At 31.5% G+C, this 63483-nt stretch overlaps 3 protein-coding genes across 6 annotated transcripts; 2 read left to right on the forward strand and 1 right to left on the reverse strand.

Moving 5' to 3' along the window:
- Window positions 1-19715: 19715 nt before the first annotated feature.
- Window positions 19716-25641, reverse strand: LOC139519996 (RIIa domain-containing protein 1-like). Its single transcript, XM_071312329.1, has 4 exons — window positions 25438-25641; window positions 22707-22783; window positions 20865-20911; window positions 19716-19895 (listed from the first exon to the last, which is right to left on the reverse strand). The coding sequence occupies exons 1-4, from the start codon at window positions 25633-25635 to the stop codon at window positions 19798-19800; spliced, it is 420 nt and encodes a 139-aa protein (XP_071168430.1). The 5' UTR covers window positions 25636-25641; the 3' UTR covers window positions 19716-19797.
- A 334-nt stretch (window positions 25642-25975) lies between these two features.
- On the forward strand, window positions 25976-42268 carry LOC139519997 (uncharacterized). 4 transcript variants are annotated; one of them, XM_071312333.1, is made up of 4 exons: window positions 25976-26164; window positions 32764-32930; window positions 38482-38872; window positions 39759-42268. In XM_071312333.1, exons 2-4 carry the CDS (start codon window positions 32795-32797, stop codon window positions 40210-40212), a joined length of 981 nt encoding a protein of 326 aa, XP_071168434.1. In that variant the 5' UTR covers window positions 25976-26164; window positions 32764-32794; the 3' UTR covers window positions 40213-42268. The 4 variants fall into 4 exon arrangements, with proteins under 4 accessions (XP_071168434.1, XP_071168433.1, XP_071168431.1 ...); XM_071312332.1 differs by lacking the exon at window positions 25976-26164 and adding an exon at window positions 28336-28472; XM_071312330.1 differs by lacking the exon at window positions 25976-26164 and adding an exon at window positions 28788-28963.
- Window positions 42269-52716: 10448 nt separating this feature from the next.
- On the forward strand, window positions 52717-59973 carry LOC139519998 (peptidyl-prolyl cis-trans isomerase 5-like). The gene is made up of 5 exons (XM_071312334.1): window positions 52717-52923; window positions 55380-55496; window positions 56351-56456; window positions 57388-57572; window positions 58637-59973. The coding sequence occupies exons 1-5, from the start codon at window positions 52840-52842 to the stop codon at window positions 58769-58771; spliced, it is 627 nt and encodes a 208-aa protein (XP_071168435.1). The 5' UTR covers window positions 52717-52839; the 3' UTR covers window positions 58772-59973.
- Window positions 59974-63483: the final 3510 nt, after the last annotated feature.

The following is a 63483-nucleotide window of genomic DNA, read 5'->3' on the forward strand; positions in this document are numbered from 1 at the left end:
CCAAAGAAATCAAGTTTCATGGATAAATGACAGCTATTGTCAATTAAGATTTTCCAGTACACCCTCACACTCCTGTTCCAAACTTTCAAATTCAGTGTTCAATTGCAAGTAATTACAGTTGATGAAGTACTTTTAAAACTTGCCCACTGAAGAAATGTATTATGATGCTGTATAATGAAATTTCAGTGTTTATTATAATTAATATTATAAAAAAAATCTGACTCCATTCTTTTTATCAGTTTTTGTGATTTTTCTTGTCATTTCATATTAATGTTATGGAGAAAAATTGTGATCTAATACTTGCTCAGTTACATTGGAATGTATCTTAGGTAATTGCAAAACTCTAAATTTATAACACATTCAACATGCATTTTGTCCTAATTACATTAGATGTATTTTTCATTATAAAACGACGTTATTCTGATTGGCTAACTGCACACCATGTGTTATTTCTTAAGCAATTGCATTACTCAATAAAACTTATCATTCATGATTACACGAGGTCCCACAATAAAGTGCACAGGTGAATTAAATAAAAAAATGATAAAATTCATGTTTTCATGATCCTAGCTAAAAAATGTAATTATAAGTATTGAATGCTTCTTTTTGTAACTTTATAGGGTTGTAAAAGCGTTGACCGTGCACACATTTTTAGACTGAAGTGCTTCCCCGCTTCATACAAAATGTACTTCGGTCAACGCTTTTACACCCCAACTTACAAAAAGAAGCATTCAATTCATAAATAATATAATTTATTCTCAAGTTTTATAAATTTATGATTAACATTACTAATACTTCCTTGTATTTTCTGTTCATGTATGTAGAGTCTGATGGTAAGTTATTTCTTTCATAAAACACTTTGTGCTGGAATGTGTGTATTGTAATCTGTAGTTCATCATAGCAACTTGATTAGCAACCAAATTATCTTTTATAAAACTTCTACTCTACTTAGAAATAACGGTCCTGTTCATATCTAAATTCAAAATGCAACTTTTATTTCATGCAATTATAACCCTGTGGCATTAATAAAAACATCGCAATGATTTCTGAATTAAAAATATTTCATTTTTTTGTAATCTCAATTTAAACAAGGCCACAGTTTTTTAATTTGTTGGTTTACGGATTTTCTCCATGAAAAAGTCGGGTCGGTCGGTCGGAAAAAAAAAGAAAAAAAAAACAGAAAAATCTCGAGAGATTTTGCAAAATAAATATATATTTCACCTTTCTAATAATATGTTTGCTATGCTATTTTGATATCATCTCTTACATTTTAGTTGAAATATTATTGCTCAGCTGTCATAAACATCGCACGACATTGTCTAATAATTTTCCGTGAAATCCCCTAGAGGGGGCTGCACGGACAAAGACGAAATTAAATCGTCATTTCACAACCAAGCATAACAGATTCGTGTAGCTCTTAATCAATTTCAGAAGTGATCTTCAAGCTTAAAGAAAAAAAAGTAAAAACGTCGTACGAAAATAAGTTTCAAAACACCTGTCAAAAGCGTAATAGATTCGTCCACTGAAAAAAACGAGAATATCGGATTAATCTGTTGTCATGCATTCCCGTTTTTTTTTATCCAATTGGACGATGTTTTTTTTTTATTATCTATGAAACAAGAAAATTTCAAATGATTTATTATTCAGTACTTTTAACTTAATGTCTTGAACTTCCACCTGTCTATCTTTGGACAAGTCTATTTCTATGAAATGATGCATCTTACGAACTGATGACAAATAAGAGAAACGAACTTGTTAGGTTATTGGTTTTAAACACAGGTTTCGTTCTGCAAAATTATTTGCGCAAACGACATTTCAAGGCACTTTAATGTCCCCTTGACGTAATGGACGTGTGAATTTTCAGAGAGACGAAAATCATTCAAAATGTAGAATTAACGAAAAGAACGAAGATAACTGATATACCATAGGGAACAGCAGTCAATATACTACATTGTGAGAAGAAGAGAATAAACGTATGATAATGATTTAATTTTTCACCTTTTGTGCAATTTATTTGAAGACAGCACTAAAAATAGAACATTACACCTACATATAATGAGAACAATTCACTAAGTCGAACAACGTAATTTAATGTGTGAGGTGTTACAATCGGTCATCGAAATTGGACTTTGGACCTTGTTGACCACTTGACCATACGTTCATCTATAATTCTAAAAAGCATATACATAATGTCACTCAGTAAAACACGTCAGCTCTTGGAGGAGAGTAGAAGGATTGTAGAAGAAAATGGGGAGAACCAAAGCGTACCCCTACTTTTGAACACCTTTATAAACCTAGTATCAAGCATTGATAAAAGATTACAGTCGGTCGAAAAAGGCATTGACAAATTTGGTGAAATAAAAAATATTATTACATCTCTGACAAGTAGAGTTATTACAAATGAAAAAGGCTTACAAACATGTCAAGGCAAAATAACCGAACTTGAAAACAACATACAAGGAGTAGGGAATTTATTGGATAACCTAAAATCTCAATGTGATAAAAACAAGAGCCTCAATGACAAGAATTCCAGTGAAATTGACAAAACTAAAACAAGCATAAATAAGGTTTCCAAAGACATTTCTGAAATAAAGTCACAAGGTAAAACTTCCGCTGTATGTAACTGCCAAGATGAACTAGCGAACCTCAAGGAAAGAGTGCTTGACTTATCTTGTCGCTCTATGAAGAACAATCTCATCTTTACTGGTCTTTATGGGGTTAGAGATGAAAACACTGAAGAACTTCTCCGAGGTTTCCTCTATAATGAAATTGGTATTGATTACAAAATTGAATTTGGTAATGTCCATCGTTTTGGACGAAGTTAGCGTGGTATGAGACCAATCGTCGCACGATTTCTATATCAATCCGATTTACAGTATGTGCTAGAAAATGCTTACAGGCTACACAATACTAGATATGGTATCAAACAGCAGTTTCCGAAAGAAATAGAAGACAGAAGGAAAAAATTATATCCAATCATGAAGGAAGCAAAGTACAATAGAAGAAATGCACGATGACATCGACACATTTGACGGCCAAGGACACCTAGAAGAACGTAACGATGCCACACCTGGAAACGAACATTCGACGCCAAACTCACAAGGAGATCGCAGATCCACGAAACGGCCTCACACGAGCTCAACCCCTTCAAGATGGTAGGATCGCCAAGGAGTGCACCACCTTAACACTTTGAACTTAAGTCTTGAATCTGGTGCTAAATGTAGGGAAATTGACAATGTAAATATAAGTGCCAATGATGTTCATGTTGAAAACAGTAATCTTATAAATGATTTGTCTGATTGTAATATATTTAGTGGGCAACAATATAATGTTATAAACTTATGTACTAATGATTATAATACAATAGATATAACACCCAGTAATATACCTGTAGGGGGTAATACATGTACTGATGAAATATATGATCAGATTAATATGATATTTGATGTTAATGTTGAGATTGAAAATGCAAACATTTTAGATGATGAGAATCCAAATGCTCTAAGCAGTGAATCTTTAGATCTGTCTCAGGCAAAAGCTACAAATATTCAAAACATAAATCTCATTTACATAAATTGTTGTGGCTTAAAACATAAGTTACAATACCCAGAATTCGAAATTTTATTACAAAAACATGAAATTTTATGCTTTGTTGAGTCCAAAACTGACGATATGGATGAAATTTGTATACCGGGATATAAGATAAAAGCCAAAAATAGACGTAAGATATCTAGAGTGAAATCCGGTGGTATTGTACTCGGGTTTAGGGAAAATATTTCTGACTGCAAGTAATTGAGACAAATAGTAAATTTGTACTATGGTGTAAGATTTCAAGATTATTCAAAGACGGGGATGTTATTCTCGGTGTTGTGTACATTCCACCAGAATACACTGCTTATTCGTCACCTGATGCTTTCGGTGAAATTGAAAGCGAGTACCTAGAACTCTCATCCAAATATGAAAATATATTTATGGTTGGTGATTTTAACGCCTGCACGGCCAGTGAGAAAGATTATATTTTTATTGACGAAAATGATAAAAATAATGAGTTAGAATGTGTATCTGTTAATGATGTATGTAACCTTAACCTTTTTAATATACCTATAGATCGTAATAGTATGGACAAAGGAAAAAACCGGTACGGTAATCAATTACTTGAGTTATGCAAATGTAACAGTTCATTTATTATGAATGGAAGACTAGCTACTGATATAGCTGGAAAATTTACCTGTAGAAACGCAAGTGTAGTAGACTACTGTTTATGTAATGTTAATTTTATTAAAAACATTATTAGTTTGAACGTTTTAGAATTTTCGCATTTGTATACAGATGGGTCAACATTTTTAATTAATTCTCCATAGGCGACAATGGTAACGTTTTCCTCCATTGCTCAGTCCATATCGTTTACTTGAACATGTAGGATGGCTCATATCGAAGCTGATACATTTATACATGTTTGGTTAAATTTTCGGGGTGGCAAGTGAGATTACTTTTTTCGCAAATTGCTGGACCCCGGAAGATGGTGAAAAATGTCACTCTCCACATGAAATAATCCCAAAATTCTGATCATAAAACTCAATAAAAAAATTGTCCTTTCTAATAATTTATTTCAGGTCAAATCTACATATTTCTTTTCTCATCACATCAGCTCTATAAAACAGTTCTTATTGTTCATTTATGTCCATTTTTAAAATCACAGCATCCACAATTGTATCGCGGACTAATATTGTTTTTTAATTACGTCATCTGATCTAGGGACCCTGACCCAGATGTACATTGTCCATTGTTTATATGTTTGAATTGTAATCAATCTGTAAAAGAAAGTATTGAACAGAATAATTTTACTAGTCAATCAAATAAAAAAGTTAATAAATGGGATCACGAAAAGAAACCTGAATTTAGAGAGAATTTAAATTTTGAAAAACTACATAGTTTATTACATGATTTAGTAAATGTAAATTTGGAAAGTATTAATGATGACATGATAAACTCTTTTGTGGATGAGATCGGATTAATCCTAATAGAATCCGCAAGGGAAACTTTAGGAACGAGATTAGACAAGCCGAAAAAACGAGCATACAAAAACAAGGGAGATAAACCTTGGTTTAACCTTGAGTGTAAATTTGAGAGACAGAACTATAGGAAATTAAAGCGCAAACTGAAGACGAGGCCTTCACCTTTATTATCTAATAAAGTTAAAGAATCTGAGAAAAGATATAAAAAGGTCATGGACAAGGCTATTAAAAAACATAAAAAATATATGACTCGAAAATTAAAAAATCTTAGATCTCAAAACACCAAAGAGTATTGGAAAATTTTGAACCAACGCGAACATTCAAAACAACCGAATATTAATTTTGAGGATTTACTAAATTTTTTCAAAGAGCTAAACTCAGGTAACTCAGATCCAATTGACTTGCCAACTAATGATACAAATTTGATGAGTGAACTGAATGATAATTTGAATAGTCCAATTACGAAAGAAGAAATATTAAAATGTATTAAGAATTTAAAAAATAACAAAGCTTGTGGTGATGATATAATTATTAACGAATATATTAAGACTTCTGGCGATTTTTTTATTGATGTTTATGCTGCATTGTTTAACTTGATTTTTAGAACTGGAATAGTACCAGTATCTTGGGTGATTGGAACGATCAAGCCATTTTATAAAAACAAAGGCAATAAGTTTGATCATAAAAACTATAGACCCATAACTATTGTAAGTTGTATGGGTAAATTATTTACAGCTATTTTAAGTAATAGACTTGGAAAGTTCTCTGATGAAGTTTTACTACTCAATGAAAATCAATGTGGATTTCGAAATGGTTACTCAACTTGTGATTGTATCTTTACATTACACTCTTTTTTTGAAATTTTGAAATTGAAAAAGAAAAAAATGTTCTGTGCTTTTGTCGATTTTGAGAAAGCATTTGACACAGTGACTAGAGATGCTTTATGGTATAAGATGCTAGTAAATAATATTAATGGTTATATGTATAAAATAATTCATAACATGTATGCTGATATTAAATCATGCTTGTCATACAATGGTGAAAAATCTGATTATTTTCCAAGTAACATTGGTCTACGCCAAGGGGAGAATTTATCCCCTTTTCTTTTTTCGCTTTTTTTGAACGATTTGGAAGATTTCTTTTGTAAAGGGAATTTGATAGGCTTAAAGACTATATCAGATGCCCTAGAAGACGAACTAGATATATATGTTAAATTGTTTGCAATTCTTTACGCAGACGATACTGTATTAATGGCTGAATCAGCCACAGAACTTAATTTGTTATTAGAAAAGTTCGAATCATATTGTAATGTTTGGAAAATGAAAGTCAATGTAGATAAGACTAAAATCATGATTTTTTGCAGTGGTAGACAACCTGCTAATCTTAAATTTAATTTTAGTAATTCTGATTTAGAAGTTGTAAATGAGTTTAATTATCTTGGGATTTATTTTTCTAAAAATGGCTCATTTAAAGCAAACAAGAAGCATCTCGCAGAAAAAGCGACGAGAGCCATGTATGAAGTTATCAAAAAGGGGAGAAAGCATGGGTTATCCATAAGCTGTCAACTAGATTTATTTGATAAATTGGTTAAACCTGTTTTACTTTACGGCTGTGAAATTTGGGGATTTGGAAATAATGATATATTAGAAAGGGTTCATTTGAAATTTTGTAAACTTCTACTCCATCTTAAATCTTCTACCCCGAATTGTGTTATATATGGAGAATTAGGACGTTATCCTATTAGTTTAGATATCAAGGTTCGCATGATTTCATACTGGGCGAAACTGATTTTTAGCAAACCCAGTAAATTATCAGCAATTGCATACAAATTAATGTTTAGTTTATATCATGGAAATAATGTTAAACTTTATTGGATGAAATGTATAGAATCTATTTTTAATGAAACTGGTTTATCTTATGTATGGTTAACTCAAACTTGTATAAATGAAATTTGGTTAAAGACTATTGTAAGAACATCTCTCCAAGATCAATTTAAACAAACATGGTACTCAGATATTCAAACGAACTCGAAAACATTAAATTATCGCCTTTTTAAGGAACTTTTCGGATTCGAAAAGTATTTAGACATCTTGGAACCCAGAGATATTTATACTTTATGTTAATTTAGACTCATTAACCACAGATTACCTATAGAAAGTGGAAGATGGAAAAAAATTCAGAGAGATAAAAGAATATGCGAACTATGTGACTTAAAAGATCTTGGAGATGAATTCCACTATGTAATGAAGTGTAAATTTATGTCTATAGAAAGACAAAAGTATATCGCTAAAAAGTATATTGATTATCCAAATATAATCAAATTTAAGGAAGTAATGAATATGGCAAAACAATCATATTTAAAAAAAGCTATGTACATTTATAAGGCATATTAATTCATGTGTGTGTTCTCCTGGCTAAATTCAACTTATATTTGTAAATAGTGTACATATTATGTTTTCTGTAATTTATAATTGTGCTATTTGTTACACGTAACTTCTGTATACCATTGTATTGACGAAGGTTTGTCAGAATAAAGATATATATACAAGGTCAGTTATAATTGATTTGTCTATTTTTAGAAACGTAAACTGAACTTTGTGTTTTTCCACATCAGAAAGTATTATCAATTCTGTTGGTGATTAATGCATTTCATTTCATAAAAAAAAGAATATTTTAATTATTTTTCAGTGATAATGCATTTGTTAGGGTCGGCGGGAATAAAAAAGCATGAAAAGTTAATTTTATTTTTATTGTGGAAATCGGCAAAATCGGGTCGGCGGATCCGTAAACCAACAAATTAAAAAATCCGGGCCCAAGGTACATACAACTGAACTTCGAAAGGTGTTCATTTATCTTTCTTAGGATGCTTTTCTTTCTTATTATTATTTAGATGCACAATCAATGGCATTTTTGGTTTTTAAATGTTTTACAGCAACATCTATTCTTACTTTCTAGAACATTCTTATAGCTTTGCTTATCACATGAATGCTTATAATTGCATACTATATAATTTCACTCCACTTTCCTAACATTTCCATACTCTATATAATCAATCACTTTAAATTCATCACTATAACATAGTTTAGATATTTATCTAGAAACCATAACAAGTGAAATATGCATGTCTAAATATCTGTCATGGGATAATACAATTTATTGTCAGACTTTTTAAAGAACATAAGGCATTATTACAATCAATATGAATTATACCATCACTCGTGATGGTTATCATTATTCAACAAAGTTTGATGAAATTTGGTTATAGAAATGCTGATGGCCTGAGTACACAGTTACTTCGTAGTGCATTTCTTTTAGACAATTAATTAAAATTAAAAAAATCTTTCTCGAATTTTTTTTTACTATGTAATGTACTACTAGTGGGACAAATAATATCAAAGTTATAGAAACTTCTAACAGCTCTAACTCAAAATATTAACAAATCTGTGTGAAGGGAGTCAAGAATTCAATTTGACATCTTCAGACGTACTAAAATTTGAACCAAATCACTACTTATCAGAAAGATTCAGCACCCAAATGTTTTCAACATGTAATTTTATCCCACTACTTAATATTTTATGCATCAAATATCAAGAATCTAATTGCGAAGGAGTAAAAAAAAAATTTGCAAGTTATACACTATTCACACTAGGGACTATAACTATGCCCTCGGATCGGTGTATGATGTGTTGATTCTTAAGTAATTTCAGGTTGTTCTATGTTTTGAGATTGTTTAATGAAAGATTGTTTTTCTTTCAACAGTATTGTTACATTGTTATTGTGATTGTACAAATGTAGTACATGTAATTGTTAAACAACTTCAGTTTTTTCTAAAGTATACATTTCTCAAAAATATTCATTCTCTCTTTTTCTAGATATTTACGTTTAAATGCAGCAGCCTCTGCGTTGGCTAGAGGGTATGGTGAGGACATACCAGATTTCCTGAAGAATCGTCCTAGAAAATTTATTGATCACTGCTTTCCGAGATGGGAGCAAATATTCCAAGCAGTGACATTGATGAGATTTCAGACGGCAACTTTCTTGTAAAAAGTCAAAATGAACATATTTGGTTCAATTCATTCTACCAGATTCTGATATGCCCCATTGTGATTGTATGGCTTGGAAGCAATCAATCGCATCTTGTATGTAACCATATCATGGCTGTATTTAGTAACACTGAGTTTGGTTGGAATAAGCTCCCAGAAGTATATAGGGACAATCCTATACTTAACATGGGCATTGACAACATAATCTACAGTCGAAATGAGTCTGTTCTACTAGTAGATACCATGCAAGATAATAATTCAATTCCACAAGAAGATAGGCAAGATCAGGAAGAATAAGTTGATCATTCTCCCATTTTTAACCTTCCTATGTCTTTGGCTGCAGAACTAAATGGCAGCGATCAAGGATTGGAAATTTATGTCAAGTTATTAGAGAATGGGTTTATCACTGTGCTGACAGTTCAATCTTAGATACGGTAGAGGAGGATCTGACAGCACTATAACAATCAAAACCTCTACACCAAAGGATGGTCATTTCATAATTGACTCTAATCCCATGACCAAAATTGCTAGAGGAAATATGTCAAAAGGTAAACTGAAGAAATTGCCGTCAAAAACTAAAAAAAGGAAGGCCAGCGGCTGTGTAGGTGTATGGGCTGAGAAGACCAGGAGAATGCAAACCAGGAGTGGAGTGGAACAGTTGTGCACTGGTTTGTATTTTTTTCTTGGAAAATAGTTCTGATATAACATTTGAATATTAGACATACAAACTTTTGGTATTTGCCTAAGGTAGTTGCATTGTATACAACCATCATGAATTACACAGTGGCAGAACACAATGGGAACTTCATTTTCATGGTTCATTGGTCAATGTCAAGTTATCCTAGATTATTTTGGTTTTTAGTTACTATAAGCAATAGGTCAACTTTATTTAATGCATGGAATGATTTTAAAGCGTGCATGTACATCTGGCAGGTTTCACCTGAAACAGCTTCATTTTCCTGGCTAACAGGTCATTATAAAATATTCATGGTTTCATGTCCTTTTTAGCTAACCAGGGCCCAAAGGGCCCCATGTGAGCTTATGCCATCACTTGGTGTCCGTCGTCGTCGATAGTCTGTCCTCGTCTTCTGTCGTCATTAACTATTTCAAAAATCTTCTCCTCTGAAACTACTGGGCCAAATACCTTCAAACTTTAACTGAAAGTTCCTTAGGGTATCTAGTTTATAAATTATATCAGAAGTTTTGATCTATTGACAAACATGGCCACCATAGATAAAAATATAACATAGGGGTCAAATGCAGTTTTTGGCTTATATCTCAAAAACTAAAGCTTTTAGAGCAAATCCAACAAGGGGTGAAATTGTTCAATTGGTCTAAGTTTATTGGCCCTGAAATCATCAGACGAATGGAACAACCCTTTGTTGGGTTGCTGCCACTGAATTGGTAGTTTAAAGGAAATTTTGCAGTTTTTTGTTATTATCTTGAATATTATTATAGATAGATATAAACTGTAAACAGCAATAATGTTCAGCAAAGAAAGATCTACAAAAAGTCAATAAGACCATCATTATCAATTGACCCCTTAAGGAGTTAATTAGTGCCCTTTAAAGACAATTTTACTTATTTTGTTCATCAATTTTGCTAACATTTAAAAATTTCTCCTCTGAAACTACTGGGCCAATTAACTTCAAACTTTAAATAAATGTTCCTTCGGGTATCTTGTATATAAATTGTATCTGAAGTTTTGATTCATTGACAAACATGGCCACCATGGCTAAAAATAGAACATAAGGTCAAATGCAGTTTTTGGCTTATATCTCAAAAACTAAAGCTTTTCAAGCAAATCTGACATCTGTGATATAATTGCTCAATTGGTCAAGATCTATCAGCCCCATTCATTATAAACTGAATATTTTTATAGATAGATATAAACTGTAAGAGGTAATAATATTCAGCAAAGTAAGATCTACTAAAAAGTGAATATGACCAAAATTGTCAATTGACCCCTTAAGGAGTTATTGTCCTTTAAAAAAATAATCTCCTCTGAAATACAGGTGAGAGATTCAGGCTCTTTAGAGCCTCTTGTTTATTTATACTATAAGCAATTTGTCATATGTGTAAAAGAGAGACGGAAAATACCAGAGGGACAGACAAACTCATAAATCAAAAATAAAATGACAACACAATGGCTTAAATGAAAAAGATAAAAACATACAAACAATAGTACATATGACACAACATAGAAAACTAAAGACGGACAGGTGCAAAAATTGCAAAGGGATTAAAGGTTTTAATGGTACCAAACCTTCTCCCTTTTCTGAAACAGTAGTATAACATCACAAAATAGAAAGACACACTATAAAATATTAATTGGAATGACTTAACTCAATCAAAAAACGTAGTAACACAAATAAACACACAATGAATGTGTGTGCACTCTTGTTTTTATATAGTTAACTAGAAACTTGCCACCATCCATGCAGATAGATTTTTAATTATTGAATATTTTTCTTCCACAAATTTAAGTTAGATCTTTACAGAAGAACAAGAAAATAAAAGCCTTAATTTTATTACATTTTGCCATAAATGACTATTATTAATGAATTCCTTTTCAGACCATGTAAATAGCCAAGAACAGGAAGGAGAAGTGATAGATTATATTCAAAATATTTGTCAAACAGAACAGTCAGATCAAGGTACTATACTGTAAAAACTTAAAAGAAGGGAGGTTCATGGAAAAAACCTTCACAAATGCTCTACACAAACACAGACACCCATCAGACATAGAAATAACCTTAATTGTCCTGGTATTTTAGCCCTCACTATTGCCTGAGATAAAAGTAATCATGAATATAATGCCCACCCAGATTAAAACTACAATGAAATACAGCTTGCATCAAGTATTTCTTAATTTTGTTTCTGTTCTATAACTGAAGTTAGCATTAACCAAATGTTTTGATATTGGTACACATCACTTATTTGAACAACAAACACTGCTCAATTTTGAATTTGATTGTGTCCATGCATTGTTCTTGAGTTATGGCCATTGATGTTTTATATATGCAAGCAGAAGCAGGATATGTGTCTCATAGAAACATCCTTTTTGTATATAATAGAAATAATTGTTTGTGAAAATATTCTCTTTCATTAAAATTCAAAGTACATTATTATAAATGAATGCTAGACCTTCTTTACCATCATTGTTATTTATGTTTGATTGTATTGAGCATTTATTAATATCTTGTTAGAACAAGACCAGGAAGCAGATGACCAAAATAGTGTGTGTAATAAAGAAGGGGCAGGAGTCACTTCACATCTTCATTTTGTGCAAGGTATGTGAAACATATCATTTAAATTCAGCTTGAACCAGATTACTGGCTTTTGATCAATCTCACAAAATTGATCTATCTAGCTATAGTTAGGGAATTTTTGTTCATGAAGTGGATGTTATCAACATATATTCATGTTAGATATTCATATTTTGTTTGACTTATAATAACAAATTAACACAAATTAATATTCCTGTTACATTGTACTCATGTACTTCCAAAACTATATCGAAAATAAAAAAATCGTAAATCTAGTATTTACAAATACTATTACTGGTATTCCAATGTTTTCTTTTATATATTTACAAAATAAGTGACAATGTCAGTATATTACTTATATTTGTACAGCACATATAATGTAATACATGATGATGATGTACAATGAAACATATGTTAGACAATTCTTTAATCTATAATAAACCATTGTAACAGAAGGAAAAGGACAAGGACAGTATTTCTTTATTTACAATATTTTATATATAATTTTGTCTTGATGGACAATATTTAAGGAATGACTGTAATATTTTTTCTGTCTATGAAGAAATAACATAAAAGATTTGGTGCACCCTGAATAACGCGCGTAGCGGGTTATTTAACAGTGTGCACCACATGTTTTATGTTATTTCAAATAGACAGAAAAAATATTACAGTCATTTCTTATAAATTAATTCTAAATTCCATTTTAAACTGTAGAAAAACATGAAAAAACGTTGATGACGTCACGGTCACATGACTAAATTATGTCTATGGGCTCATAACAAAATAACGTCAGCCAATCAGAAGACGCGTTACATCCAAAATTAAATTATTTCACGGGGGACATTATTTTATGTAACATATAAACATAGGGACAAAATTTTTAGGCCTTAGACATTATATGAAATTTTCATTTCACTTTGAATAATGAACTATAAACAGAATGCAACAACCAACAATTCATAATTGTGTGTGTCAGTCCAACTTCCCATATGTATTTTTATTTCTGTAATGGCTATAACACTTATATTTATTTATTATATTTGAAGAAAAAGATGACATATCAAAATTCAATTCATTTTCACAAATCTTCCATGCCCATGGAACCTTAGTTTATAACACCATTGCAATATTTCTTTATAATGTAGACCTACAAACAGATGTCACCTGTGTGAACCAGTTTGAAGATAAAAATTCATTTGTCTTAGAAAAATTTAAAGGTATGGATATTTTCTTTTTCTTAAATTACCTTCATGTAAAGAACACCTAAGGTAATCACAATTAGTTGTTAATGATCATAACAAACTCAGCTAAGTGGTAACCAGGCCTGTTTCAGTGTTGTGTTTTAATATTGTCATATATAAAATCAAGGAACTTATATAAAAAAGAAGATGTGGTATGATTGCCAATGAGACAATTATCCACAAAAGACCAAAATGACACAGACATTAACAACTATAGGTCACTGTACGGCCTTCAACAATGAGCAAAGCCCATACCACATAGTCAGCTATAATAGGCCCCGATAAGACAATGTAAAACAATTCAAACGAGAATTTTCTTTGGTCTAAGAGCATCATAACTCCAAATGGTAAAAAGAAACTGACAGCATTTTAAGTAGAAATTATTCTTTTATAAGCCAATTAATTGTTAGGTTTATAGAACCTTTAATTCAGGAGATGGGTCAAGATCTTTAATTAATTCTCCATAGGTGGTAATGGTTATGTTTTCCTCCGTTGCTCAGTCCATATCATTTACTAGAATATGTATGGTGGCTCATATCGAAGCTGATACTGGTTAAATTTTCAGGGTGACAAGTGAAATTACTTATTTCACAAATTGCTGGACCCTAGAAGATGATAAAAAATGTCATTCTCCTCATGAAATAATCCCCAAATTCTTAACATAAAATTCATTAAATAAATAATTTGTTTTAAAGGTCAATTCTACTTATTTCTTTACTCATCACATCAGCTCTATTAAACAGGTCTTATTGTTCATTTATGTTCATTTTCAAAATCACAGCATCAACAATTGTATGGTGAACTGTCATTTTTTTTAATAACTTCATAGATATGAGTTCCTCATTTCAAGGTCCATTCAGGGATATTGACCCAGATGAATAGTGTTCTACAACAGGGTAAGTTTTTGAAAGACCTACAGCTGAAAATAGACTTATTTGAATATTAAACTTTCCTATTTTTGATTTGCACGAGAGTCATTTCAGAAAAATGTTCTGTCAAATCTGTAACATCATCCAATTGATATTTAAGTCAATGGTTAAGTCACAAACTAAACATGATACACAACAATGCATATGATGGACAAGCTGAAGATTTGCAAGAATTTTGAATATGCAAGGAAGTCTTGTCACGGAATAGAAGTTCCTTCATAATATAAGTTCCAAAAGGAAAATACATTTAAGAAATTATTGATGCCAGCTATACTTTATTGTAGTTTTAAAATGGGTAGGCATTATATTCGTGATTATTTTTGCCAGAGCGATAGCGAGGGCTAAAATAACACGAATATAATACCTACCCATGTTAAAACTAAAAGAAAGTATAGCTGGCATCAATTATTTCGATTCTGATTAGGACAATTACGGTAATTTCTATGTTCGCTGTGTTTAAATGTACAGTATTTGTGTAGGCTCTTCCATCAACCTCCCTCTCGATTTTTATCCAACTAGTTTAAACCAGTTAAATTTCGCAAAGTTGTATTTCTAGAATTTAAAGTTGAAACAGAAATTAACAAATTTATGAACTTAAACAATATCTGTGTCACAAAATAACAGAAAAGTTATAATTCAACGTCTTTTTCTTTGAGGTCAATTTCTGACACGCACATTTTCAAGTCAGTTGTCAATGGCAGTGGACGCACAAGGAGAATCGGGTAGGTCGATCTTTATTTACTAAATTAATTGTAAATGTTCCGCCGGTTATTGTAGCTTTGGTAAATATGTTTATATCTGATAGAGGATTCCTTGATAAAGTTGTGCTGACAATCGAGACTTGGCAGGAGGGGCCCTTTGACAGAGATTCATTTATACTTGCAGTAGTCCAAATAATTACGACGTCTGGCAAGGCTATTTTAAATTTTTTTCTGGGACGCCTTCCTACAACGGCGTCTTAGAAAAAAAAGCCTTGCCAGACGTTATAATTATTTGGACTATACTTCGATAGCTACACCCTGTAAAGTTGATGAAAGGGCACGCCTTTGTGCATCTGACGATTTCAAATGCTGTATTACATGATGATTAAAATTAATACTGAGTGACAATCTTGTTGCATTTGTAAAATGGATTGGAAACCTTGGTGGTATATTGGTAATTACGCCTATTTTTTTTATAGGAGAATGGGGTTCGATTCCCTGCTAGGGTCAATCCATTTTATCATAAATATGAAACAATTTTGTCATTTCAGTACAACAGTTATAATAACCTATACTTTATTTTATATTTTATCGTCAGATCATTATGTTTCAATGAAATTATTATATACATGCTTTTTAACAGGATAGATGAAACGTGTTTTTCAGAGGGAGGGGTTTTGCAGTTAGAACAGCCAACATGAACATTGCGATATCTACGTCAAATATGTCAATTTCGAATTGTAACACATTGTTGTCATTGTAAAAGTATCAGTAACAAAATGTGTATCATATTTTAGTGTTTGAAAGTGTCCAAAGTTAACGAAATACATTAAATGCGTATACCAATTTGATAAAGTTCATTTTTCTGCCGTAGTCAATATACGCATGTGTAAACTAATTTTATTGGATAATAAAGTATGGTTTCTTTACAAAGCTAAAGAAGCACGTCATATTAAAATCTGAAATATTATTTCCACAGGAATAAATATTACAGTATATGTTCCTAACGGAATAAATGGTATAGAATATTTGTTCCAACAGGAATAGATATATTATGACAATGTTTATAACAAAGTTTCCATTGGAACTTCTGTTAGGCGGAACAAATATACGTTGACAATCTAACATAAATCCTCTCAGTCATGATGCATATTTAGAGAAGTCACTATGGTATACTAAATATTTGTATTGCACTACTAATTATATGATTGAGATTGAAAATACCAGGTACATAGTATTATTACTTTTTCTGTTTTCAATAGACAACCCACAGTATCAGTTCCTGCTGACAGAAGCACAGAGGTCAGCACAGTGTCAATCCGCAGATGACTGCAAGAATTGGTGCTGGCCTTTTACGGGATGTGTGTGTAAATGAAGAAGACACTCAAGCATTATTAATGTCATAGAAAGCCATAGCACCAACTAATCAACCAGATATTGTGCAATACCGACTTGTATATATGATTTTTGACAAATTGGGTTTGTGTATTTGTTGGTAGATTGATACAGTCATAAGGCATCATCTATTAACATCTAAAAGCAGATTTTATGTTGGTAACACATAACACTTGAACAAAGAATGCATGCAGATTACCTGAAAATAATCTGTTGTCTTATGATAACAGATAAACTGAAAGTACACATAATTCAAATTCAGTTAACTCAAAGAAAATATTTTTGTCCAAATTTTATGAAAATTAAACGAGCCAAATTATTTTAGTCAAAAGTGTTGGATTAAATATACTGCCTTAAATGAACATAAACAAGCAAACTTATATTGATATATTTATCTCTGGTACTTGAAACTGTAATTTATTGTAATTTGATTTTCAGTTGTTCAGCAGGTCATACAAATTACGCCAGAAAAAGATCCCAGGTTACAACAGGCCAAAATTCATAAAGTGATACAGGAACATCTCAAAGGTAATAGTGATAAAGTGATACAGGAACATCTCAAAGGTAATAATGATAAAGTGATACAGGAATATCTCAAAGGTATTAATGATAAAGTGATACAGGAAGATCTCAAAGGTAATAATGATAAAGTGATACAGGAACATCTCAAAGGTAATAATGATAAAGTGATACAGGAACATCTCAAAGGTAATAATGATAAAGTGATACAGGAACATCTCAAAGGTAATACTATTTACTTCCTGAACAAAGTAATCAAACATTTGCAACTGAAGTTTTTTTTCTTCGTTTAATGATGCAAGGACATTTTGTTGTTTTCTTTCTGTGTATTTATCTTGGGACAACACTAGATTTCAATATGGAAATTAACAAATCAATTTTCAAGATTGAACTCTGATAAGCTAATAGAATGAAGAGGTTTTAAATAAAGGACAACGCGTAACAGAATATAGCATCCATTTCAAAATTGTTAACAAGTTACCATATATGTAACATGCTAGACATTTTCTAACTTCCTTGGTTTTGAAGAGGAAAAATTAGAGAATTAACAAACAAAATTATTTCATTTTAACAGGGTTTACAGACACCACAAGCAAAATATGTACCAGTAAAACAAGTCTAGCTTCCAGTTTAACACGATGAATAAGTTAACATATTACAAAATTTAAGCAAAACAAATAAACCATTTAGATTCAAAAGTATGTTGCTATCAATGATTTTTTACTGACAGGAATCATTACAGTATCTCATAGCTTTCAGGGGCTTCGTCTCTTTCGAACCCACTACCAGCAGGTGCTTTAACATTGAGCGGTTGGCTACCCTCATATTCCTCGCCAAGATTCGGGCGTACACGTAAAATGAACCAGCTACGCCACTGGCAATATGCCCTTTTGCATTGAAGGATTAAACTTGCATTTAGTCGTGTTCAGACCCTTTATACGGTAATAGAAACTAAAGAAGTATTGAGTAAACTTGCACGGGACTTAATCGAACACAAACCCAATACTAGTACATAGAAAAAATAAAAATTATCAATGGTCAGGGGTTTTATTCCTGTTCTTCATCTTGATAGTCGCTGGACGGTCTTCAATTAACACAAAAGAACCATTAATACCATAAAACAAGGCCAAGATTGTCCCTATATAGTGTCGACTTGAGCAGTACTTAAAGTAATACTTAAATACTTCACGGTCACTATATTAAAATTCAGTCTCAAAAAATCACCAAAGTCTAAACATAATACAAGACAAGAACAGACTGAATCGGTATTTATGATTTTGAGAAAAACGATTTTTGACTTATCCTACATATCGGTCTTTTGAAGTTCTCCCTAAAACCTAAATATCTTAAATCATATTGAATCTATATAATTTGCTTTGAAACCAGAATATTGTCAAAAATAGCTAAACATTAAATGCTTTTCAGAGTAAGAAAGAGTCTGGGAAACGCTTAAAATGCATGATTTTGCTCCTTTTTTTTTGATCGAGCTCCTTGGGGCCTTGAACGAATATATTTTGCCTCACTTGTAAAAGAGTCTAGTTACAGCTCTGATGTTTGTATTTTTTTCAAAGTTGTAGTAAAAATCAGGCCGAAGGTATACATTTTTTAATTGTTTACATTTTTATAGCTAGTATTCATTATTGATTTTGCTCATTGTTGAAGGTCAGATAAAAGTTTACATCAAATTTTCATGGACTTTGATCCACTTTTTAGATTCCACCCTGACGAGCCATATAAGCTGTTGGTATGCTGTTGCACCTACCGCACGTAAACTTTCACATTTGCATCGTCTTTTCTGAAATATTTTACCCAATTCATATGTGACAGGATTATTATCCCAGTAATCAATGTATTGAACATAAGTTCAAAAAATTCCTCAATACTATATATATTCATTTTGGGTGTCAATATTTTTTAGGCAAAACAAAACAAAACTGCAAAAAAAACGAACACAAGAGTGATTTTGTTTTTATATGTCATGATTATCTGTTCATTTCTAGATCTATGCTTAATTTTTATTTCAGATGACATGGTTTTCACACCCTGATGACCCTGCTGTTTTTCATAATTATTTAAGGAATGACTGTAATATTTTTTCTGTCTATGAAGAAATAACATAAAAAAAATTGGGTGCACACTGAATAACGTGCGTAATAAAATAGCCAGCCAGATTATATGTGAATTGGGAACAAGCACAGGTGCAATCAGGAGGTTTAGACTTGAAGTCATCAATATTGAGATCCTGCAAAATAAGGAGGTATTTTCGACTGAACTAATTTATGATAAAGGATAGTGCTTAAGTTGACCCCATTGACCTTTGTTGGCCAAAGAAAGTTTGAGAAAACATCTTTTCTCTTTTTCATCTTTTCCAATGCGAACTGGTTTAGAAATCTGTGACTTTCAATATCCGACATGATAGCTGTAAGTTTGTATTGGTTTGATTGAGGGTTTGTAACAGTGGTTTCCAAACATAAATTAAACAGATAATGAAGTTTTGAATGGGGTAATGAATAAAGTTTTGTGCGAATGTGATGAATACCTAATGGCAAATGTATAAAAGGCAGCAAGTCATTAATAGAAACTGAGATCAATATATATATATATATATCTTAAAACAGTTTAATCTTTTATACAATATTCAACATTATACACAATGACAATAAATATGAAATAACAGCAGTTCCATTATATTTTCTGTAAAATCCTATTCTGTTTCATTCTAGCTTGTCTAATCTCTAATGTTTTCTGTAACTGTCCTGGTAATTCTGTATTTGTAAAATGATCTGCAAAACAACATTAAAAAAATGAACAACCATATACATGCATCTTTGATTCCATGAATAAAATCTTAAAGAAAAACTACAGCAACTGAGTAGGGTACAATTAAACTAAGTAAATGTGTTCTTGTATCCAATTTGTGTAGCAATCAGACTCATTTAGGGTTAAGATGAGGGCAAACCTACAAAAATGACACAATTCATGCAATGAAAAAGAGAGATATTAGTTTGACTTTGGTATGGGTTGATATAAATTTAAGGGGGCTCTATTTTTTTTCTAAAAAAAAAGTAACTAGGTGACTACAATGACACTGTCATATTCTTCTTATCTAAGGGACGGCATCAAAAGTTCAAAGTTCAATGTTGGGATAAAAAACTTTAATCACATAGTTTTTTTCACTGATCCCCCCCCCTTTTTTTTTTTTATCATACATTGATCTTTTAATGTCAACCCTAAATGGCCTCTAAAAAATATCTGAATTTACTTCCTGAAATTTTAGTACTGACAATCAGTCACATCAAAGATACATGAAATAAATAGTTGAAATGTTAAATTGATCAATGATTATTACTTGAAAAGTTTCATTAGATTGAAATAGCCTTTATACTGTAATTTTATATTTCCAATGTAAAAAAAAAGTAGTTTTCTGTTGTTGTCTGTCCTATTTAAATCTACTCTTCAATAAAAAAAAAAAAAATCTTTTTTAAATGACCCTATATTTGCTTTCATATGTTTTCTTTTGTGTTTTTCATGATTTAGGGATGTTTTGGTAGAAAGGCTCAATTTATAAGCAAGATTATAATAATTTATATTTATAAATATATCTGTTAAAACAATCACCAAACGATACCTATAAATATCTAAATTAACAAAAAGTGGTATTGAGAATGTGAGATGACTTTCTTTATAGTGTTCTACCACTTACATGTTATATCAAGTATTCTAATATACAAGTCATCTTTAAATTCACTCACCTGCAGCAAAATCTCTTATGTTTTCAGGTCTTTCTTTTAATACTTCTCTGAATTACAAATATAAAAAGACATAGAAAATAGTTACCGATATGTACATTGTACATGTTAAAAATGTATATTGGTTTAGTTTGTGTACAGTGTTTCCTGTTATTGACAGACTATAAAGAAAAATATGAAATATAAAAAAGAAGATGTGGTATGATTGCCAATGAGACAATCATCCACAAGAGACCAAAATGACACAGAAATCAACAACTAAAGATCACAGTACGGCCTTCAACAATGAGCAAAGCCCATACTGCATAGTCCGCTATAAAAGGCCCCGAAATGACATGAAGTATAGTCTGTCATTGAAATAGGTGACGCTTTTATGTACATGCAGATGCCAACTTACAATATCTATCTTATTTTTAAAAGTGTATTTATTTGTACAACATAGATCATGTCAGATACAGAGATCACCATAGTTAAATTTTCAAGGAGTGGTGTGTATAGTTTGCAACAATATAATTTTTAATCTTTAAATGACTTCTAGCAGAATTAAAAAAAATATATACCTGTACATGTTACCAGTACATATGTTTGTTTGCATGTACATGTATCTTATATTTTTTAACTAACATGTAAAAAGTTAATTATAGTCACTGAAAATTAATGACCGTCAAAGACCGTCAGCAACAAATTAATGACCAGTTGCCTCAGGTGGAGGCATAAAAAAGTTATGATTGTTTCTAAAGAAATCGAGAGGTCTTCAAAATCTAAGGGTTGAGGAGTACCACACTTAAATGGACAGGTATGAAGTTATCCCTAGAGGTTTATTTAGCAATTACAAAAAAGAATCATCCCAATTTATTCAAATAATCTACCAGCCTTATTCATTTGCCATTTTTGTATTGAAGCCATGGCAAATAAACTATAATGGAGTTTCATAATGCCATGCTTCTATACATGTACCTCATTCCCCCTCCCTTTCACCATCCCACAAATAGTGTAAATTTTCTACTGTAATATATTTTCCCATTTGAATGGTTTTACACTAATAATTTTTGGGGCCCTTTATAGCTTGCTGTTCGTTGTGAGCCTAGGCTCCGTGTTGAAGGCCGTACCTTAACCTATAATGGTTTACTTTCATAAATTGTTACTTGGATAGAGAGTTCAGTTGTCTCATTGGCACTCATACCACATCTTCCTATATCTATATATGATGAAATATTTACATAAACAGTAAGAGTCATTTCCAGGCAAGACATATATACATTTTGTACATGTCATGTCTTCAAATTGTCAGGATACAATAGTGATTTATTTAATTCTTGGATCCCCTTTAATATACATGTATATGTAGATCTGTTTGTTTCATGAGGGTATATTTTTTCTTCTTTCTTTTGAATTAAGGACAAACTGTATCGGCTGGAAAGGGTTGCATTTTCTTATTTTACATTCTTGAAATGAATCTTCAAAGAAACAACTCAGTCAACTGCTAGAGATATAGTAAAATATGTTTCACATAAAAAAATGTAAATACAAGTTTAGCATTGTAGCTTTGGGTTTGGGACAAAATATTGTCATGTCATATGTAACAAGGCATGCTTTTTAATTTTTGTTTTACAAATTCAGTAAATTTGAAATTTTGAAGATATATATGATAATATCTTCATTTGAAAATTTCTCTTTTTAAAATTGTTTTTATAAAAGCCAAATTAGAAAAAGATACATGTAATAATCAATTAAAATTAATATTATGTCTACAACCATTTTAAAATTTTCCATCTATTTCATATTACAGGCAGATTATAAGCAAAGAAGGGAGGAGTCACTAAAATTACTTGAACAGTCACATACCCAAGGAATCCTGATAATAAGCATTCTACTTCTGGGTGGTCTCTTAGGTATTTCTCATTTTCTACTCTGGTCTTTTTCTGCAATAGATAAAATTTATATTAATACATACAATGTACATGTAACTGAATATATAAAAGTATAATGTCAGCCTCTGAAGCACGTACCTAATAGAGTCTTGATTAGGGATTTCCTATTCAGAACTAAACTACTGTATACTATACAATCATGTGCTTTCATAATTTTGGTTGCATATTTTTGTATTCCTAGTTTTTTTTTTTAAAGTTATTCAAAACTCTTCAATTTCGTCTTTTTTACTTCAACCCTTAACTACATGTATAAAATAAACAATGTATTTTCTTTTATACATGTATATATCTGAAATGTAAAGAATTGTATTTTCAATGTACATGTATATATATATATATACATGTATATACAGTATAGTGTAAATCCAAACTCTAGATGTGAACATGTACATTGTACATGTATGTGCTTTTTCCAAACAAATCAGCAGAAGTTCAGAAAATTAAATATTCTCACCACAGTAAGTCAAAAGTCAAACCCACCTATCTAACTGTCTCCTCAAATTGAATGGTTCGTACCTTAGACTTTAAATCTATCTAGAGCTTAAACTGACTGGGGATCATCATTCAGCTATGTTATTTTAAAATAGGCTGGGGCGTTTGGGGTTAAACATGTTGGCGTAGGTAAATAATATTGCCGTGAATTTTTTTTCTCATGAGAATGAAAGAGTATTCCTTTTCTTTTCTTTCTGTATAGTGAAATAGACGTCAATACTTTTTTGCTCAATTCTGTGTCGATTTGAAGGTGTCATGATTGTCTTCCTCAGCCTAAGCAATATGTAACTGTAATTTGAATTTCAAAATGACTGAGCGACAGTTTTTAGACGCACAGGTCAACTCCACCATAGCGAATGACATGACTTTGATAATCAGTAAATTCCAGCGAAAAAATATCTTTATAAGTAAAGAACTGTTAAATACTTAAGTACACAGGAAATGGCAAAGTTCACGGTCGAAGTTTAGTCTCATTAATCATTTTACACAAACAAACAAAAAGTCAGAGCAAAGGGGCCCTCTACACCCCCCTCTGGATCCGCCACTGAGTTGTCACCAAAAAATACAGTTTCACATCAAATATCAAGTAAAATTACTATTTTTGACACTTTTTGAGCATTAATTATGATAAAGAAATGTTGATGTTGTATAGATTGAAATAAACAATTAATTAGCCCATATGCCACAATGATTGCCTTTTTCGAGACAGACTTTAGAAAGGATTTTTTTAACCAAACCTTGCTAGAATTAAAGAAAAGTTATTAGGACAGTATTTTTTGGTCCAAGAAATATAGGTTCACATTGCTTTTCTTACCATGCTTCATGTGATTTGTACTTACAGAGCTCCAGATAAGAATTCACAAATTGGTGTTTTTACCCCTCTATTTTATATTTAATTGAGTGAAATTGTTTTTCAATTGCATTATTAATTCCAGTTCATCCCCTCAAGCAAATATCAAATTGGGTTTTTCACCACCAAGCTCCTTAATGTAATGTTTTTTTTTTTTATTAACACGATATTGAATATATACATGTATGCGTGTTCACTCATCAACTAAAATGAAATATATACTCTTGTACTAATAAAAAATTCACTATGTCTTTGTCTAATTTTATTTACATAAATCTGGATTTACTTGTCCCTTATTAAAACTTTTGATTTCCAATGCTCACTTCATATAAGTAATTAAAGGCACATAAACATGTCTGCACTCGCCATTGCACGACCCCGTGTGTTCAAGTGACGCTTCCTGACAACACTAGCTGAGTTTTGTTATCATCATAATCCTCTCAAAAAGAAACTCAAACATGCTAATCTATTCAATATTTTTACCGGAAATTTACTTTCATTTTAATTCATTGCAAAGTGGTACAACTTCAATCCCGAGAAGTTTGAAGAGAATTATGATGCCATGGCTAACGTTAATTGGATTAAAAGAGAGAAGATCGAAATGTTTTCATCACCATGTGTACCTTTAAGCCACATGGATCCTAACAACAATCTATTTATAGAACGAAAGGATATTTCACATTTTCAATATTACATAAATAGATTTACGCAACAACTATGTAAAAGCGTTAAGAACTCATGGTTTTGACAAATTATTGGGTTTTCCTTTGCATGAATTGGCATAAATTGAAGGGAGTAATTGGTGGTCTGACACCTAAAGGACAGGATAGTCGTGGTTTTGTGCCTAGTGGTAAGCGCATCAGACTACCAACACAAAGGTTCCTGGTTTGATCCCCAGTCAGGGAGAAAATTTAAGGAACTGAATTTTTGGCTCTCCCTTGACACCATTTGCGAGTATGGTCTTAAGAAATGATGATAGTCCGTCGCAAGGGAAAGATAAATGGCTGACCCGTGTTAAGAGCGATCCATGTATCTCTTGCGCAAAAAAGACACCCTAGGCTTGTAGATTTTGAAAAAAAGAGCAGGCTAATGCCGCTACAAGGCAGCACTCGTACCCACAAAGTGGAAAGGGATTAATATAAGTTGCAATTACATGTTTCCCAATCCACTATAAATACATATGTTTAACCTAATAGACGACAGTGCTAAAATATGTTTATCCAAGGATTTGTAAGTAAGGATTTGTATAGTAAGATCTTACTATACAAATCCTTGGTTTATCTCAAATTTTAAAAATTAAAACCTTAAAATCATTCAGTTTCTGTTGTTGTTCTTTGCTAAGTGCTCCCAAGTCATCTCCACCACCTAAATCGTATGGTTCCATTCCATGGGGAGGCTTATGTTTTGGTTGTTCTGTCATTTTCTTTTTGAAAAAAAATATGTTGTTGTTGTTGTTGTCTAGGGAGAAATTTGATGTAAGCGACACACCGCTTACGATCATGAAAAAAAACTGTATATCTAATATACCAGCAAAATATTTCTGAAAGGCTATCACTACAACGGACTCAAAAACGAGACAGAAGATGAGATCTGCCAAAGGATATCATACTCACAAGTTGATGACAAAATAACAACGCCATGACAGTTGTCTTCAAAGATGTGAGATGCAGTATACTGGCATGGAAATTTTAACCGGCGCCGATGAAGTTCACCTTTTAATCATTTTCAAATAAATATAGCCGCCGCGTATCTCACGTACGGCTTCCAAGTATTAAAGTTTCATTCAGTCTATTTAATGTACGTGTTAACTTAAATAAGTAAATCAACCTATTAAATTTTAGGAAAACTGTATTTAAAGTCGACAAACTTCATCAGAAGATTATGATATCGTGACCAGGCCTGCCAATGATCCAGGAAAAGAGTTGTTAACATGTAGAAAAATAGAAATATGCACATGGTATATGATAAAGATAACCAATTGGACAACTACCCAACAGAGGCTGAAATTCATAGGGAAAAACAAATAAAAGGTATCCTTTTATTCATTTTTACTATTAAAGGTATTCGTCATATTTTTTTCTCTCTCAGCAAATCAAATTCCGAGTGTGACATTCCGTTAAATTGTAATCAAGACCCACTGAGTATTTACATGCAACAATCATATTTTTTATAGATGCATTGTAAAAGCAGAAATATATATAACGGTGGACTGTGATAAAAGCAAACAAACACAATTATATGTCTATATGTCTTTCTATGTTAATTATGATGTTACACTAAGGGTGAAGGCTGGTACATATTAAAACGTGTACACCCGCTGCATTTGTTTGAACCTTTCCTAAGTCAGGTACCTGATGTTCGTGTACGAATTAATGCTACAATAAACATCATTGTCCAATATATTTCTAGAAAAAATAATCCGAATGGGTGTAGAGTGGGCCATGCATTAGGAAATTTAGCCGTTAGTTGTTGTATGCTGACTATACAATGGCAAATATTGCATTCATAATCAGGACGAGAACAGATTAACAATATCGATGAATATTCTTAATAAAGTGTAGATATAAAAGGACGGCAAAATTTATACAAACACTGAAAAATGATGCCGTTATGCTTGATACGGACCTTAATTGCATGCAACATATAACCTACGGTCACATCAAACGCAATTGCAATTTGAAGGGTTTTTTTAACGCGCAGATCAGCAAGCGTAAAAGATGCAACAGGTTCAAACTTTATTCAGGTCGGACGTGCAAGCAAAGTATACATTTTACAACACAAAAAAAACACGGAATCCTCCATATACATACGAAGGTAGGAGGCAAGGAAGCAATTTGTTTACACCCAATTAAGTAAATTTTTGAAGAGCTATGTTAACCATTTTATTTCAACAAGCAGAATCCATGTGAATTTTGATACACATCAGCAGCTTAGAAGCATTAATTAATGGGACACTAGCCACGAAATATATTGGTTCAATCCGGCATTGATGAAAGTAAAAAAGTAAAATAGGAATAAGCTTTTAGCAACAAGTTTGATTTAATTTGTCAAAATAAGATAAGAAACATCACTGAAAAATTATTCACTTACAAGTGAATAAAAATCGACCTTTAAGTTAATGAATCTGTTTCAGAGTCATGTGAACTTCCATTTAACACTTTAGCTAGCGATGGGTTACATATGAATTATGCGTGTTCATTTATGAAAAGAAAAACATGTCAACATTGAAAGTGACACAAGGGTAAATTATTTGATTGACTGATTCGATCTACAAAAGTCATTCCCTTACAGCTAAAAACGATGACTAACATATTTTTAACCAATTATACTATGAATTCAAACAGACCTAGAAAAATCGCATTGCACGAGTTGGTTATATATCGATGTTTTAATTATATCGGATTGTATGACCGTCGTCAGTCTTCGGAGGTCACCTTGGGGGTTAATTGTAGACTCAATTTAATAAACACGAAATACTGATACTGTTATCGACCCCATGCATTATTGCTTAAAATTGCTTATTTTACTCTTTTTATGATTTGGATATACGTTTTCTATGTGAGAATTTGATCTAAATCGGTGAATATGAATTTGACAGCTTAAGCCCCCTTTGTGTTAATACCTATTGTCATTAATTATATACAGCTCATCGCATCATATAGTTCTATAACTTCTCTAATTTATCTTAACGTTGGTTAAGATGATAAACCGAATTGATCATTTACATAACTATGTTTAAATAGTAGATGCTTGAGACACAATCAATATATATGTACTATCGGAAAAGATCCAGCCACTTAATGCATCAATTGTTCAATGAATATACGGGTACATCATAGCCTTCATTGCACTGCATGATCGACTCCTTATGAATACCTGTATAAAAGACTAGTTTTATTCTAAATATACAGTATGTGAAAACCATACAAACTAAATATAAGGTTAAATAACGGGAATACAAAACGAAAATTTAACAGAAAAAAGAGAACAATAGTTGCTAATGGAATGTTTCGTAATACTATAAATCACGTCTCGTATGTCAAGAATATAATAGTTAGAAATATCGACATAAAGCTATAGTTACAAGTCTTAACAAACCAATACACAAATTGTGAAAAAATAACTAAAAGAAAATCAATGCGTTGAAAACTTGAACGGGTCACGAAATCTCAAACGCTCGTTTCACCTTTATGATTCAAAAGACAAGTTTCCTAATCAATAAACCTTAAAGTATTTAAACTTGAGAGAAATCTAAGTAATACTGCGTATTGATGTTCTTAAAACTAAATGCTAATTTCCTTAACTAAAGTAAAACGGAATATAACCAACTTTAAAATGGTGAGTTTTAGACTTTAAATGTTTCTTTCTAGATACAAAGGGTTTACCAATTATATTTATTGAGAACTATTTAGGTGTTTCTTATTAAATTTAAACGGATATTTTCTCAATTCATTTTAAAAAAGCTTGCAACTTAACTTTCTCTTAATCATTAAATCCCTTGAGTAGACGGTAAGCTATGTGTTTCCTTAATACTGCCAATAGAAAACAAATATTTACTTAGCAAACATACGAACTTTCTTTTACGTTCCATACGTCAAATAACCTGTTATTAATGAGCCACTAAGACTAAATTCTTAAATATAAACTTTTTATCGAGATATAACTCATTCAATATGCAGAGTTGAAACTTTATAATGTGAATAAGGTTTAAATATGTAAATCACATAGACGTTCAGTGTGTCTGAAATGAAGTATCCAAACTATGGAAGTACAAGTGCACGTGGCTCACGAGAAAAGAATTACACGGGATTTGGGGACAAATGTATGCTGTAAGTTGATATTTTATCTTTTGAACACATTTCTGACGTAACTCATACAAATGTCAATAGAGCAACAACATAAACAACTAAAAGACATATAGTACGTTTGATTTCTTCTTGGTGATTTTGAAGATCTTACAGCAATATGTATACTGCTTGTCAACTCAAATTTTCGAATCCATGTTTAGCTAATAAGAGATAAAAAATATTAACTGTATTTCAATTTCAAAAGACTTTGATCTCTGTCTTAAAAAAATATAAAAACTCTTTTCCGTCAGTCAGAAAACAGTTAACACTTGCTAAAAAAGACCTTCCATGGTAATACAAAGGGTAACTTGAATTGATCAATTCTTTTAGCGGTTGGCATAAAAAGTAAAAAGTGTACATATATAATATTGATGATAGAAGCAGTTCAATCTAGAGGTTGCTTTTGGTATGTTAACTCGTGCTTAGCTATATGTTGAGATATGTAATAGAAAAACATTGATAAATGTAATATTTTCTACAACTGAAGTTGTATTATTTGTGTTTAACCTCACTGCTTGCATACCAGTAGTTATACTTGGAAAGTCTGTTAATGCAAATCTTGTACTCTTGTATTTATGGAATATAACAAAAAGTATTCAACACAAGGAAAGGAACACTTTGAATTCCATTTAAAAATTATGCTTTTATTCCGTCCGGTTTTTTTTCTATTAAGCATATGTGGCAGAACTTGTTATGATTTTAACAAACATTAGGACTTTTTACAGTAAATGTAGATTAGAGTCCCATGTTACTAGTATGTGTTCCGTCCCATGTTACTATAGTATGTGTTTCGTCTCATGTTACTAGTATGTGTTCCGTCCCATGTTACTAGTATGTGTTCTGTCCAATGTTACTAGTATGTGTTCCGTCCCATGTTACTAGTATGTGTTCCGTTGACAATACAACAACAAAAGCTACTATACGTGTCAAAATGTATTAAAATGATAAAAAAAAAACGAGGGACATCATACCACATTACGCCAACTGATTTATAGATAAGAAAGCATTAAAGACAAACAGATTGAAAATTGTCGTGTTACCATGCCTCAATTCAATGTTATAATGGATACAAGCGACATTGCTTTATTTGATAGCACTTAAATGGCTCGTTTAAAAGTAAAAAATTCTAAATTGCTTTCAATACATTTTCCTATAAATCTCTTCAGACTTAAAAGTAAGACTAGTGTTTGTTTTACACTCTACAGTAGACTTAGTTGATCGTCTTTTAAAATTAAAAAGCACGACTCTCATTAAAGCAATATATATCATAACTCAATTTTTGAAAATTATATTGTTTAATATGAGAGAACAAAATTGACCTTTGAGAAACAGCTATATATATACAGTACTTTTTACAAAAAAAGGTCTATAATATATGAGTTCTGACATTTCCGTTTAAATAGTTATTTTATTGTGCAACAGTCTTTCAAACAACCTAGTATTTAACGGTTAACTTTTTTTTACATACTGACCAGAAAGAACCTATATTACGCTTAACACTCGTGTTGTCTTAGACTCTTACTAGAGTCAATAATACGGACGACCTTTTGTGCATAATTTGCTTTATATTAGCAATTGGGTAAATCTCAAACAAGAGGTTTATATTGAAATTATATGATGAGGAGTTTCATAGATTGTTTCGAATATTCTGTTAACAAAGAATAGGAACAAACTGTGAAATAAAATAGGCTTAACGACCTAGCATTTTCGATGAGTAGTTACAACGTTTCGTTGGCCATTTTTTTTTGCCGGCCTTTCTCAATATCTTTGCTTTCGTTGCATTTACAACTTTCAAATACAAGTTGATGCAGAACAAAACGTTCTGTTCGGGGTTACACTAGTTCATTTTACATTCACTGCCAGATTTATTGAGAAATGAGGGGGAAAGCGTTGAAATATCAAAAGTAAAAGTACAAATAATACTGGTGATAGGTTCATCTAAAAAAAACTTGCTTGTCAAATTATGCAACAAATAATTTTAAATATAAACACTAGTTTTTCAATAGTCAATTAATCAAGCTGAATGCATTCATTTAAGACATAACAGTGACTCAACAAATGTTTTACTGTTTTCTTATGTATTTAATTTTTATATCGATATCTATTTACGCGGTTGTCAATAGATAGGTCTTAGGGGCAAGGCTTGAATGGTACACTTTACACCGATAACGAATAGATACGTTTTGTTTAGGGGTAATTTAAAACGGCTTTAAAAACCTTTGCTTGACACAATAATAAAATGTTAATTTCACCCAAAATTTAAAATCGTTTTAAATATTGTTTACATATGTGATCTTGAGGAAGGCAAATTGCTGAAATTAAAGTTTTACAAATGAAAATCACAGGGTGAATGTGAATTAGTTTATCACTAGAAATCAATGAAATGGCGGAGAAATCATTGTAAAAAGTTGACGTCTGTCGATTACATGTTTTGTTTAGATTTTAATAATCCTTGGGACAATTACTCCAGAATATTTCTGTGTATTATAGTTCAGTTTTTAGTTTAAACTAGTCATTTCAAAGGATATATTTTACCCTCTGTAAGTTAATAATAATAATAATAATAATAATAATAATAATAATAATAATAATAATAATAATAATAATAATAATAATAATAATAATAATAATAATAATAATAATAATAATAATAATAATAATAATAATAATAATATAGTAATAAGTTTTTTTATGTATTTACTTAGTATTATAAATTAATCAATTATTTATATATATGTTTGAGTTCAGTACAATCCAGAGTCCTCCTAGTACGAATCGGAATTCCAATATCTACAAGTAGAAATTGAAATATCAAGATTTTTATAGGAGGATCCTGGATAGTAGTAGAATGATGATTACAAACGAAGAAAAAAATAGATTTTTTTTATTTTTTTTTTTATCTTTAATGGAATAAACTACGAGTACTATAATAAACCTTGTTTGAATGAAAACGTAAAGATGTAGGATACCATGTTTTCCTAAGAATTCATTTCGCAGTTGCGGCCTCTTCTAAAACTCCTTCATTTTTTTCTAAAATTTACTGTATCATAAGAAATTAAATATACGCAAATGTTCATGTTAGTGAATGATTTTCACGAAAGCTTGCATATTTTGTTTGCAATCAAGTATTAAACGTGAATATTATAATACTATCCCTTATTTTGTTTATCATTATGGTTTTCATTAACATTACAAAATAATTCTCAAAAAGTCTAGTAAATACTAGAATCATAGCAATCTATTGCGTTAACTTAATACCCTGATTCCTATACTAGAAATTTAGTATGATCTAGAATCCACCTAGTAAAAATAAACATCACAATTTCAGAGTAGTTTTGGAATTTCAATTTGTACTTGGAGGATTCTGGATCATACTGAATTTTAATAACGGTACTAGGAGGATTCTGAATTCCATTTTGTGCTCTAACATATTCATTTATTTATCTGATACATTTGGGGAATATAAATCCAACAAATACAAGATAACACAAATAGGAAAATATCCATTTTTTTTTGCTCAGAATCAAACATAATCCGAAAATGACGACTTAGAAGTATTTTTTTACTAATCTTAAGTTTGTTTTCTAAACTCACAGACATGAAACAAAAAAAAACATAATCGATGATTAAAAATTTGAAACAGAAAGCCAAACAAAACGTTTTCTCGATGTTGTATATTACATTTATTTTATATAAAGCCTGGATTAGATACAAAAGTTTATGGTTTTATTCAATACAAAGTAACTTATTAAATTAATGCCTTACGCTTTCCCTTTTTTTAGATGCAGTGAATATTTCTGTTGCCATGACAATATGCTGTGGCAAAATCTTGATGGAAGGATGACATCCCCTCGGCCGCAGTCAAGACGGTCGAAATCGTCCAGAGAAATTTATCATCCTGCTATCAAAGATCTAAGTGAACAAGCAGGGCTTACAGCACAATCATTATGTATGTACAGCATATTATTTAGATAACTAAAACTTTGCATTTTTTCTAGAAAAAAATGCTCGCGGCATATTGTTATGTTCTTCCCTCTAATTCTGATATTCCTCAATGTAAAAGAGGAATGTTGTCTCAATTTTATCTAAATCGAGAAATGCTAAAAATTGTTGATATACGCTTTTTGGAGCATGCAATTTTCTATAAAAAAATGTTAAAAACAATCATTAAAATCATGAAAGCATATAGTTACTCAAATGCATCATGATTGCTAACTATTTAAATTACAGCAATTAAGCTACGTTTACAAAAACATATGAAAACAACATTGTATTCACTTTCAAGTCAGTTAGCCCAGGTTCATGAACAGTATATCATAAAGAAAACATAAAATGTGAAAATCAAACAATAGTAAAAAAAAAAAAACCAATACAGAACGCTAGACAGAGTAAAACGAACCCAACAAAAACTGAGGATGAATTCATGTGCTCAACAGCCGTACCCACTCCATTAGTGACATCCGTCGTGTTTCATATCGTATACATGAAGGTGGACACACATCTCATGTAATGCATACATCATTCATCATATGCTTTCAAAATCAGATCTATGAGTTACAGGAGGACAGATCATTGATAAAGTTGCAGGTCAAAAGCTGCCTTTAAGACCAACCAATTGATGTGATAATAAATACCCGACTATTTGGACTGTGCAGAAAATATAAAATATTTAAGAGCGAAATAATCCGTCTTGATTCCGTATAGTCGGAACGCCATTTTACCCAGCTATTCAATCTTGGTATCCATCCTATCAGGACAAATAAAGACCACATATTTTTAAGCTTCATAGAAACACAGATTATTATATAAATGTATCACAAGAGTGCATACAAAACATTGATGAAAGGGGCATTAAAAGAAGCATTACTGATTGAAAGAATCAGCCCCTTGACCAAGATTTACAACAATAAGCATAGCGCATGCAGCCTCTAGGTTTGTGGTGTTCCCAAAAGTCCAAAATAAGTTTCCACATTCCCCGTTTCCTTTCTTTATTTTATTCCAGAACATTTGTTTTATAGCATATCAACTGCTGGAACATATGCCACAATTATTAAATCGACAAACATTATTCTGCAATTGTTTAAATAAATCGTTGATAATACTTGCTAAATGTGGTCACAATTATGAAATAATAAGGTTTGTTAAATAACTGTACCATTATATATGGACCATATATCGAGTACTGCTCTACAAAATAGTAAAAATGTTATTATGATCTTGGGTTGATCTTTTTTTTTTTGTATTGGAGATCGTTAAATGGTCTGCAGATCATTTTAATTGATAATTATCATGCTATACATAATGATCACAATTTTCAAACTTTGTTTTCTTTGTATTTAGAGAACGATTTTGTTTGGGTAAATGAATTGAACATTTAACCAACAATCGTGACATACTATTCTACCTTCCATTAGTGTGGTAATAACTCGGCCATATTTTATTTTCGTTTGACCATAGATGAAACTGCTAAAAAAATGTTTGTAGGAAAATAATTCCAATGATTTTTCTCTTATCCGGTGCTTCCTTTGAAAGCTATTTGTATCTGCTACCTGATATTTTGCTTGGTGGTGAACACCAACTTATTTACTCTCTTTTATTCTGGAACAAATTGGGACTAAGTTGATTTTGTAAATTATGTTGTAGGGGGCTGAGTTTTGAATCCGATTCACATTTGCCTATAACTTGTTTGAAGAAGACTGAGTTAAATAATATGAAATAGACAGCCTCTTTCTTGTTGCTATGGAAACTTTTATAATGTATGCACAGAGGATTCTTTATTCAAACGTACGCTTTAAATTTGAATTACAGTTGAGCTATTAATCTAGTCACCTTGTATCTCCAACAGACCTTTTTAGATTGCGTTCTGATAGTATAAATTAAAATCACAAAAATACTGAACTGCAAGGAAAATTCAAAAAAGAAAGTCCCTAATCAAATGACAAAATCTTATGTGGAAAATGGCGGATTGAACCTGGTTTTTTAGCTAGCTAAACCTCTCACTTGTATGACAGTAGCATCAAATTCCATTAAATTGACAACGATGCGTGAACAAAACAAACAGACATAATAAGTAAAAATGTCAAAAATACAACAGCCAACATTGTGTTATAAACTTAATCACTAAATAAACAAACAGATATGTAACAATAAGCACACAATTGCATATAGACCAAGCATATTGGTATGTGTGGTTGCTTTTAAGGTACCGAATGAAATCGTTGTTACTACTTGCCAAGTTTGTTCACAATTATAGAATTATAAGATTTGTTAAATAACTGTACCATATATCGAGTACTTCTCTACAAAATATATATTTAGTAATCTACAACTGGTAAAAAAATGTAATTGTGTTCTTTAGTTGATCTTTTTTTGTATTGGAGATTGTTAAATAGTCTGTAAATAATATTTGAATTAAAAATCATCATACAATACTTTAAAATGTATATGACATTTTGGTTGTTGGTGAAACAAACTTATTTAATATATTCTTTTGGAACTAATAGGGAGATGATTTTGCAAATTACGTTGATTGTTCTCGAAGACTGTATGCTTTTGTTTATTGTTCAGTAAAAACCTACTTCGTCAATTCATTTCGAAGTTGTAGGAGACTGAGTTTTGAATCCTATTCACATTTGTCTATAATTTGTTTTAAGAAGACCGAGTTCAATCGTATGGAACAGACAGCCTCTTTCTTGTTGTATGCGCAGAAGATTCCTTAAAAAATCAATCAGTATCAGGTTATTTTATTAATGGGAAAATAGTATACAATAAACAGTGCAAATAGAACCAATAAAACTTTACTATAGATTTTCCCTTTTTTCCGTTGGTTGAAACAGTCTTACGGTTGATTGTATCAGTTTCTTTATGGCCTCCTCCCTTTTTGAATTTTCCTTGGAATTTGAATTTTCCTTGGAAAGATGTAATATTGTTTATACTTTTTTTCTTTTATACAATTAACCAAAGAACTTCATTTGTTTATTTCCCATGTTTTTTTTCCATCTCGAAGATACCTAATACTAGTATAAAAGTACGCTTTAAATTAAAATTACAGCTAGGCTATTTCGAGCCACCTTGTATCTCCAACTGACCCTTTCAGATTGCTTTCTGATAGTATGTGTGGTTGCTTTGCCGAACGAAACTCTAATAAGATTTGATGCATTTTCAAATAATGGTTATTGTTTGTTACATGTTCCCGTTTGTACTTGTTGATGTTTAATTTTCCCCAGTGGTCCTCTAAGACTGATGTGTTGTTCACGAACAGTATTAAACTTTTAGACAGTCTTACGTATACGTTTGATTTTATCAGTCTTTTTGTGGACTCCTACCTTTTTGAATTTTCCTTGGAAGGTGTAATTTTGTTTATACTCTTTTTCTATTATACAATTAACCATAGAACTTCATTTTTTGATATCCCTTAATTTGTTTTTTTCCCTCGAAGATACTTGCTTCACGAACAGTATTAAAAGCTTTAGTAAGCAGCGAGAACCTTATCAAAATGTAAGAGTTGTAGTAACTTTTAAAAATGTACCAATCTTACCCCATATTGAGCCTTGAACAGACTTGAAATATTTACCACTTTATAATATTTACACGATGTAGCTAAGCACTCATTCAAAAAAATCAGCAGTCAGAATCAGGGATGGGGTCGATTACTTTAAAATGTAATCGATTAAATTACAATTACTTTGCTAATAAAATGTAATCGATTACATTACAATTACACCCTATTTCATATGTAATCGATTACATTAGATTACTTTTCTTTATTGTAATCATGATTACTTTAGATTACTTATGATTACATTGTATATTGCTATATCAAAGTTTTTTTATAACTTTTTATCTGCTTATTTTGGTGATTTTTTTTAAAAGCCTTAATTTATTCATCTTTTAAAAGAATTTATAGACAAGACAGTTACAGTGTAACATCTGTAATTTGATAAAATAGCTATAGACAAGTGTCCTTTCTCTATGTAAAAGATGTAACTTTATTTTTAACTACAAATTGTAACCAACTGCCTAATTAACAAAAAAACTGAAAATAAGGAAAAATTAATTAAGTATAGTTTTATTGTCTGTTGGGACATAATTGACACATCCATTAATGTTTTTACAGGTGTTAATCACTACTTCCATTTTTTTAAACAAACAATGGGTGGGCTTGGGTATTAAAATTTTATTGTCTTAATAACGATATAAATAAAGTAAAAAGTGGTTGATGGTCATTATTTGTTTGAAATTTTTTAATACTTGATCTAATTGAAATTAATAGAATTATTGTCAGGTGAAAACACAAAACAGTTTTGTAACTTAGGAAAGATTATACATTTCTCTTTATATTAAGCAACAGTTTATTGTATTGATGAAACTTCTGACGTCACCTATTGTATACTATGCATATTGTTTGCAATATTTATTCCATATGTATACACTGTACATGTACAAAATATACTTGTTTATACTGGTGAGACTTAAGGCTAATAAAATTCATAAAGAATAAAAATAAGAAAGCACATATTATACACGAATTTATGGAAAATAAAATTCATTCAATTTTGTCAATAAATGAAACCTGGTTTTAACTTCCATTTTGAATTAAGTGGGCCTATATATTTATGCCAACTATCAAAGTCAAATAGTAAATAAATGTTTTCTGCATTTGAAATTCATTGTATTTATGTAAAAATATTGGGTAAACTAATATGAAATTGGAGTTAATATCAGAAGTTTTCAATCAAGGAAAACAAATGCTTTCAAGGCATATTCTTGTATCATAAGAGCTCAATTTCACAAAGAAATATTGGACAGTAAATTTCTTTTTGTAAACTGTTAAAACAAAATAAAACAATTGGTTATACAAATTTGTTATATAGATGATCACATTAAACAAGGTCCCATCATTGTGATTACTAGTTTCATGATTTTTCATTCAAGCTTTACATTTTCTAATTTTCATCTTGTCTATCAAAAACTATTTTCATATTTATACAAGATTTGTAATCATCAAGTAATCTTATGAATGTAATCTTAAAGTAATCTAAAAGTAATCATGATTACACCTGTTTTTTGCCATGTAATCGATTACATTCTGATTACTTGTAATTAGAAATGGCATGATTACTGATTACATAGGATTACACTGCAAAATGTAATCGATTACAGCTGATTACGATTACTGATTACGATTACCCCATGCCTGGTCAGAATGCACATAAAAAAGACGTAACAAATTGTTCACAAATAGATATGCAAATAATATTGGTAAAACAAACAGCTTACAAAGCTTGATAAAATACCGTATTCAAACAGACCTTGTATACAAAGACAAAAACAATTTAAATGTGTATTTGATCAGTTTTAATTATCTTTTTTTGATATCTGTATTTAGATAACACGCTAATCACATTTTAAGACACAGGATTTGAGTTTTATTCATGTTACGTTTTAATATTACAATATTATTGTTTTGAATTACTGTACCAAAGTATAATTTTGTATAGGTGTTGAAGAGGTAGGTCAGACGTCCCCACCATATTATGTCAACGGTGATGCGTCAGTTACCAGTAGTCACGACTGTGCTTCAAATGGCCATGATTTGACAATTATTCCTCCGGAGCCAGCAAGACTTTCCACTGCTTCGCCATTCTGTAATTCTAAGAAATTACCAGCGCTGTATGAAAATTCGTATAGCTCTTATAGACAACGTGTTGTGATGTCTGGGATACGCCTGAAATTGCTAAACACAAGTAGACGACCTCACAGCACGGAGCCTACTGGAATAATTGCTCCATCAATACCATACAGCTGTGCGAATGATCCAAATGGAAATGTTAGTTTTATCATTAAAAATACGAATTCGCAAATTGAAGACCAGGAACCAAAAGAGAAAAGGTTAGTTTTTTCGAACCTTCCCTTTTCAAAGAAAATTCAGTTTATTACACTAGAAGTATAATTGATGAAAGAACCCCTTTGCAACTGCTCTAAATTTTATCAATTATATGGTCATTTTATAAATGTTCTGTTTACTAAACTTTGAATTTTTCGAAAAACTAAGGATTTTCTTACCCCAGGAGTAGATTACCTTAGCCGTATTTTGGCACAACTTTTTGGAATTTTGGGTCCTCAATGCTCTTCAACTTTGTATTTGTTTGGCTTTTTAACTATTTTGATCTGAGCGTCACTGATGAGTCTTATGTAGACGAAACGCGCGTCTGGCGTATAAAATTATAATCCTGGTACTTTTGATAACTATCTAACTGTTAGATAGTTAATACACCAAAATGTACTGACCTAAACAAAGATTTATTTTAATGAACTGCGTCTGTTATTATCAAAATGACAAGGCTTAAAAAGGAAACAGTAAAGCTATCATTGGCAATAGATGACTGTTCCTATTTAATTTACAAAATTTTGGTTTTATTTTGCCTTTCAATTCCGTTTTTTTTTTTTACCGTTTTCAACTGTTTGATTCGAACGCCACTGGTTAATGTTATGTACAGGAGACGTGCACCTGGCCTACTAAATGCACAGGGTGCAACCAGTCAATTTTACAGCGGGGGGGGGGGGGGGGGGCAGTTATGAGGATCAAAATATTTCTTCAGGATAAAACCTTGAAGCTAAACGGTCGTTCCCTTAGCTTTGTAACTCTAATTAGTCTGCTATATACAAATGACGATAAATAATTGATTAGTCAACCAATTCAAGTAGATTAGGAAAATGAAATATGTATTTAGAATCAAAATTGTAGTTTATAAAATCTGTATAATTTTTATTTCAGGAAGATTCCCCATTACAACAACAAAACTAGATTCAAAAGTCATTCTGGCACACTCTTATCTGACGGTAATCAGGTTCATATGAACGTTTTTCATCAGCATCTTGTCAACATACATCCACTTAAAAGACAAGAAACCTCTTTATGGTTATCCAATGGCTTTAAAGTTCAAAGTTTCAAATCAAAGGGCAAACGATCACAAACTTATATCAAACCGAACACTGCAGAAGGACACTTTCGAAATAGAAGAAGCGCAAATGGGAAATTGTGTCGCGAGTTTAGTAGTCTACATCTAAAACCTGAAATTGAACGACAGAGAGAACTTGAAATGGCTTTAAATGACAGTTTAAAACAACCAACAGATTTAGGAGATGTAACTATTTCTCCGTTACAAATACAAGGTGGACTTACTGGACCGAGTAGAATGGCTGCTGATTTTAATTTGCAGAAAGGTTGAAGTACCTTGTTCTTATTTAGGAAATACTTTTTTGCTTGTTTTTTGTTTCTGCTAATATAGTCACGCAGGAATCGATTTTGTGTATAACTGATAAAACAAACCTGCAGCTAAAAAAATCGTACCAACAAGATTTAAACAGAAAGAGTTAAAAAAGTTTATTGTAATTTCGACTTGTGAAAAACCTGTTATACATTCTGAAAATAGATAAAAAAACAGGAAATAACTTCTTTGACACGAATGCATACTTGCATTCCAGAAAGTTTTGTTTTGAGATATTAAAATTGGACCAGTTAAGCATTAGCAATGAACTTTTCATCCAGTATTATTTTCATATTACAAGTAGTCATAGTCACTGTTAATGTATTACTAAAACGTAAACATGCATGTAGAAATGTATATATGTTAGACTATTTATTGTTTTGCAGTAGACATTTGAACACATTTTCATAAAATCATTAGGCCCTTTGCATGCTTTTATTTTGATCATTAACTGGATAGATTTTTAGACATTTAAAAAATGGCTTCGTAACATATTAATCGGCTTTGTTTTTAATAAATTGACTATACATAGAGTGTTTTCGGCAAACAATAACTTCAGGTCGATTGTTTATTTAATTTACTTTATGACGATTAATGGTAAATAGACAATGTCGTAAAGCGTAAAAATGTACACAAGCAAAAAACGGTTTAAGATAAATAAATCAAAATACTTCAACCAAATTCTTATTAGATTATTAAAAAAATATGCATTCGTGAGGTACAAAGGTGTTCTGAAAATATTAAATAGTTCTCCTTGTTAAACTTTCAATGAATAATTGATTTTGAAACGATCGATTTGGTATTACGATTAACTTGTTTTACTTTTTCATTACTTTTTATTAAGATTATGTATTGATTACCGACAATTCAAGGTTGTATAGGTTCAAACAGACTAGCTCCTACCAGTTTCAATTACTGCTATTTGATCTTAAGAATTAAAAAGTAAATGTAATATATGGAAGATTCATCTATACAAACTGAAAAAAGACATATGTGGAGGTTTCAATGTTACTGAAATATGATGAAGAGTGAAGCCGGTAATGATAAACCGAAATAAAATTACGTGGACATTTTATCGATAGTATGTTCACGTTGATATCAAGTGATCCCGAAGACTGACACAATCCTATTAAGTTTTCGCGTAACTTTTCATGCTCCAGTATTTTTATATAATTTTCAGTATAAATATTAGTTATTTCCAACAAGCTGATATTATTTTCTCGAAAAGTAAAAATGAACATTTCATATCTAATTTTCTAGCATTTTTCATATCATATCAATTTTAACTCATTGTCTAGATCTATATTGATTTTTGCCTGATTGTCAAATGAGTACTCAAGAACCACTGTACGACTGTTTCAAGTAACAACTACGATAACATATAGTTCATTCTTCAGGCGTTCAAAAATCGTATTGAGGTATTAACCATTGGTGCATTCATGTAAGCTTTGCTTTGCCTTTTAAAGTAAATTAGTGCTGTACATATTAATTTAGGACAATATAGAAACTATTTCGGAAATTGAATTGTAGTGTTACTGCGACACAGAAATGTTTTACAAACACAAATCAAAACACCTGCAACATTTTATTCGGATGTAGTAACAGTTATCAAAGATACCAGGATTACAATTTAGTACGCCAGACGCGCGTTTCGTCTAAATAAGACTCATCAGTGTCGCTTAAATCAAAATAGTTATAAAACCAAACACGTACAAAGTTGAAGAGCATTGAGGACCCAAAATTCCAAAAAGTTGTTCCAAATACGGCTAAGGTAATCTATTCCTGGAATAAGAAAATCCTTTTTTTTTCTCGTAAAATTCAAAGTTATATTGTTAATAATGTATTATATTTACAGTAAGCTAACGTAAACAATTTGATACGGTTATTTTTTTTACAAACTAATGAATGCTTCCGATATTGCAAGATTATCCGATTTTTTTCTTCCATGAATTTCATTCATGAAATACAGCATGTTATAGTTTATAATATCATGAAAATAAAACCACAATGATTGTAATTCTAGAATTTTGTTGTGATAAAACCAACTGGATATTCTTACTTAGATAAAGCTGTGCCTCTCCTCCCCCAAAAAACCCACTAATATATAAACACATATATTCAAATGATATATAACGGTTAATCACATTTTCAGCACCTATTACACTGCACCTGATGCCACCCACCACCCCCTAAATGTGTTGGGTGGGGATCGTGTTTCTCACTCTTTAGTTTTCTATGTTGTTTTTTTTGTTAACTATTGTTTGTCTTTTGGTCTTTTTGTTTTTTGACATGTAGTTGTCAGTTTATGTTCTACTTTAAAAATAAGTTTGCATGACCCTTTTGGTCTCTTTCGCCCCTCTTTGTGACAAATGATGCTTCTTCAGTAAGGCTTGAGGTGTTGGAGAGAGTAGCTATATAATTGAGTGCACTGAAAGATAAGATGTGCCCAAGATGACTGACCTACCTGTTCTATATAATCATCTTATAATCCGTTTACCTGAAATAATGTACCGAATGATATTTGAAATATATATAAATACAAGTTAACAATATGAATAGTAAGGTAAGGCATTTACCTCTTTTCTGGAAATCTGTACGTCAATTAAAAATAAACATGACGCTCGCTTTAAATCTACTTTTAATCATTGAAATGAAATAGAATTAACAAAATAAAAACCAAATTTAAGGTAATTCACAAAGGTTAAGTCCTTAAAAATAGATAAAATAAAACGTTAGTCATCAATTGTGAATAAACCTATGCGTAAATTAGATGTGGATACTTAAAAAATTCAAAGATCTTATAGAGTACATACAATCTAACAATACTTCGTCTTGCAATAATATCAAAACATTTAACTTTTCTACTTATTGCACAAGTATTACAGATTCCAAACTAAAAGGTCAATTGAAAGAGTTGATTCTGCTTACTTAAGTCGTACTTTGTAAAAAAAATAATTCATTCAGATTATTACAAAATTCCATGAAAACAACATCAAAACATTTTGTCATTTCCTGATTGATAATTAAAGACAACAGCAGTATACCGCTGTCCAATAGTCATGAATCGATTAAACGAAAACAAATCCGGGCTACCAACTAAAAATTTGTCACGCTTGGAGGACGAGTTTTTTAACAAACAATCGGTATTCCCATGGGAATCAATTGTGCTTCTCTTTTTGATTACTTTTTCCTTTATTCATATGAGGCTGACTTTAAACAAAAATAAAGAAAGAGTTAGCAGTATTCTTTAAATTCACTTCAAGGATGAAACATATACAGTTAAGTATGTCTCATATCTTGACGTACATCTAGAAATTGACAATGAGGGTCGGTTGAAAAATAAAACTTCACGACAAAAATGATGATTTCAGCTTCCCGATTGTGAACTTTCCATTTCTTTGTAGAAACATTACAGCAGCGCCTGTATCAGGGAGTGTATATCTCTAAGTTGACATCAGCCCAGGTTTTGGTGGCATTCGTGTTTCTTAGTGTTTAGTTTTCTATGTTGTGGCTTGTGTACTATTATTTGTCAGTTGGTCTTTTCCTTTTTTAGCCATGGAGTTGTCAGTTTATTTTCTATCTATGAGTTTGAATATCCCTCTGGTATCTGCCGTCCCTCTTTTTTGATACGATATTACTGTTTGCAATAGCATTAATTGTTCTTAATAATAAGGATGTTCTTATCCCAAGCATAAAACCATAGCCGTATTTGACACAACCTTTTTCAACTTTTGATCTTCAGTGCTGTACAACTTTGTACTTTTTTTCGCTTTCGATCTTTTATATCTGGGCGTCACTGGTGAGTCTTGTGTGGACAAGGCGCGTTTTTGACGTATTGAATTTTAAACCTGATGCTTTTTGTTATTCATTAATCATGTGTTTCTTTATCGGATACGTTCTCCTATTTATTTGTATTGTAGTCCTGTAATATTGTGTTGTCATTTCAATGTTATATTTAACATTGCCATTAAAGTGCGAGGTTTGGCATGCCACAAAACCAGGTTCAACCCACCAAAATGTCCTGTACCAAGTCAGGAATATGGCCATTGTTATATTATAGTTCGTTTCTGTGTGTTTTACAGTTTAACGTTGCGTCGTTTGTTTTCTCTTATTTTTGAGTGTAAATTGACATTGCGATAAGACGTGTCACGGTACTTGTCTATCCCAAATTCTTGTATTTGGTTTTGATGTTATATTTGTTATTCTCGTGGGATTTTGTCTGATGCTTGGTCCGTTTCGATGTGTGTTACATTGTAGTGCTGTGTCGTTGTTCTCCTCTTATATTTATGCGTTTCCCTCAGTGTTAGTTTGTTACCCCGATTTTGTTTTTTGTCCATGGATTTATGAGTTTGAACAGCGGTATACTACTGTTGCCTTTATTTACAGGGCTTTTTATATCATCACGATTTCATTGATAAGAGGGTCGCAACAATAACCTTATAAACCAAAATTAAATTCAAAAAAAATTAGACGTATCACCAGGTTGTATTTACATGAGAAACACGACGTTTGCCACCCAGTTTTTGATGGGGTTCGTGTTGCTACTTTTTCGGTTTTCTATGTTGTGTTTTGTGTGCTTTTGTTTGTCTGCTTGTTCTTTTCTTTTTCTTGTTTGATAACCAATCAACTTAGAGCACGTAGAGCACGGGAAAAAATAACTGAGGCATGTGATATTTGTTTTTTTCATGCATTCGCTTTTGTTAATTAAGCTTTTCATTAACAGTGTTAAATGATTTGGGGCATTCAATTTGTGTTTTAAGAATAAGTTATTACTAGTTACATTTGTACCTTCTAGTGTGCGCGTGTGTTTACATTCTTTCTAATCGCTATTGCGCTGAACATGTGCAGTTGCTGAAGTTCAAACGAGAGATATCGTACTAGTGATCACTCCAAACGGGAAACTATTGGCGAACTATTAGCAGTACATTTATCAAGATTTTGATTATATAAAGGATCGACTTTTAAAAGAAAGTTCATGTATACTTGTTTTATAGTAAAACCTAGCCATTTTTAAAAGTATATAAAACATATTCAACTTTTTTTTTAATTTGAAGTGTCATATGACTTTAAACATATATGCAACAAAAAATTCAAAACGATCATGCAGTTCATAAGAGTTCTAAACTTCATTTGTTCAAATGTTTAAAAAGGAACATAAAGTTTGTACCATTTGATTACCACTTAAAACATATCTAGTAGGGTATTGTTGGCATTTCAAATATCGGGTAAGGACAATGAACATTTTATTTATGATATTTTGCACTATTAAATTTCTAATTTAAAAATATCTAATGAAAGTATACAAATTTAAAGACTTATGAAAACAAAAGAATAATTCAAACGTTTGACAGACTTTTGAAAATAGTAAGTTGAACAAAGAAAGTAATACTTTTACTTCAATGTTTACGTACTCAAAATCATTAAAAGTAATGCAACTTCATTAAAAATAACGTAATATATCATTAAAAATAATGCAACTTCATTAACAATAATAAATATATCATTAAAAGTAATGCAACTTCAATATGTCAAAACAGTTGACAACGTATGGACTCATTGTAAGGTCTTTTTAAGTTGAGAGTGTACTTTTAGGGTTGAGGCATTTACTGAAGTACACAACCCTTCTCTTAGATCTCAAGTTTACTAATTATCTTGCGACCGATCGTTCAATGATATGAGTTCAGGGAGAAATACAAATACATAAAACATATAATACATCTATTTATTTAAAAGCAATGACCATTAACCCTTTCCTTTCTTTGAATGAAGGATACCTGAATTACATTTTAAGGTGTACTTATAATAGTGAAAAGGTAATATTTCACTTTTTGGAATAAGCTCATCAAAAGATTCACATTAGTTTTGACGCTTGACTGGCAAAATCAGGGATCTCGGTCATAAAACTGTACTCAGTACTCCGAGTACAAAATAAATGCTCGAAACAAACAATCTAGTATTTTGATTGGTTGATTCTTGAGTCTGAGTACAAAAATCGTGCTCGAAAGTTTTATGGCCGCAAGGCCTTGTCTTGGTGTTGGAATGTACATGGACAGGATTTGTTTTAATAAAGCTTACTTACGAATAAAATCTTAATAATTTTACTTGTAATTATCTATGCTTCTTGAACGAATTCAACATGAAACATTAGTCATTCTTGAAGGTGTCATATTGAGTAAGCTCATATAAAATGCTTTCAGTATATTTAAGGCTTTAAATAAAGCTGAAATTTTAACCTTTCAAGTAGTACATTTACGCCATAGCCGGTTTATTACGATATTTGGATTAAGATAAAAAAAAAATTGTTTAACTCATCATACATGTTGTGTTAAAATATTTCTATATAAACAAATGTTTCCATATAATATATTATGCTCTCTGCGGTAAACACAATTGCTACCAAATTGTCAAAAAAACCAATTGCTTTTATATGTACCATGTCTAGTCTTGAAACCATTTACTCAATGAGAGGAGAGAAAACTTCAGGGACAGTATTTTCACCACTCACTTGACACCATTTCCAAGTGATGTCTTGAGAAACGATGATAATCCGTCGGAAGGAGACTAATTTGGCTGACCCGTGTTAAGAGAGTACTATTTCTCTTACTACTAGGCTGTTGATACCCTCGGAGACGAAAAAACCACCAAGTTGCAATAACTTGTTTCCCAATCCACTATAAATAATATTTTTTAATTTAAATTTACTAAATGAAATTATCGAACTATAGTGCAGTACGTGATTTCTTTGGATCAATATTCAAAACTATTCAAAGATACCAGTCGGAAATTTTTATATGCCGAAGGCACGTTTTTTTCTACCCAAGAAATCATTGTCACCCTGTTTTTTTTCTTTAAATATAAACAAAAACAGTAGTTCGTGTTTTGGTAATGTTCAAATCTCAGAGAATAAGAAGAAATGAAGATAACAAAGATTGGGGACTCGCACGAACATCAAAAGGAGCGAGACTTGGTGTTTAAGAAATGAAGATAACAAAGATTGGGGAATCGCACGAACATCAAAAGGAGCGAGACTTGGTGTTTCGATAGATAAGCATCTCTGTTATAAATGCATGCATTACAAGTCACACGAATCCATGCTCAGTTAAGAGATCACAATCGGGAGGATAGGGCACAAATCGGAAAAAAACACTTGTCCTTCCTCCATGACAAATATTGTATTGTCCCCAAACAACATCGTGTTTGTGTGTAAAACTCATTACATTAACTGCTTGATAAATGAATTAGTTCTTGACAATTCACTTGGACACTCAACATATATCCTCACGACACTTACCAAAGAGGAAATCTTGGATAATCATGATCTGTTAAATGTTCCTTTGGAATTTCAACCAAAGATGAAGAACTGGGTCTTCCATCACTGTATTGGATACCTAAACTATACATAAGTGTCCTTACAAACAACTGTATATTGCTGGGTCTTCCAAGTGCTCCACGAAACCTCTTCTTATTATTAACATCTATTTTATCAGCAATAAAAGTCGGGCTTTAACGTTACTGTGAAACTGTACATTTTAAAGGTGGCGTGAAACAGATGTGGATACTAAAAAAAAATTCCAAAGATCTTTTAGAGAACATACAATCTGAGACTCTTTCATCTTGCAATAGTATTAAAACATTTGACTTTTCTACACTTTATACAAGTATTCCCTATTCCAAACTAAAGGACAAGTTAATTGAAAGAGTTGGTATTGCTTTGTTTCATAAAAAAAGAATGGCCAACGTAGACACAAGTATCTTGTCTTAGGGGGGGTTAACTCCTACTTTGTAAACGATTACTCTGATTCAAATGAAAAATTCTCTGAAACTGACATTATCAAGATGCTTGATTTCTTATATGACAACATTTTTGTTACGTTTGGAGGACGTGTTTTTCAACAAAATGTGTCCCTCTTCTTGTCGACTTGTTTCTTTATTATAATTAGGCTGACTTCATACAGGAACTTCTTAGAAAGAAAGATAAGAAGTTAGAAATATCCTTTAACTTTACTTTCCGCTATATAGATGATGTTCTCTAACTAAATAATTCAAAATTTGGTGACTATGTTGAACGCATCTATCCAATCGAACTAGAGATAAAGGATACAACAGATACAGATAAGTCGGCCTCATATCTTGACTTACCTCTCGAAATTGATATTGAGGGTCAGTTGAAAACAAAACTTTACGAAAAAAGAGATAATTTCAGCTTCCCAATTGTGAACTTTCCATTTCTAAGTAGCAACATTCCAGCTGTGCCTGCATACGAAGTATATATCTCCCAATTGATACGATATTCCCGTGTTTGTGTTTCCTATCAGGATTTCCTTGATAGGGGATTGCTACTCACAAGGAAGCTATTAAATCAAGAGTTCCAAAGTGTGAAGTTGAATTCATTCCTTCGTAAATTTTACGGACGTCATCACGAGTTGTTTGACCGTTATGGATAATAGATGATATCAGATATGTTCCTTACGTCGTAACCCTCTACCTTTTCATTAATGTGACCTACCAAATTAGACTATTAACCGGGTTTGTAATGACATGACCAACACGACGGGTGCCACATGTGGAGCAGGATCTTTTTACCCTTCCTGAGCATCTGAGATCACCCTCAGTTTTGGTGGGGTTCGTGTTGCGAAGTCTTTAGTTTTCTATGTTGTCTGTCATGTGTATTATTATTTGTCTGTTCGTCTTTTTAATTTTTAGCCATGGCGTCACTTTCTTTTCGATCTATGAGTTTGACTGTCCCTCTGGTATCTTTCGCCCCTCTTCAAGATCGTTCGACTTTGACTAAAAAGTACGCGGGTGTATTTGTAACAAACACTCCATAATTCAACGTCCCAAACACACCAAAGGCACGGATTATCGTCCAAGATACGAGCGGGACGCGTCTTAAATACGTTCAAGAGAATTTTTTTCCTTCGTAGCGTGCATTCCATCTACGTTAGACAAACGCCAGACATACGCCAACATACGTAACTTGAACGCCCGATAAACGCTTAGGTACGCTTCTCGTACGCCCACTACACGATTAAAGCTCGTTGTGCACACGATATAGATATGATTGACAGGTTAAATGCATCCAAAAATACTAGCGTATTGGCAGCGTACAGGAATTTTTTTAACACGATCAGCGTACGTCGGAGCTATACGCCGATGTAAGACGCCGGTATTAACTAGTGTACACTCAATGCAAACGAATCAAATAATGAACAAAGATGCATAACTCTAGAAAGACGGAAGTAAATTCAGCCTGAATAAAAGAGTATTTGAAAAAAAAATGAACATGGTCAAAATGATAAAGAGGTTTTCTGACATGAACCGTTATATAGGTAGATAAAAATTACACGAAACTCGAAACTCATGAAACCAGTTGATCTACACGAATTACGAAAACTTGGACAACGGAGTTCCAACGGTACGAATTTCGATGTTAACTGACTGACGATTGCAAAAACGCAAACCAATCCGCAAATTAAGGAATGCATATAAGAGACAAAGTAAAAATTAAATGCTAAAATTTTGCCAATAGAATATTCAAGGATCAGGAAAAAATATTTTTATCACTATTGGATTTTTTTTCGCATAATCATTATCTTTCCCCTTTTTGATGCTAATTTGGTCTTTTTGGTGTCAGCTCCACTGCACGTCATGCATAAAGAAAAAAGTCATTTGAATTAGTTATATACTAAAAGATGATATGCTACTGCATGTTTAGAAATTGATCTTGATACTTATATATGATACATCATTGAATTCGGGTACACGGCGGAAATTTAATTCACAAAATAATATTCTATTGATAGATCGAATACTATGTAGGATGAAGTTTAAACCTTCACATGTCATGAAGATTACAAATCCTTGTTAAAGTGTCGCTGCTAGCTATATAGTGCAAAGAGATTTAATTCAACTAAAAATAAATACTTTATAAAATCTTTCGAACCTTAGTTTTTTTAATAATTTCTTAATTTTTTAATAGGTAACTTTGAATTAGGACAATAGTATGTTATAAATACTGTCAGTACCGAAGCAATGACTTCTAAGCCGACGATACACTCGATGATTAACATTATATCAGCATCATTGTTGACCCAGGTTTATCATTTTAAAATACTTTAACAATTTATTTTATTATAGAGTAAGCATTTGAATACTTCAAGTTTTGTTTATGTACGACTGACACTACTTAAATGTGTTACGGTGGTCTCAGTTTAAGAGAGAGAAAAAAGCCAACATGTAACGAGGTCACTAGTAAGGATACAACTGAAATAAAATGCTTCACTGAGCATATACTATATCAATGTCTACATTTATCAAGGATTTGTATAACAGTGGCTGACCTTTTTTGGACGATCAATACATTTGAATGGAAACATATAGTTTTCATCCCCCCTTTTAAAAATGGGTTGATCCGCCCCTGTATAGTATATTACTTTACAAATATTTGCTCTAATAAAAATGATATATAATTGACCAAGGATTTGTACACTGTAAAAATCCTTAATTTAACTGAATATGCTGTATTTTTAAATATTGGGTCATTGATTTGCCGTCTAACTGCAACAGGATCAATCAAATCAAATTAAATCAAATCAAATATTTTATTGTCGTATAAACTTTACAGTTTGTGACCAACATATATTTAAAACACAATAATCATATAATACATACATATCAAACATACACAATAAAAACAGTATCAAAATTTATAACAACAAACAAGCTGTTAAGAGTCCCCTGCCCTCAGTTCTAATGACTTTTTCAAGAAGGATCCTCCTAACTTATTTGTTTGTAGAGGTGGATGGATTTAGTAAATAATGATTTTTTTCTTCTTCAGTTAAATTATTAAAGTTATTATTTTCAGTACATATGTGTTGAAAAGGGGTATTTCTTAGAGTTTTATTATAATCACAATAGAGTAAAAAATGTTTCTCATCCTCTAGTATTTTACATTTATGGCAAAGTCGTTCCTCTCTGGATTCTAAAATATCCCTCCTTTTCAATCAAGAGGGAGTGGTCACTTATTCTAAATTTAGTGATTAATCTCCTTATCTGAAAATTAGATGTATTTAGATAAGATTCTAGTTTGTAATCTTTTTTCTCTAATTCGATGAAAATATATCCCTTTCCCAACCCATTGTCGATAGTTAAATTATAAATTTAACAGTCCTCGCCGAGGCTCGGACTTTAAAATTGATAATTTAACTATCTCGATTGGATAAATCCGATAATCCACTTGTATCAATGTAATAATCTATATTTAAATTTATTATATAGATAAAGTTTACTTTTATCAACAAAGTTTTCAAATTTAGTTTGAATTAAATCTTCATGTCTATTTTTCATTTTTAACTTTATATCGTTTTTTATTTTATCTACATCTTTTATGTCCTTACAAGTAGAAAGAATATTAAGGTCAACATTTGTCTCTTCAACAATATTTTTTGCATATGTTTACCATGAATAAGTTCCTGTCAAATCTAGAGACTGTGCTAGAGAAAAAGCTTCCTTGGAATAATATTATAATTATATAGTCTAGCTAAATATAAAAGAGTTTGCGTTTTAATAAAACATTCTATAGGCAATCTCCAAAATTCAACTCTTGCTCCTAAATTGGATGCATTTTTTCTTATTCCTAGAGTAGATTTACAAAATTTAAGATGCATATTTTCAATGGGGTTTTGTCTGTAAAATCAAGTTTGTTAATTTGTTTTCCTGAAGATAAGGCTCTGTTTTTGGCTGTATGAAAAGAAATATATGTATCCAAATATGTTACTTCTGAATTATAGGTCATAATTGGTTTTATGTTAATTAAGACAATACAAGAGGGTCTGGATGGGGGGGGGGGGGGGTCTGTTATTCTGTAAACATTTAATTTTCACCCCAATTTTCTGTAATCTTCAATGCAAAGTACTAGATGATGAGAAACATTTCTTAATAAATTGTTCTCATAATTCAAATATTAGATTAACATATTTTAATTGTATTAACAGAGAAAGTAATTCATTTGCTAATCTCACTGACAATGACAAAGTTATATATATACTTAACCCATCAACACCAACACAAGTGAATAAACTAGGATCCTTTATAAAAAAAGTCAATGGAACTGAGGACAGGGGACCCTTTAATATTTACCTGAATTTGTGTATATATATTGAGTTACTTAGTTATTGTCTTTATTTGTTTTTGTTGTTGTTATATGTCACAAACTGTATAGTTTATATGGCAATAAAACTTTGAATTGAATTGAATTGAATAAAATCATGGATTTAATTTTGTTTGTATTCAAAGAGAGTTTCCATTTGTTGCAATATAATTAAACATTATTTAAACTGTTTTGAAGACCCTCTTTCGATTCTGACAGGATTAAAAGATCATCCGCAAAAATCAATGAACAACACGTGAAACGCGGACGTCAACGAAAACCATGTTTAAATTTTCCCGCCACTATACACTTGATGAATTTATCAAAATCCAATCAAATCAATCCACCTCATTTGTACCGTGTTACGAACCGGCAAGCTGACTCTCTTAACGAACGACTGCACACGTAGACTGCTAAGCAGGAAGAAAGTCATAGCAGCAATGATTTTGGGATGCTTTCTAGTTATTTTTGTTGTCCCGTCGTATGTTTTTGGTGCTGCTAAAGGCCCAAAAGTTACTGACAAAGTAAGTTCACTTAGTTGTAAACAAAAGAAAGAAAAAAGGGGGAGGTGAATTGTTCAGTTTATAAACTTTTGTTTGTCGTTAGTTGAAGTATTGTTTAACTAAAAATTATGTTCTTGCATCCTATACTATTATAGATATCATGTATATATTTGGAATTACAGCACAAACAAGTAAAGGCTTTAATTTCACATACTAAGCCTAAGCACAGACACTTGTTTCTATCCATTGGAAGACCCACTAGCAACGTATATTTACGAGAAATATACGAGAAATATACGTTGATAGTGGGTCTTCCAATGGATAGAAACAAGTGCCTGTGATACTAAGGCACAGCTAGGCACTTGTCTCACATTTTGTTTTACCTACAGGCTACAATATATACATGTACATATTTAAATTGCACTGACTACGGTTACATGGAAATGTAAGAATCCGGGTCCGTTCACGCCCAATCACGTTCGCACCCATCCACGTTTGCCCCCTTTCACTTTCGCACCCTACACGTTAGCACCCAAAGTCTGTTTGCACCCTACACAATCTACCGAGTTTTAGTAAGTGTATTGCTATGAATAAATATCATTATTTCTAAATAATGTGAGATTCTGACAAGTTTTTTTTGTATCATGGTAATTAAGTTTATTGCTATAAAAAAAAATCATTGTTTTTAATTTAAGTGTGATTCTGAAAACAATATTAAAAATATTTCATTTATGTGTTGGATAATTCTTAATCATGTTTTGGTTAGTGCATTGAAATAAATGTTTTTTTTCCCCCAATGTTTCTAGTCAATTAAGTGCAAATCTGACAACGTTTTGAATAAATGATAAGCATGGTAAGTGTATTGCTATAAATATTTTTTTTTTATGTGTTGGATAAATCTTAATCATGTTTAGGTATTAGTAAAGGTTTAGTGTATTACAAAAATGAACTCTCTATATATTTTTTCTTCTTTGTTTCTAAATAAAGGGAGATTATGAAAACATTTTTTATGTGTTTATAAAATCTTAATCATGTTTTGGTTAGTGTATTGCTATAAATATTTCTTTGTCATTGTTTCAAAAGGAATTGGGATACTTACAGAGTTTTATTATGTGTTGAAAATAGTTTGTAATCATCGTAACCAATACAAATTGGGCGCGAACATGTAGGGTGCGAACAGACTTCGGGGCGAACATGTGAGGTGCGAACGTGTAGGGTGCGAAAGTATATTGGGCGCGAACGGACCTGATACCGAAATGTATCAATAATAAAAATATCATTGTTACATTGGAGACTAATTGCTGGAATGCAAGGTTGGGTAAGGAACGGAATAATTATTGAGTCTAGGGTTACATTGCCTTATTGTTACATTAAGGTTCATCATAACAAACGAGCAAATATGGCTGTATTTTCACCTGATAAACTACTCTGTACAGAATAACCTGTGCAGTTTGGAAAGTTTTAAGACCTAGCATCCACTAGATATATTAAAGTTAAATGCATTTTTTGTTTCAGAAAGATTAAATCTTTTTTTGATTTTAATGGGCATTTTTTTTTTGTTCGTGCAGAAGGTGTAAAAATAAACTAAGTTAGGATACAACTTTGAGATGCTCCCACTTAGGTAACAACTGGTTTGTATTGTACTGATTGTCCTTGATTGGCATGGACAATTGATATCTACACATCTATTGGTGAGTTAAAGGAAGTAATGAGGGGGTATAGGACCTTTATTGGGGCTCCGGGATCGGATGTTTTTAAGCTCGGGATTTTGGGATTGATCCTTTCGGGATCCAGGAATTCTTTTTTCTGATATCGGGATTTAAATTTATTTAAGTTTGGGACCTCAGGATTTCGTGTTTTTAAGCCCAGAGTTTTGGGATCAGGACCCCTCCTACTCCCTCCCCCCCAGTAATTGAGTGGACAGTATCAAATGCAATTCAGGTGTTTGTTTATTTTTACATGTTCTGCATGAAGGAATAAAAAATGCCCATCAAATTCCAAAAACGATTCTATCTTTCTAAAACACAAAATGCATTTAACTTTTATATAGCTAATGGATGCCATGCCTTAAAACTTTCCAAACTGCACAGGTAAGTCGGTACAGAGTAGTTTTGATGTGAAAATGGGGCCATATTTACTCATTTGTTATGATGAACCTTTATAAAAATTGTTTACGGGTATAAATACCCTTTTTTTTGTTTACATCAAAATTGAAAGAAGATAGAAAGAAACTGTAAACAGAAAATATGATCAGTAATACAAATCAAGAATAAATTGACAAGATCAACATAAAAAGAGATGTTTGTTTGACATAAATTCTTTTCTACATTGTAGTCAACACTATTGACAATTGTCCCAATACAGAAAATGACCAGACTTTTGTGAGCAACACTGGCTGTTTAGAGCCTCTAGTTTTATCTACTGGTGCCTTGTGTTTATTTTTGCAATGCATCATACAATATTTTGTTTTTTAACAGGTCTATTTTGATATAGAAATTGGAGGAGAAAAAGCTGGCAGAATTGTAATTGGTTTATTTGGAAAGACTGTCCCTAAAACTGTGAAGAATTTTAAAACATTAGCAGAAGGAACTGAGGTAATGATGAAAAGCCGCATTAAGTGTTCATCATCGTAATGTCTATGTATTTCTTACTTGAAGATAGTTGTAGATAAAAACTGAAACTTAAACATTTATTCTTCTTTGAGAGTGGTAAAGGGGGGGTGCTTGCACGAAAAAAACGTAAAATAAGACATAATTTCACGTTGAACGTGAAATAATTTCTGTAATGAACGTTGCACGAAAAATAAATACTTTTATTTGAACCTTTTGTGACTGAGTCACTGTCTTCTTGTATATATTAACTCTTTGTTTTACTTGATATTCCCAATTTAGTATACACATTTATGATATAATTGGTTCACGGCTTTTAAAAAAGTATTTCTTGACGATCCCTGTCAAGTGTTTGAATTTTATTTGAAAAATACCGAGCACGCAAAATAAGACTTTGAAAATCACGTTGCACATAAAATTAAATAAGCAGAACACGTTGAACGAGGCACCTGTCTTGCAGGACTGAACGTCAAATAAAAAAGTAAAAACATGTTGAACGTGAAATAAAAAACGGCGATCATGTTGCACGAAAATAACCCTTTACCACCCTCTTCTTTGGAGAAATAGTAGCAAATTTCATGATTATTTGATATTATTCATTTAAATATTATAACAATATTTCTTTAGTGATATATGATGACTATTTTGAAGAAGTAAATATGAAAGTTGTTGACAACAATACAATAGGGTTAACTTAAAACATTTAGGTTTTTAATACAGAAAATAGATATATTTATATTGTTTTTTTTGTATTTTAAGGAACATACATGTACATGACAAATTCAAAATGACATAAAGAATTTGAAAAAACTTAAAAGATATTTTCCTTGTTATTTCAGGAGAGAGATGGTAAAACATTAACATACAAAGGAAGTAAATTTCATCGAGTTATTAAAGATTTTATGATTCAAGGAGGTGACTTTACAAGAGGAGATGGAACTGGAGGTTTGTATTATGTAGAGGAAGAACCATCTTTATCATGGTATAAAAAAAGCGAGATGTGATATAATGGAAAATGAGACTATTATCACTTGATGTGCATATGTATGTGAGGAACTATTGGTCACTGTACAAGCTTCAACAATAAATAAAACCAATTCAATAAAGTCCCCAATAAATGGCCACACCATGAAAAATGTGGAAAGAATTAAAACAAGAAAGCCAACAGCATGCTTTTTTTTTATCTACCTCAACCAACAACAACCATTAGATAACAGGCTCCTGACTTAGGACAGTCACATAAAGAATGTGGCACAACATGTTTTTGAGTGCTCAACCATACTAATTTGTCACTGCACAACACAAGAACAAAATGTTTACAGTTTTCTGTCCTTTCCATCTGCTTGAATTTGTCGTATTTTATTTAAAAAATATTCATCCAGTAACCATGGTAACAAAGAATGTTATTTTTTGTTTTATTAAACTGTTAATTCAGAAATTTCTGTTATGTTTATGTTATTGCAAAAATTGCGACAGGATACGTTTTTCAAAAATAAAATTTATTTAAATTTGTATGCAGCATGTCCTACAATAATTTATTACTCATCTTAATATATTTGTTCAAAATTTGTAATAATAAGTACACATGATTTTTGGAAAACATTTGATGGTTTTAAATATATAGTTAGACATAGCCACAAGCAAGTTAACCTTGTCAAGAATTCTTGTCAGAAAAAGAATTAGTCATATATGTATTTTCTGCAAACAGATTCACTCCAGAGGACTTAAAAGTCATTAGGATTTTATATTAGATATTAGATTTAACAAGCTGTTACCTAGCAGGTTGTATAACAGAATATATATGATAATTCTGTTGAGAGTTATTTACATGTAGATAATTAATATATTGATCTTCATTTCTCTTCTCTTTCTAAAGGTAGAAGTATTTATGGAGAAAAATTTGCTGATGAGAACTTTAAGCTGAAGCATTATGGATCTGGATGGTTGTCAATGGCTAACGCTGGTAAAGATACAAATGGATCACAATTCTTTTTAACAACAAAAAAGACCGAATGGTTAGATGGTAGACATGTTGTTTTTGGAAAAGTTATAGAAGGAATGGTAAGAGTTACATGGGATTATTGAGGCTTTTCTCATAAAATCATTTGTTTATTTTATTTTTTTCTGGTTGTAAAACTGGTTTATCCCTTTATATTAATAGATAAATATAACTGCAGATATTAGTTTTAGTATTACATAATACTCTTTTTTCAATCATATTCATATTTGATGCAGGGACACAAATGAAACTTGAAATGACAAAAGTAAGGTGGCCATGTTCATGATTTTGAAGGCACCATGCAGTAGTCTGATATATTTTAATAATTTTAGAAGGGTCCTGCACACTAGAATAATCTCACATAGTGAAACAAAAAGTTTGAACTGAACAGATACCCCTATTGGCCTTATCATTTTGAGAAAAATTGAGCACTCGACAGATACAATGTACTATCATTTCTCTGTTGTCATAAATTTCAAGGATGGATATGTTGCTTTAAATTTTTATCTCTTCAACCGTCTTTGAATGACTTAGCTGTCATCCTGTTCAGTTTAATGAAAAATATAACTCAACATAGATTTTCATCAAGTACATTTTCAAAGTCTCCCTAAATGTATTTTAAATAAAAAGGAAAAAAGAAACGAAATTACAATATTTGTAGTCCTGTGAATCAAACACTTTCATATCAAATACTTGTTGGCTCTATTATCTCAATGGGTTACTGAAAAATAGAATGATCTTGTGACTTTTTTTTTTTGCAAACACTGAATAATTATAATTTATGAAAGAATTGTCATATTCCTTGATTTAATCAAAGCATGTGTCCATTTCGACTAACGATTTCAGATTTTTTTATTTGAATAAAATATGAAATGTGTGATGACTTCCTGACACACTCGTCAAATAAACAGTGGTGTGTGATGACTGTGATCATATATGTCAGTTTTATGATGTAAAGTTACCACTAATTGATATTGATTGATATGTTTTTTTTTTTTTTTTCAATTTATGATTAACAAATAATTAAGTTACACTGAGAACAGAAATTTCTTCGTGTTAACAGGTATTGAAAAATATCTTGACAAACTACTGATATTTAAGTGTAATTTTCTGTTTGTTTTTGCAGAGTGTAGTGAGAAAAATAGAAAGTAATCCAACAGCAGCTGGAGATAAACCTAAAAAAGATGTTGTTATAGCTGAATGTGGTTCTCTACCTGTAGATGAACCTTTTGCAGTAGAAAAGGCAGCCTCTGAAGAATAAACAGACACTTCTCATCGAACCACAACTTGTATAATTTCTAGTTCTTTTGGGTCCTCTTTTTAATACTATGAAGATTTTTGTCATTCCAAAGGAAGAGGACCTGTTTTTCAAAATAGATTGAAGATCCAATGTACAAGGATTTGTTCCAAGTTATTTCGCAATGATAAATTTCTTACATATTTATATTTTTTTTATACATGTAGTAGTATAATTTTCAGATAGAATAAGTGGTGTTAAGTTTTCATAAAGCCATTTTATTATTGTACACCAATTACTACCAGTCGTTTGATATTGCATGCTGATTTAAATCTGCCTCTGATTATGATAGTATATTGTGTAAGATTGTAATATTGGTGATTGTAACTGCATGTGTGTATTGATAAAAAGATCATGCTGAGTGGAATAGAATGACAGACATGAGGTTAAAGTTTACAAAGAACTAGAAATTATATAACGAGTGGCTGTGAACATTTCTTTGAATTCATATCTGTTTCAGCCATTTTAAATTATTCACCCTCACTTTAGTATTTTTGTAAAAAGTAAGTTTGTTTTTTGGAAGAATTTTTTGGTGACGTTAATCATGTTTTAAAAGGGAGCAAATTAAAAAACTCAAAAAGAAATTACCCACAATCATTATAGATTTAAAAGTGACCAACTCCAAGATGTATTTGAATGTTTATCATCCTGTTGTAATGATGTTATCTTCTCTTATATCAGCAATAAATAGTGCTCATTTTATACAAAATAGCCAAAATAGTTTGTTTTTTATATCATTGCAGTCTAATTATTATTTTAGTTTTTATTATTAACTGCATTTTGTTTTTTGAGTGTTGTAAATGTTTTGTTTAAAAACAATATATATATTTTGGTTTATCATATCATTTTTCCTTTCTGTATTATACAAGTACAAAAACTAATGATATTGTTTCTAAGTTCAAACTTGTCAAATTTGTACTATATATTTTTCTCCAAAATCTAAATCATAAGCTTTTTTTTTTTTTATTATAAAAAGTTATTGTTCTCAGGTTGAAAGATGGAACATATTTGTAACAAATAAATTATGGACAGACAAATGTATGTAGAATTTGTCATGAAAAATATATAAGCATTTAACATAAAATTCTCAGATTATGATAAAAACATTTTACATTAAAACATAAAAAAATATGTCTTTTGTCTGTTTATTTCTATTAAGAGTCTCTTCAGAAGGAAAAGTGAGCTTTTTCTGTCATCGGCAGTTGTCTGACGTAAACATTTTCAAAGATCTTCTTCGAAACCAATTACAACAAGCAGCTGGAAAGATAATTGGAATATCGAGTACAAATTTTGTGTTTTTATTCCAGACGTTTTTTTTTGTTTTTTTGAGAAAACTATAGTAGATATTTTTGGGGCCTACCTTTAGTAGACATTTTTTTGCGGAAACTAGTAGAAATTTTTTGAGTATCAAAATAAAAAGCCTCGGCAGAATAAAATCTACAATTAACTTAGCAAGGAAGGAATTATCTGGTGATTCATTACAGGACTTTTGCCCAGTAGTCAACACTTCGGTGCTGACATGAATATCAACAATGTGGTCATTTTTATAAATTTCCTGTTTACAAAACTTTGAATTTTTCGAAAAACTAAGGATTTTCTCATCCCAGGCATAGATTACCTTAGCCGTATTTGGCACAACTTTTTGGAATTTTTGATCCTCAATGCTCTTCAACTTTGTACTTGTTTGGCTTTATAAATATTTTGATATGAGCGTCACTGATGAGTCTTATGTAGACGAAACGCACGTCTGGCGTACTAAATTATAATCCTGGTACCTTTGATAACTATTTACACCACTGGGTCGATGCCACTGCTGGTGGACGTTTCGTCCCCGAGGGTTTCACCAGCCCAGTAGTCAACACTTCAGTGCTGACATGAATATCAACAATGTGGTCATTTTTATAAATTTCCTGTTTACAAAACTTTGAATTTTTCGAAAAACTAAGGATTTTCTCATCCCAGGCATAGATTACCTTAGCCCTATTTGGCACAACTTTTTGGAATTTTGGATCCTCAATGCTCTTCAACTTTGTACTTGTTTGGCTTTATGAATATTTTGATATGAGCGTCACTGATGAGTCTTATGCAGACGAAACGCGCGTCTGGCGTACTAAATTATAATCCTGGTACCTTTGATAACTATTTTGCCGTATTATTTGTACTTATTTTTCACACTTTTTGGTGTATGCATTGGTTGGTATTTTTGATGGAAACTATTGGAAATATTCTTTTTGCATTTTATAGATTTTAGGAAAAAATTCCAGATGCCATCAATAGTCAAGCTTACTAATGGTATGGGTGTTTATTTGTTCCCATCACCTTTGCTCTAATTATTTATCATTAAGGGAGATGATCGAATTTACCCCTGTCCAACAAGTTAAAGGGGAGATAATTGATTTTACTTAAAATATGGTAATAACTTGTAAGTAAAACTCCTCCTGAATGCCTTGACAGTATTGTGCTATAGAACATGGACGTGCATCTAGGAGAGGCAGCACATTTAAACTGATAAGCCTAAGATAACCTGACAACGCCATGGAAAAATAAACAGCAGTCCACAAATATGACTTAAAAACTAAAAAAATGAGTGTGATCTCGGGTCAGAAGAACTTAATGTGGCACCAGTCAGGTTGGACTACAATAACCTGTTAATTAATTAACGATTATGTGAAATCATTTCAATTGTCATTATTGGTTGAACATTTGAAGTTATTGTAATGTAGCAGTGCTTGCCTAGCAGATTCATAACAAAGCCCCATTAGATGGACATGCATATCTCTTCTTTAAAAGTAGAGTGGTGGCTAATTGTGTTAAAAATAATAATTATTTTTACCCCTCTGCTGTGTGCATTAGGTTTTACCCTTGTCTGTATGTACGTCCCCAAATTGGTTTTCATTCTTTAAATTTAGAAAAAAAACCAGATCAAGTTACAAATGGATAAATAGCTGAATTTTTTGTTTCCATTCTCTTAACTTTAGTTTGCCTATATCTATACACTATGCATGTTATCACAAAACTCAGATCAAGTACAAATTGGATGGTGTCATTTTACAGTTATTGAGTCATGTCCCATGGACAAATTCCCCATTTACTATGCTCCAGCGAAAAAATATGGTGCATCATATTTATATACACCTGATTGTCCATCTGTCTGTCCGTCCAGATTAGGATAATTGTTTGTCTGGCTATCTCCTACAGCTTTGAAGGTATAACTTTAATATTTTGGTGGATGTTCATACACATAATAAAGGTGTACATGACCACATGTACAGGATTTTAATTTTTTTTCAAATATTCTGAAAAAGACAGGTAGTTTGACTTACTTGTTATAAGGTGCATAAAGAGACCATGGTTTGACTGGATATCACCTACAGTTTTGAAGATACAGCTTTAATATTTTGTAGGATGTTTGAACATAATAAAGGTGTGCATGGCCACAGGATTTTGATTTTGTTTCTCAAATAATCTCTAAATGACAGGTAGTCAATTTTTTGGTTACTAGGTGCATAAAGAGATTATGGTTTGTCCGACTATCTCCTCCTACAGCTAGATGATCATAGATGGTGTTAAATCTATAATTTTCTATGGTCATGCAGGGGCGTCATTTGTGTCTTGCAGACAGCATAACTATTTAAAGTTGTATGCCAACATCACTGTTTGTCAAATCTGAAATATGTGGAACTAGACTCCTACATATGGCAGAGCAGAAAAGTGGGGGCATTGTCCATATAGATCTAGTTTATTTAAAGAAGGGTCCACTGTTTGATTCCTGGCTAGTACTGATGTAATTTTATAAAAACAATCATGTTCTATTGTTACATTTAGCATTCCAACTGAAAGAAATTGTTGATAGAAATATGTCTCGCCTTAATGTAATGTTGATGTAATGTAAATGTTTAAATAAATTTGGCCACACTTTAACAAGAAAACTATGCGACACTTTAAACTCCATAAACTATGACTATGGGTGAAACAATCCCCATGGAAATGAGACATCACAATGGTAATTCAACCGATACCAATTATCATTTCAATCATAAGTGGTTCTTAAACTGACCTTATAAAGAACTAACATGCAAAAGATTCAGTCAATTGACTATTACTGAGGGGGAGAGGTCAATAGAATTCCATGGACGACGGACGCCAAGTCAGTGATGAGTAAAACTTAAAACTATATGAATTTGGTATTGCATCAAATTATTTGTACTAAGGTCAAGTGTCGGGGAAATTCCTAGTGTACCGGGTATGTTAATTGCAATAAATTTGAGAAAAATATATTTTCAACCACAAGATTTATCTACACAGTCTTCACAGGTATGCACACCAGACAATTGAAGCGTGAAATTGAGACCAAAGTCATGTGACATTGATAGGCTGTCAAAGTCTCAGCACAGAGAGGTCATTTATAGTTTGTCACTCTCACTGAAAGTAAGTATAAGATGATATGGCTATCTGCTTTATGGAAGAGTAATAATTATGCCTGGCTTTTGCTACTTAAAAAGTAGTTGAGACCAAAAAATTCAGCTGGAAATGGAATAAGCTAGAGCAGATCTGTACCTGTGGCATTTATCACTAAAAATCTTGATTATGAAAGGAACTGTTAAGTTGAGCACATTTGTAAAGTGTGATTTTTTATCCATTGTTGACATCCATTTAGCCACCCTTTAGTTTCAATT

The sequence above is a fragment of the Mytilus edulis genome, chromosome 4, assembly GCF_963676685.1.
Source record: "Mytilus edulis chromosome 4, xbMytEdul2.2, whole genome shotgun sequence".
Lineage (NCBI taxonomy): Eukaryota > Metazoa > Mollusca > Bivalvia > Mytilida > Mytilidae > Mytilus > Mytilus edulis.

Bases quoted from the DNA above. Each gene is read 5' to 3' on its own strand.
- LOC139519996 (XM_071312329.1), bottom strand. From the start codon at position 25,635: ATGATCGTAAGCGGTGTGTCGCTTACATCAAATTTCTCCCTAGACAAC. The intron at 22,784-25,437 runs GTTTTAATTTTT...TATCTATTGCAG, and splicing joins AGAAACTGAATGATTTTAAG to AAAAAGACCAGAGTAGAAAA. The intron at 19,896-20,864 runs GTGAGTGAATTT...GTTGTTTTGCAG, and splicing joins CATAAGAGATTTTGCTGCAG to ATCATTTTACAAATACAGAA.
- LOC139519997 (XM_071312330.1), top strand. From the start codon at position 28,881: ATGAAGTATCCAAACTATGGAAGTACAAGTGCACGTGGCTCACGAGAA. The intron at 28,964-32,763 runs GTAAGTTGATAT...CCCTTTTTTTAG, and splicing joins TTTGGGGACAAATGTATGCT to ATGCAGTGAATATTTCTGTT. The intron at 38,873-39,758 runs GTTAGTTTTTTC...TTTTTATTTCAG, and splicing joins CAGGAACCAAAAGAGAAAAG to GAAGATTCCCCATTACAACA.
- LOC139519998 (XM_071312334.1), top strand. From the start codon at position 52,840: ATGATTTTGGGATGCTTTCTAGTTATTTTTGTTGTCCCGTCGTATGTT. The intron at 52,924-55,379 runs GTAAGTTCACTT...GTTTTTTAACAG, and splicing joins GCCCAAAAGTTACTGACAAA to GTCTATTTTGATATAGAAAT. The intron at 56,457-57,387 runs GTTTGTATTATG...CTCTTTCTAAAG, and splicing joins AAGAGGAGATGGAACTGGAG to GTAGAAGTATTTATGGAGAA.